Raw genomic sequence first — 71014 nt, 5'->3', positions numbered from 1 at the left:
CTTAGTTGCATGTCCTTCTAGTTGTGGGATGTGGGACACTGTCTCAACATGGCCTGATGAGCGGTGCCATGTCCACGCCCAGGATCCGAACCCTGGGCCGCCGCATCGGAGTGCAAGAACTTAACCACTCGGCCACGGAGCCGGCCCCGCTATATTGTGTTTTATACAAGACCCTCCCTCCACCAGCAAAAAGATCATGACTCACTGATGGCTCAGATGAAGGCTAGCATTTTTTAGTAATACGGGATTTTTAAATTACAGTATACACATTATTTTGTTAGACGTAATGCTATCGCACACTTAAAAGACTATAGTATAGTGTAAACGTAACTTTCACATGCACTGGGAAACCAAAAATTTGTGTGACTTGCTTTATTGTGATATTTGTTATATTGCGGTGGTCTGTAATCAAACCCACAATATCCCCGAGTTATGCCTGTATAGACGACAATATTGTACTATAATTATCAAACTTGCTAAGAGACTAGAAACTATTTACTCCAATCACTAAAAAGAAGGATAATTATGTAACATGATAGAGGTGCTAATTATCACTACAATGGAAACCATATTATGATATACAGTCATGCGTCGCTTAACGACGGGGATACGTTCTGAAAAATGTGTCCTTAGGCAATTCTGTCATTGTGCAAACATCATAGAGTGTACTGAAGGGGAACAAAATTTTCCGCCTCAAAATGTCTCTCTTCAACATGAGGATTAGGCTGATTGTTTTTAAGAAACAAAAGACTTAGAAAGTTTTTCTCCTTACCTTCCCCTTAACTGCCTAAAAGAATTCAGATTTAAAAAACTTGTCTCAGGAAGCAGCTATCACCTTAGCTTCACATGAACTAGGTGGTAGACGGGGAGGAGCCTAGAAAAGCCTGTTTGTTGGCCTCCCTTCTGCGTTCTTCTGTTTCTGTGTGGCCAAACACTTGTTTTCCAAACATTTGCTCCTTTTCCCCTACCTAGGAATTGCCTTCCTTCCCTTTGAAGTCCCTGACACTCCCCACCCCCAACAGCTTCTTTTCTCTTTAGCTGAGGATGGTATTTAGCGTGAGGGCTTTGGCCGCTTAGGTGAGTTACTCAGTTTTCCTGGGTTTCTCCCATGTATACATGTTATTAAGGTTTTGTTTGTTTTTCTCCTGTTAATCTGTCTCATGTCAATTTAATGCTTAGACCAGCCAGGAGAACCTAGGAGTGTGGAGGAAAATTTCTTCCTTCCTATGGTACTTACACAGACCAAGATCGAATAGCCTACTACACACCTAGGCTATATGGTACTAATCTTACGGGACCACCATCGCATATGCTGTCTGTCATTGACTGAAACATCATGATGCGGCACATGACTATATAAATGTATCAAATTAACATGTTGTACACCTAAATTTACACAATGATATGTGTCAAATATATTTCAATAAAAAGAGAAAATGCATCATACTAATTGATAGTGACAGAAAGCAGAGACGTGGTTGCTCAGGATGAGAAGGGGGGGATCGCAAAAATGCACAAGGCAATTTTCAGGGGTGATGGTTTCACTTATATATACATATGTCAAATATTATCAAATTGTACACTTTAAATATGTGCAGTCTATTGTATGTCAATATTACGTCAATAAAGCTGTTAAGTGAAGAGAAAGAAAAAGGTCCCCAGATTGGATAAAGTAACAACAGCAGCAAACACTTAGTATGTAATTTTACTAAGTGATAATATTACTATGCAACAGCAGTAAAGATAAAAGAAGCAAGAGCACCCATGCTCTCTCCTAGAAAACCCATTACTTGGTGCCACCAGTTGAGACAATTCTGAACCTTGGGACTTATGGAGTATGCCGATTCTAATGGGTTTGTGTTGTTTATCTTTTGCTCACTCTTTGCCAATGTTACTGTCCCACCTAGCCTGGAATGCCCCTACAGCATAGCCAATGCGCTCTCTTTCCTCTTTTGAAAGGCCATCTACCCTCTCACCTCCAGGAAGCCTTCCCCAATTAAGCTGAGGCCGGAGAAGAATGAGCTTCCTCTAGATAAGCATCACCTGATCTACAAACCTTACGTGCCATAGGCTGGTTAGCACTTCAGCTCCTGCCCACTGCGGGGCTAAGGGAATGTGTATTACTACAGTTCTAGAATTGGGTTTAGATCCTTCAGAGCAGGGGGCTGGGCCTGTTGTGTTTATTTTTTTAGGATCAGCATGGCGCCAAGAAAGTGGTCACCTAATGACACAGGTGTTTTCTGTGTGTGGATTCTTACAGAATCAGAATAACCGAACTAGTCTCTCTTATCCTCTGGGGGCATTATGGGAAAAAGACAGATTATCTCCTAAATCTATGTCTAAGTACCTCCTTATTATCAGGTCATCAGGAATTAGGGGAGGTTAAGACTAATTGCCCAGTCTCCCATCCCCCAAGGCCTAGCAGTTCGAACCTGAGGGGTGGAGACCAAGGGGCTGAGTGAACTGGCTCAGGGGTGGTCCAAGGGTGGTCCAGTTTATCCTGGGCCTCCTGCCCCTGCGGGTGGCCACAGGCTCCTCTAGCAAACACAATCCATTTGATAGCAGATGGAACCTCCAACTTGCTTTCTGGGGGGGCCTTTGAAGTGGGAATGGCCCCCAGGCCCCTGGGAACTCTTCGGGGCAAAGGCTGTGCCCCAGTCCCAACCCAAAGACTCTGGGCATTGGTCCAGAATAGACCCATCATCTGTTCTAGCAAAAGGAGGGAGAAAGTGAGCAGTGCTTGGCCAGTCGGCTCCCAGAACTCTACACTCAGTAGAGTAATAACAACAAACTGATGACTGCTAGGGGTAGAACATGAAGCCTTCTCTCACTGGGACTAACGTATTCCTGCGGCGAATGATACTCAAGATGAAAGTGGTGAAGAGAGAAAGATGGCAATGTTAATAAAAATATTAAAGATGAGTTTCGCTCTTAACTACTGCACTGCTGGCCACTTAGAAGGACTTTATACATTACACACACACACACACACACGCACACACGTCTTCTTCCACATCCCCTCCTTATCCTGTGTGATGGCAGAGTTGACAAGAAGTTAGCAGAAAGATCTGGAAAATCTCCCTCTTGGTTTTAGGAATGAGTATGGTGTGCCCTGCCAACACTGCCAGAGAAGCAGTTGATCCCTGGAGCCTGGCAAAGTCAAGAGTGTGCGAGGGGGAAATGATAACAACAACAATAATAATAGCCACAGGAAAAATAACAGCTAACAGTTACCATAGTCACACAGCCAGCAAGCATTAGGTCTGGGATATGAATGCAGAGAGCCTGTGCTGTTCCCCACCTCCCCCCAGACAATATGCTTTTCGGGAAGGACATTGGGTTATATGGGAAGAAAGGAAGCTTCAGGAAGGGCAGGTGGACTGAGAAGCAGAAGTGCCAGCACTGGGACAAGAAAATGGTCCATCGAGAAGGTGGGAACCTAAGGCAAAGCTTGTACAACCTGGGTAAGCTGCTTAACCTCTTGATTCTTCTTGGTATGTCTAAGAAATGTTCCAGCACTTTCCCTTGCAGACCCTCAGGCATAAAACACCCTTCCACGTTGCCTGACCCTCCTCCTCACCCTGGGAGTAGGCTGGGGTCTCTTTGCCAAGAAACTCACCTTAAGACACAATTTCCCAGCCCAGAAGTCAGGGTACTCTGGTGTGTCCCTGTGGTTTTGCAATATGCTAGGGAGGGGGCAGGGCAAGAGTGCCGTGAGAGGAAAATGATGTATGGGGGGGAGGGGGTCTGGGTGTTTTTGTCCAATTAAGTCCAAAAAGGGCCAAGTCCCTCTCTACACCCAGCCATGGTGTAGCAGCATAACAAATACATGGCTAGTCCTTGCCCTGGCCTGGGTGGTCTGGGCAGAAACACAGAGGACTATCTAGATATTTAAGTTCCCAGCTGGCTGAGAAAATAAAAATCTCTGTCCTCTACCTGAACCTCTGAGCTTCCAGAGAAATCCCAGAACCCAAGGGAAAGGTGGGACCCAACCAGCCGGTGCCTGCTGTGAACACCCATGGCATGTCAGTTTTCCTGTCCTTTTGGTGCCCCCTACCTCTCTTTTCCCCTCTCCCCCGTGCAGGGCCTGTGTGTGTGTGTGTGTGTGTGTGTGTGTGTAGAGGGGGGAGATCAAAATGAAATCCCCTCAGCCTGGGTGGCAGGGAAGCCTGGCCACCCTTTGTATCTTCTCAATACACGCTGGGCTCCCGGTCTAGGCCAGCCACTTTGTGTCTCCTGGAGTGGAGATCGGGGTTTTCACCGAGCCACCCACAATCTCTGACCTGGTCTTTTATGTGACATGCATTTGCCAAACAATTATCCAGGCTTCGAAGGTCAGTCTGTGGCCAGGGAAGAGAGAGAAAGGCGTCTTTTCTCCCTTTTCTGCCTAGCCAAATCTCCCCCGCGCCGCCCCACCCCCTTCAAGGTCTAGCTCAGCTGCGCGTCCCTCACAAAGCCTCCCCCCCTCCTCCAGCTGCTGCTGACCTCAGAGCCCGGCCGCCTCTGGCCCCTGCTCCAAGGAGCACAATTAGCACCTGACCAGCCACTGGCCTGCCTGCTTGTCCTCGCCTCTGATTGTTTCAGTGTCTTAGTCATCTCTCCCCTACCACCTCCTTTGCTTGTCTACCCGACAGCGCCTAGCATAGGTTGGGCACACAGTAGGTGTTAATAAATGTCTGTTGAATTGAAACTCAGCAGCTCCTATGAGGTCAGAACCCTCATAAGCCCCCGAACCAGCAGTTCCTTGGCAACCAGCGCTGGGGCCCCAGCTACAGGGCATTAGCGGCACAGCTGCTATTAGAGTCCACACGAGGCTCAGCGGCCAGAGATCTGCAGGCAGGTTGGTGTTGATGAGAAAAGCCCCTGACCCCCAGGAAAGCACCCATGGGATTCCGGGTACCTCGGATGAGTTTCCTTCCTCTCCTGCAGAACTAGTTTTCAGTCTGAGAGCCGCAAAGGGAATAAATTGGCAGCGAAGCCAGAAACCTCTTTGCAGGTTAGAAATCCCGGAGACATAACCAAGCCCAGGTTGGGGCCAGGCCCAGCCTGAGGAGAGAAGGCTGCCCAAGGCCCTTCCCAGCTCAGCAGAGGACCTCTGGGAGGTGCAGAGGGCACAGTGGGCATGGGCCCCCCACCCCAGGGGGCTATAGGGGTGTTTGTGGGTGGCCCTAAGTAATGCCATCCTGCCCTGGAACCCAACAAATCACGCCACTGAATGCTTGCCACCCTCAGCCCACACAGGAACCAGGTCTCCCTTTCCCTCTCAATCACCCAAATCCCAGGGCAGGCCTCTGTCCTGGGCGGGCATCCAGACCAGAACCCAGCCAGGGTCCCCAGGCAAGGAGAAGCCTCCAAGCCCGGGGTTCCTGGCTCCTCACACTGGCTCTAGGATTTGAGCCTGGCTTTGAATGATGGTTATTTATATAGATGACCTAGCCACTCTCCCTGGCCCCCTCCCACATTCCCCACCCCGACCGCAGCCCGCACCAGAAGGTGTACACAATTCTGGAAGGTAAGTGGTGTCTTCTTCACCTCCATATTTTCCTTACTGCCACTTCGCTGATGCCTGGTCCTGGGACTGACTCTCAGCAAATGTTTGCCGACTTGAATCTGAGTTTTAGGCACTGCGTTAGACAAAATCATAATGCTAGTTCACGCCTACTATGTGTCACGCACTGTTCTAATAAGCAGCTTACGTGTATTGATATATTTGATCCTCAGGGCAACATTATAAGGTAACTCTCATTTGACAGACGAGGAAACTGAGGCATAGAATTGACTGGAATCATACAGCTAGTAAATAACAAAGCTGGGGTTTAGACCCAGACAATCTGGCTCGAGCGACTGGAGGTAAAATGAGAACGTTGGGTGTCGGGGGTGAGGGCAGGGTGGCGAGGGCCAAGGCCAAGCTTAGGAGCAGGGATTTCCCTGGAAAAGCAATCCCCTCAGCCTGCGTCTGGCTGTGCCTCTCGGGGACAAAAGCCCTAATTTTGCAGGCTGGGGCATTTTGGACATCCTATCAAACAGGCCCATGAATGACAGAGCACAGCACCCTCATTTTTAGATCCCAATGTAGGACAGAGGAGACAGAAGCCACTGTGCCACCACTTAGCACTAGGCAGGGGCAGGGTGGATGTCAGGCCTCCAGCTTGTCCAGGGGTGGGCGCCAGTTCCTGAGCAACCACGGAGCAAACAGCGCAGCAGTGGGAGGAATGCCAGACATAGTTGCAAACAAGCCACTCCTTCGGCTCACAGCTAGAGGCTGGGTGAGGGTGGCAACGTGGAGCCTGCTCAACGGTCCCCCCTCAAGACATCTCAGGCTTTGAACCCAGTCCCAGAGACAACCACATGCAAGGCAGCCTTTTCCCTACACCCTCCAGGATAGGAGGTCCACCAGGATAGCTGTCTTTCTCTTAACTCTAGACAGCTCCCCACTAGGCTGTTTCTGCTCTGGGGCCACTGAATTAATGGTTGAGAAAGTGCCTTATAACCGGTAAAACCCTGTGTAACTGACTTCCAGGAGGGACTTGCATTCTTGCCAGGCATACGTGTTCCCTGGGCATTTTCAGTGCCAAAGTGTCCTGTCTCCCCAAAAGGGAGAGCTAGATCTGTTCCCTTCACCCCCTTCCAACCTGGGCATTCAGGCCAGGGGTCAGCTCACAAGGGGTGAGTCCCCAATGGGCGTGCCCACCAGCTGTTTGAGGCCAGCAGTGGTGGCTCAGGCCCTGGGGTGGTGACCTCACTTCCGCTCCTACCTCCCCACCTCCCCAGCACTCCTCCCACTTGAGGCCCCACCAGGCCAAAATCGAGAAGTCCAAGGTTAACTGTTCCTCCCCACTTTAAGAGCTAATTAAAATGATTAGCCACAATGAACTGTAAAACATTAACCAGAAGAAGCTGCAGGACCAGACAGGCCTCTATCTCGGGCAGAGGGATGAGGGGCAGGAATCAAACGGCCATCAAATCCCATGACTGGGGTGTGGTGGTGGCGGGGGCAGCCAGGGAGAACTTGGCTGAGCCGAGGTGCCAAGGGGTCAGGAGGTGACTCTGGTCAGGAAGGCCATGTCCTGGCATACAGTTGTGAGGAAAGGGCGGCAGAGCTAGGGTGCGGTGGAGCGACCAGGAATTCACAAAGCCGCTACCGCCTCAGCAGTCTCCAAAAGCAAGGCGCTGTCGGCAAAGGACCTCGCGCTGGGCGGCTGCTGAATCTCCTTGCCGGCAGCAGAGGAGGGAACAGAGAGGCGGGAGAAATGGGGAGAGCGGGAACGCGGGAGCGGGAAGGCTGGCGGCTGGCTCACACGGAAACACCGGCCCCTGCCAAGAGGTCTCTATTTTGGCGATCCATTTATTCAAGTCATAAGTGTGTGTGTGTGTGTGTGTGTGTGTGTGAGAGAGAGAGAGAGAGAGTGTGTGTGTGTGTGTGTGTGTGCGTGCGTGCGTGTTACCCTAAGGCGCCTGGCCATAGAAGCAAGCCCTAGGGGTCGCCCGATCAATCTAGCAGCCCCACCACAGTTCCCGCCCGACCTCTTGCCCTCGGGCACCGAGCTTTTGGGGGCCTGCTGTCACGACTGGCCTTGTCACAGTTGTCCCGGGTCGCGGGAAGACTGGCCCCCGCCCCAACTCGGGAAATCGATTCCGCTTCTACCCCGGGATCAGGAGCTCGGGTGCCCCAACACACACGCGGTGGGGCGAGGCAAGGGCGGGACTCGACACGCAGCGGCTCTCCCATCCTTCCCTGGGCCCCCAACCCCTACACGCTGGAGCCCCGGCGCCCCCGAGCCCGCCCTCAGGCAAACTTTTCGAGGTCTCCGAAGGCTCGAAGAACCGGCGCCATCGACGTACCTGAGGCTGAGTGGGCTCGGTCGCCGGGCCGGGGTCGGTCGCCGTGGTCCCCTCCCCGCTCCGGGGGCCGAGACGCGGGTCCCCAGCCTGGCCAGCCCACCTTCTCCCCTCGGAAGCCGGGCCGGTTAAGTGGCGCCGGGACCTCGGCGCCGGCGAAAGGAGAAGTGGAAGTTGAGCGCGGCGCCCGGTCGGTCCCCGCGGCCGCCGGGGCCACCGTCCCCCTCCCTGTTTCCCTCCCTCCTTTCCTCCCTGTCCGCCTGCCCCCGCGGCCCCGCGCCCGTGACTCACCTCGGCGCCGGGGCAGGCTGGTCCGGGCGGGCGAGGCGCAGGGCTCTCCCACACGTCGCGCCGCCAATGGCAAGTTGGAGGGCGAGATGCAAATACCAGGTGAGACGGCGGCGGCGCCCCTGATAAAACGACTCCGGGGGGCGGGGTGGAGCGCGGGGGAGCTGGGTGGGAGCCCAGGAGGGCCAGGCCGAGGGAGGGGGCGGCGGGGGCGCCAGGGGAGGGGGCGGGAGCCAGCGGAGACCTGCACTGAGACAACCGAGCGAAAGGGGAAATTGCACTAGAGACACACACGTCCCCGCAGGCGGCGGCTGGGGCGGGCGCGAAGGAGGCAGGGCGGGAGGGAGGGAAGAGCCGGAGGGAGGGACCGACGGGAGGGACCGCAGGCGGGCGGGGTGGGGGAGGGAGCGAGGGAGGGACGCGGCGTCTTGGTGGAAACAGCGCCCCTCCACCCCCGGCCCGCCGCGGTCGCCAGCACGGCAGGGGGAGCCGTGCCAGGGGCCCGGGCGGCCTCTCCTTCCCCTCCCGGCTCACTCGCCCCGGGGGGACGGCGAGAGCAGGGCCCCCGCAGAGCCCATGTCTCGAGACCCTGCCGTGGCCAGCGCGCCCCACTCTGCTCACACGCGGCGGGTCCTGGGGCTCTCAGCTCCCTGTCGGGGCCCTTCCCGGCGAAGCCCCCGCACAATGCCTCAGAGAGAAATCCTTTCCCGGGGGACTCTGGAGGGTGATGTCCAGCCCCCTCGGCCTGTGCAGTCCACTCGCATGACGCCTTTGGCCCCAGCCCTGCACTCCAGATTATTGAGCGCCTGCTGTGCGCAGACCTGGCAGGAGGGCGGGCTGAGCGAGTGGGTGAGGCCAGGAGATGCCCAGAGGATACAATTTGGGAACTACATGCCAAACACTGAGGAATCCTGGGCCAAATGCGTCGTGCGCTTGGGGTGACTGGAGAGTTTGGGGGACTTCTTAAGGAAGTACAGCCTAAGGCTCCTGGTGGGGGAGGCCAGGAGCATGTGGATCAGGGGAAGTCTTGGGGGGAGAGGGGCTGGTGCAGCAGGTGCAAAGGCGGCCAGAGTTGTGGTGCTGGGAGAAAGCTATGCCCCTCTTCTGTCCAAAGCCAGGCTGCTCTGCTTGAGGCACCCACTTGAACCCAAGTCTCCCATTCTATCTCCCCCTTACCCTCTCCTCTGGCCTGCCTCAGCATCCATACCAGCCCTCCCCCCCCCACCCCCAGCTAGGAGGCTCTAGGAGGAGTTGGCTAGGAATTGTCACTCCTTATAGCTCCAGCACGGTCAGGAGATGGGGCCCAGCCAGGCCTCGGGCCTCAGGCCTTGCATCTCCTTGGCAGAAAGCAGTAAAGCTGATGGGGCCCCAGGGGAGGAGGGCCCTATGAGAGGCAAGGTTGGCCAAAGGGCCTGCGGTTCAGGGACCTGCTCCGCCAGCAGCATCTGCCTGCTTCCTCAGCCTTGAGAAAGGATCATCCTTGGCACAGAACTGGAGGACAGGAGTGATGGTGGATGATGCTGGTGAAGGCAGCTGCAGATTACAGATTTCCAGGAGAAGACGTAGGGGCTAGACAGGGGCACTGGTCCTTGAGACCGCTTGGCTACCTATAGCCAAGTCACTGAAATAAGCACCAAGAAGAAATTTCCCACTTTTTCTTTTATAAGTGGGCACGCTTTCCCCAGGGGATTCTGGATTCTGGAGACACACAGTTCTCTGCTGGTCTCTTGCCCGTAAGACTTTCCTCTCAAAATTGTGGTAGGTCCCAGCCATCCCTAAGCCCCCTTTACCTTTACCTTGAAACTCCTAATGGACACACACACACATGCACACGCACTTTCCCATTTTGCTAAGAGTTCAGTGGTCTCTAACATCAGACAGACCTGGGTTCCTATTCCAGCTGCACCATTTACCAGTTGTGTCTTTGGGCATGTCACTCAAGCTCTCTGAGCCTCACTTTCCTTGTGTTTTACCTTGGGGATAATAAGAACCTACCTCACAAGGCTGTGCTGAGGACTGAATGAAATAACCTATGTCTATGGCAGTGCCTGGTGCTTAGTAAGCCCTCAATAAATGTTAGCTACCCTCAGCATCATCTTCGTCCTCATTTCACTTTTCTCAACCCAGCTCTCGGGACAGAGTCTGATAGGCCAGGCCAGATGCTGCTCAGGACTAATGGTGGATCCCTCTTAGGAGTGTTTGTGGTTTAAACCAGGGTTGAACCCTCAAGGCAGGGAAGAGCCAGAGGAGAGGTCTTCCTCTTGGGAAGGACAGGGAGAGAGGTCAGCGCTATGCTGACCAGCTCACAGTGACTGACCCTAATGCCTGCCAGTGACCTGGAGCCCATGGCTTGTGGGAATCCCATAAGTTCCCACCTTCCCCAGCCACTGGGAACCGACCACAGCCCCATGATCTGGGAGTTGCAGCCAAAGCAAACCGCCCCCCCCCCCTTGGTGAAAATCTTGTGCCGACCTTACCTTGGGGAGCCATGGGCCACCTGAATGACCTTCCTGACTCTGTGGCTCCAGGTCAGCCTGGCTGCCTTTCCTGATGACCTTGCTGCTCCCCAGCCTGCCGGCCCTTCCCTACCTGGCTCCCTGCTCTTCTACCTACCCACTGGGTGAGCCTCAGCCAGGTGGGGCTGGCCGCCTGAGATCACCAGTCCTGACGACAGCCACGCTGTCTCTGCCAATGGCTCATTCCCTGACTTGGCAGGAATTCCCCTTCTCGAGTTGCCTGTGGATGCTAGGGCTGCACCATCCAGTGTGCACTCTCAGCCTCTCTCCTTCCGGCCCTGTTTGTCCCCCACTCTCCAACCCCAACTCGGTCCTCTCAGGCCTCAGAGCCTGGGTCCTTCCAGGAGCAAAGGGGCCTCCTGGCTGCCCACAGTCAGTGTAGGGCCACCTCCCCACTTCTGCCCTCAACTTATCTTTCCACCTTGGCAAGCTTCTCAGCCCCTCTTTGCCCCCTCTTTCAAGCAGGGCCTGATAGCCTGCATTCTTCTGCACATCACCCCAGGTTCTGCGGAGACAAGGTGGCTGGTTGCTTCTCCCCTCCCTTAACCCCTTGGCCTCAACAAATTCTATTCAAGCCTGTGGCCAGAACAAAATACCACGGTGCCACAGTTTCTGTGGCCATGGCCCCTACTTCCCAGGAGACATATGCTAGAAAAGTCACCTATCAATCAGACTCTTGGAATGAGAAGCATATTCAAAAGCCAGGAGAGAAGTTATAGTTTAAAAGGGATCCTGCCACCTGTAAAGCTGAGAAGCCCCCCGTAATCCTTTCTACACAGCCAGCAATCATTCCTCTGTTGATATGTTCAATAACTCCAGGTTTGCCTCTATTGGGTTTCCATGACAAGATAGATCCAAATGACAGACAGAAATCTCTAAGTCCCAGGTTGCAAGGAGTGTTTGTTCTAAAAAGATTGTTGAGGAGCTGCAAAACGGAAGAATTCTTTGGGATAGGTTATGCCCAAATGCTCCTTCCCGGGATGACGGTCTGTTGCCCTGGCCCGTTTTGGGGGGTAGTGGGGGTGGGGTTGTGCCCAGGCCAAAGCACAGGCAGGCAGTTGGGAGGATGCAGTTGGGAGCAACTTCCCAGATCATGACTTTCATCAGGCCAGCCACCTTCCTCGACTGGGCTCTTGGAAAGCCACTTGGTCCCCCCACCTGACCCTGCTCTCTTTAAAATGGAGAGTTATACATTTCCCCTCCAGGCCTCTGCTGCCACAGGCCCCAGCATCGCGAGAGCCCTTACAAAACTTCGGAGGACCGCTAGGTTTCACTTCTTGGAGGGCCAGACAGCAGCTCAGGGGCCTGCCTGGAGAGAGACAACAGCCTGACATAGGAGGTGCTGCAGGCCTTGAGGGAACACTTGCCGCGTCCGCCCTGGGTGCGGCAGCTGCTAGGAGGCCCTGTCCCCATTGCGCGCACAGCCGGGGCAGCGGGCCCAGTGTTGAGGAAACAGATCCAGTGCCCTTCAGGCCGGCCTTCTGGGTTGGTGGGAGATTTGAGGGGTGGAGGGAGGCGGGGAGGCCGAGTCCTGTGGTTCATTTGCAAAAAATAAGGAAGAAGTGGCTTCAGGCAGAGTATAGCAAATGAGGGCAAGCCCCCTGGAGTCTCTAATCCCACTTGTCCCTATCCTTATCTTGGAGCCAGGGCTCAGCCTGGAAAAGTCCCCGGGCCCAGGGCCCAGGGCCGAGGGCAGACGCCTGCTCTGGGGCGCCGATCAGAGGCAGCACAGCATCCAGAGTTTTCAAGCGATTATCCAGTGGAACCTGCGTTAACCCCTCAACCCCCAACATCTGCGGGCAACACCCATCTCGTGTGGCGGGCAGCCTCACTGTGCCCCACAGCCCCTCAGAGACTCGAAATGATGCTCCAAAGATGCCTCCCCTCATGGCCTGCAGGAAATAAGAGTGGGCCTAAGGAGGCCTTGGCCCAAGGGGCTGCTGCTAGCAGGTGGGGATTGGGATGGTGGGGCAGAGGAACACCAACACATGGAGGCCTTGTGGGAGGAAATTGCCGAGCAATTTCTGTGAGCCCTTGAGTATGCTGGAGGACAAGGACACAGCAGCTGTTAAGCTGGACATTCCTTCCTGAGATGGAGAGGAGGCTCAGGGAAGTGGAGGGGGCTCCAGTCACATTGCATGGGGTGCTGCATATTATATACGACGAATGGCGCCCCTTGGAGTTGTGCAGGGAGGTGGCGGTAAGGACAGACCCAGGAGAGTTGGGGAGGAACACTTGAATGGAAGCAAAGATCAGGAAGGGCTCAGACTGGGACACCACAGTGGGGACACTGGGCGTCACTCCAGATCCTTGAGACGGGATGAGGTGGGGTAGTGGAGAGAAGCTGTGAGGGGGACTCGTCAGCCCCCAATTTCACCCGCTTCACATCCTGCCAAGGGGCGGTTCCGGGCTGAGGTTTGTACCAGGAGGTAGATGATTCTGCTCTTTCATGGTTGCCCCATCCCACAGAGGGGAGAGGACAAGCTTGAGACAGGCGCTGGACAGAGGCCCAATAAGAAGGCAGCCACTCCTCAGTTTCCCCACCCTGCCCCCATGACAGGGGTCGAGGGTTGTTGTTGTTGTTTAATCCAGAAAAACACAACATTTAATGTCTATAAAGGTGCAGTATGAGTCATTTCACGGAATGTCTAGGCCCCTTCGCTGGCAGCAAACAAACTTTCCAGCGCTCTTTTGAGGAAGCTATCCAACTCGGCTCTGCTGCTGGTTTGTGTGTGAGTATGGGAGTGATTGTGTGGGTCTGTGTGTGGGATGGGTCTCTGTAGGGCCTTGCCTGCCTCTGTGTGTCGATGTGGGTCTCAGATGTGAGTGAGGCCGGAGCCTGTGTGTGTGCGCGCGCGTGAGCATGCGTGTGGGCTCAACTCTGGATGTGTCGAGTCCCCTCGTGCGTGCATCTGTGTTTGTGGAGGGCGTATGCATGTGTGTGTCTGCAAGGCAGTATGGTATGTGAGCCTGTGCGTCTGAGGGTGTCTACGTGTACATTTTTTCCTCATCACTGCCAAAATTATCTTCCCATCTCTCCGCTCATGAAGTGAAGGGCTGGCTGAGGGAAGCTAGCAGTCCAAAAGGGGGGCAGCTGGGGAGGGGAGAGTGGCTGGAGGGAAACCAAAGCAATTCCACTCATCGGAGGAAAGTGTCAGCCAAGGATGAAACTGAAACCGAGGCAGCAGCTCGAAGGCACCAGCACCCTGGGATCGTCCCTGGGCTTCGGTTCCTCCCACTCCCCCGCCCCCTCCAGCCGGCTGTGGAGATTAGTCAGCCTGAAATTCCCATCCCTGCAGCCTCCACTCCACTCCGGGTTGAGGCAGTGAGGCTGGGCTAGAAATTGGCCCGTGATTAGCACCTGACCCCATTAGCACCTATTATCACATTAACACAAATTAGTATATCAGATCCTCTCCCAGTCACCTGGTGGGGCACAGCGCCAGGCTGGAGGGAGAGGCCACAGCTTAGGCCCTGCTCCGGGAGGAGAAGCCAGCGGGAGGGCATCAAGGCAAGGGGCAGGCTGAGGACTCTGGCAGGTCAGGTTGGGCTCAAGAAAGAGAGGACAGGGGAGATCAAGCTTTCACAATATGATCCTTTTCCTAGGTCATGCTCTGGGAGGAGACACCTTGAGGAAGGGGTTAGTAAAAAGGAGGGGGTTTCCAGGAATAGCTGGGCACCGCCCTGTAGGAAGGAGGCCCGGGCTCTGAGGTCTGGGCGGGAGACAGACGGTATTTCTCCTGGCACACAGTGAAACCTGGGAACGTTTAGGATCCTTTGGGGTTTTTTTTCCCCTTTCCTCTTCTTTATGGAAAATCCTTAGATAACTTTCTCAGATGGCTTTGGACATTCTGAAAGCAGGGGAGCTGGACTGACTGACAGGGGAGAAGAGGCACCCAGAACATTAGTACAGGGCATTACTTTTATATCTTGGCACAGAAAAGGGAGACACACTCTACCCATCTATTTATATGTAAAGTTGTATCATGGGAATAGCCACTGGAGCCTCTGGAAAGGGTGAGGCTGGAGCCCCCAACAACTTTTTTTTTCAGCTTAAAGGTGTCTGGCCACAGGTTATTTTTGTGCCCTGATACTCTCAATATGTTAACCAAACAGCCACCACATAACCATGAACCAACACGGGGAAGGTCAGCAGCATCATGGCTTCTATAGCTCAGGGCCTGCACGAAGGTAGGACACAAAGCTCTATCTACCAAGGCCAAGGTTGCAAGTTTGAGCCCCAGATGGGCCTCTTGGCTTTTTTTCTTACACAGCTGCTGAAGACTGGATGGACAAGCAAGAATCCCTAAGCATCGCTCGTCATCCAGCCCAAGGCTGAGCTGACCCCTTATCCCTCATCTAGGCCGAGCCTTGATCCCAGACTGCGCCCCAGCCTTGGCCAGTCTATCCCTATGCAAGAGATGCATTCTTCGTCTTAAGGGAGCCTGGCTAGAGAGTGGCCTTTCAGGGAAACCCACCCCCAATGCCCCAGACGTGACTCAAAGTTTCCATTCTACTGCCCGCGGGTCAAGAGCGCCACCCCCGGAGAGGAGACGAAAGATGGCCCCTAAACCGCAATCCCTTTGCTGAAAGTGAGCCGCCCCGAGCCCTGCGGGGCCCAGGAGGTGGCCCGAGGGACTGTGAAGAAGCGCGCCCGAGCCAGCCCTACGCCCGGGCACTAGCACAGCAGGCCGGCTCTCTGGATCTCCCGCCGCTCGGGTGCGAGCGCTGGCCCGAGGGGTAGGGGGGTTCCGGCGGCCCCTCCAACCTGTCCCTCGCCACCCCCGTTCCCGGCTTGCGCGCCTTCCCAACCCGGGCTCCCCGCTGCTGCCGAGCTCCACCCCGGCCGCGGGCGTGCGCCCAGGGCGCCTCCGCAGCGCCACCTGCAGGCGGAGGGCGCTGCACGGCCACTCGCGCTGAGGCGGGAACTGGCAGCTGGCAGGGGCGTGGGGATGGGGGGAGGAGGCGCGGGCGGAGGCGGAGGCGAGGTCGCCTCCTGTGGCCCGAGTTGCGTCGCGGGCGCGCGGCCTCCTCTCGCCACCGCAGTCCCGAGCGGCCTGGGCAGCCCCGAGCCCTGCCCCGCACCCGGCCCGGCGGAGGCGGCGGCGCTCCGACCTTCCACTCCTGCTGCTGCGCTCCGAGCGGCCTCTTGCCCCGGGCGCCTCTTCTCGGGAAGCAGTGAAGTCACAAGGAGCCCGATCCGCTGACTCATGAGAATCCTCCCCCCACCCCGCCCCGGCACACCCCTTGAAACTTCCCCTCAATCCCTTCTTTCCTGCTCCCGCCCCCCCTTCCTCCTGTCCCGTCAGGAGAGCGAGGGCGCCTCTGGACTCGCCAGGACGGACTCAGCGGGCCAGCTGCGAGGGAGGTGGCAGGCGAGAGTCCCCACGGAGACCTCCGCGCCTGTCCCAGCCCGGGCACTCTGCGCTGTCGTGGGGCGCACAGGGAATTCCCGGGATGGAACTGCGTCTTTGCAACTTTGGGCAAAACTCCCACCGAGGCATCCTGTCCCAAGTATCCACCTCACACAGGGAGCGCCTGCTGAGGGGAGGGCATTTGGGGACCTCCTTCTCTCCTCAGGGCTTCTGGACTGGCTGGGGAGGTCACTTGGAAGCTGAGGTCCCTTTGGAACCTACTGTTGCAATGAACAGGCCAGCACGAGGACAAATGTGGGGTGCTCCGAGCCATGACCTGCCCTGACCCCTGCATTTAGTCAAGCTGATCACCTGAGAGGGGGCCCTTCCTCCTAGAACGTGGTCCTGGCCTAGGCCAGGTTGAAGAAGAGGTGACTTTAAGGCCAAGGATTCTAACTGTTTTCACCACCACCCCTACCTCCCCCCACAACACACTGTGCCCCTAGTTTGAGGACTGCCACTGGAGCAGGAGACCAGAATCCCACACTGGTTGCTTGGGATATTAGTCTCTACAAGGTGGCTGAGGGAAGGCTTCAAGCTAGAGGGCCCCTGCTGGCCTCCAAAATGCCTAAAACTCCTCTTCCCCTCTGGAGGGGCAGCGGTCCTTAACCATCTTTTTCTGCCCAGCAAATCGTGACACTGGACTTTCTTTCTTTCCCTGTACTCAGTTTCCTTTTGTCACTACTGTAGGAGCCGCGTGGTGAAGCTTGCAAGCTTCCTGGCTCACTTGCCAATGTACTTTGGGCCAGGGCTCTGCCAAGGCCATGGCCAATGTGGAAATGGCCATGGACCAAGAGCAAGCGGGGTGTACAGGTTGGTCTCAGGGCTTGGGGCTTACATGGCATATGTGGGGGGGCGGTTTCTGAGCTCTTATCTTGCCATCAAGTTGAGAGCTGCCCTGGGTTATGTTGGCTATCCACCCACCAGCTCTGCAGGGCATGTTTGTTGGGGATTGGGAGCCATTAAATGGTTATGTAGGAATGTATGTCCTAGGATCATGACTGAGATTAGTCCCAACAGAAAGCCTTCCTGGGGAAATTCTGAGCTTGAAGCCAAGCTTTTTTTAGGGCCTGAAGGATGCCACCTTTCATGGAACCCAGTTCTGCGGCTATCAAACTCTCCATGGAGAGCAGTTAAGGCAAGGAGCAATTTCTAGGGGTCCTAGGCCCAGATATATCTTGCTAGGTCAAAGAATCATAAACCACAAACTAAACAAAAACAAATAAAAAAACAAAACCTGTACATCTAGTTGAGCCAAAAGGACAGCAGGACAATGTGGGAAGATGTTTGCCAAGGGCTTTGGGTCCCATTGGCATCTGCTCTGGACCTTAGAGATGAAAAGCAACTGAGTCCATGGACAGATGAAGAAAGTCCTGTGCAAGCACTGGCAGACTTCTCCATACACAGGAGGTTAGAGGTGAGGGGAGGGATAATCTAGTCTGTTCCCCTCACTTTACAGATGAGGCTGCTGAGACTAGGAAAGTAGCGGTCCTGGGTCATCCAGGAGTGAATGGCAGAGCCGAGACTCAAATCCAGAAGAGTGCTCTTTCCACGGAGCTCCACTGCTTCGAGAGAAAAAAACACGGGCAGGGAGCACTTATTGGAACCTGAGGAAGAAACACAGGGAGAAGGGAAGCAAGGAGGGGAGACCACAGAGATTCCGAGAGGAAGGAGGGAAAATGAAGGGGGTGAAGAAAAGAGAAGAGAAAGAGGTGTAATCTCTTTGGGCAAGAAGAATGTCAGCTCCATCCTCTGTGTTAAGCATGGTAAACATATCCATGTTCTGTTCCTAGAGATGATAGAGAACATAAAACCATAGAATAGAGGAAGAGCCATGATCAAAGGATCAGTGAAAGGAAAGTCTAGACTAGATAGAAACAGAATAATAAAGCAATCTGAGGAGTAATGAAGTTCCAATCTGAACTCACACATCATACTCTCAGCATTTATGTTGCACTGCTAGTTCCTGGTGACCTGTCTGTGTCTGCCACTAGGTTATAAAGCCATTGAAGGCAGGGACTATGTATTACTCATCTTCTTATCTCCAGGGCCTATCTACCATGGCATGCAGTAGTTGCGAAGTAAATGTTTGCTAGCTGACCAATAAATGCATTTGTGAATGTATGTATGTATTCATAAATTCAACACCCATGTTAGGGGCTCCTCCAGAAGCATCTCTGTGTTGCGCTGCAAATGCCAAGATATCATAGGCATTTCCTTGGAAGCCAGGCACCTCTGTCTGCAGACAGCAGACACGAGTCCTGGGCTTTCCCCAACTGAGACACAGACCCTGGAGGCTCCACTGGGACTAGGTAAGGTCTTCAGGAAGGTACAAGACTAGCAAAATTCACGGGGTCTCTCTCTGGTAGTGGGCCTCCAGAAGATATTTTGGCTCTGTCTCCAAATTGTCAATGCCCCCACCAGCCAAAGACCATCAGGACACTCTTGTGGTTGAATGGGCTGGGTTTATTTATTTATTTTTAAAGATTTCATTTTTCCTTTTTCTCCCCAAAGCCCCCCGGTACATAGTTGTGTACTTTTAGTTGGGGATCCTTCTAGTTGTGGCGTGTGGGATGCCCCCTCAACATGGCCTAATGAGCGGTGTCATGTCCGCACCCATGATCCGAACCGGCGAAACCCTGGGCCTCCGAAGCAGAGCGAGTGAACCTAACCACTAGGCCAAGGGGCCGGACCCCCAAGCTGGGTTTATTGCTCACTGCAGTGAGGGGGAATGCACTCCATGGGGAACCACGGGATGTCTCAGGAAGAGGGTGCTAGAAAGGACTTCTCATAGCCTTTGAGCTGGGCTGGGTGGTTTAGGGGAGGGTTTAAGGAAGCGGGGCTGGCTCTGGATTGGATGCTGTCAGGAAGCAGGGATAATTCGATGACTGAGTGTCTTATTAAATAAATCTTATCCAATAAGAGGGCAGACTAGGGTGAGGTTAAAACTGCAATTTGTAAGGAAGCAGCAGTCACTCAGATTAGCCAGGAGAGAGCGGGTGTAGGGTCATTTCTATGGTTTGGGGAACGTTCATGTTTTTGTCTGTGCTCACACATGATTATGGAGTAAGTCTTGTTTTTTTGTCTAGATCCTCCCTGGTCAGAGTGGCCTTGTACGATGTTAATGTCTTGTGAATCTGTTTACATTCAACAGAACACCCAGGCCTAGCAGTGAGCGCCAGGCCAGTTTGTAGCAACACCAAGGCCTAGCCGACAGTTTCTGGCCAGCTTCTGAAGGATACCAGGGACTGTGTTTCTCTTTCTCAAAATGTCCATTTTGAGATGATCCCTGTTTTCCAACCAGGGCTTGGCAGTCCAGTATCTAAATATTTAGACCCTCCCTGTACTCTGACCCAGTCACACCCATCTGTGGAACCAGCCAGGCAGGGGAACGTCATCACTGGCTTGGGCCGTGCGTCTCTGTGTGGTTTTGCGTACATGTGTCTGTGCCCACCAGAAATTCCCTGATAAGATGGGAAAGAGGCTAGAGGCAGTCCTACTCACCTCTGGGCCCAGCAGGGCTTCCCCTCTGCCCTGAGAGCAAGGCACTGGGATTGAGTCCCAACCATCTCTAGGTCAGCAAGGGTGCCCCGCTTTAGGTGGAGTCAGAGAAGGACAGAGGGGATATTGCAGCAGCCAAACTTGGAGAGGAGCGGGAAAGGGAAGGGGTAGTGGTGGAAGGGAGGGGAGAGTTCCTTTGTATAAATGGGTCTCTAGAGAAGCTGATTTTCCTTCAAGGAAACAGGCTGCAGTAGGTCACTGTGGATTCCCCACCCCCATCCCTTTCTGCTTTAAGCCTCTTGTCTCCAAAACAGGCCCTGTTGATTAGAACAACAACAAAAAAGTCACATATGTTGACCTCATTCTCCACCAAGAGGCTTACTCTGACCCCTTTCCAATCAAACACACTTCCTTCCCTCGGGTCCATCCCTCCAGCTAAAGTACGAGGACATTGCCTGCTGTGCCTTACAGGTGGCCAGGCAAAGGCTAGTACCATCACGAAGTGGTGACGGGATGCCATTGGATGTCATTTGTAAAATGGCAAAGAAGAGTGAGGCTGAAGTCAAGTGGGTGGGCTCCAAATGCTTGATATTTTGGCAGAGCCCCAACTCTTCTTTGCAGGGTGTGACTAGCCTGGTACCGCCCCGTGCTGTGGCCCAGCTAATCACAGGCCTGCTATTGAGGGCCAAACCTCAACTGGCAGTGTTTGGCTGTACAGTCAGAAATTGGTCGCTGTGATCCTTGGGGGCCTGGACAGATCAAACACATCCTGGATTAAGTGGCGAGTCGCAGCAGTGGGTGAAGTGAAGGGGGTTTGAACGTCCTCCCATAACCTGAATTGCAGAGAACAGAGGCCACAAGGCAGGGGCTCATTTTTGCAGCAAGCCCTGTTATCTAGCATCATCCAACCAAGCAACCAAGGACTTGTTCAGCACTTTGCCAGGGCTTTGGTGGGTGGAGCACGTGGTCCCCATCTTGAGAACAAGTGTCTGCTCTGGGATAGTTTACAATCCATTTAGGGAGTGAACACTAATAATGCAGAGAATGACCTACAGAACAATGAAGTTCAAAGGCAGTAAGTGCAACTGCAGTTCAGAGATGAGAGAAATATGTATGGGCACTTGTCCAACTGGTCCCACATCATCAAGATAGGACTTGATTTGGGCCTTGAAAGATGCAGAAGATTTGGATAGGTAAAAAGGAATTCCAGGTAAAATGGCATTCCAGACATGAAGGGCATGAACAGAAGTTTAAAGGTGGCGATAGACCAGATGTGTATGCGTGCATGTGCACGTGGGTGTGAGGTCATGGGAAAGGTCAGACAGGCAGAGTGGGCTGAGAGCAGGAGTTCCCAGGAAGATTTGACTTTGATGTGGTTGGTGACAGGGAGTCACTGTACATTGTTCAGCAGGGGCGGAGGGTGGACATGGTCCGAGTGATGCTTTAGGAAGTGATCCAGCAGCAGTGGCTGACTGAGGGTGGATGCTCTGGTGGATCTCTCCCTTCTTGGTGTGTCCACAGTACTTTGCGTTACCTTTCTATGGACATACCTCGCTGTATTGTATGTCCACGTTCACAAGTCTGCCTTCCTCACTGACACCAGAGTTCGTTAAGACAAGTGGCCATGTTTTCCCCATGTTCCTATTCTGGCATCTCACTGGCTTATAGTAGGCACAAAATGAACACTGATTATATGAATAGATCATTTCATTTTAATTAAGTGAATTACAACGACATACCATGCAAGGATGACAACTGTCAGAGAATTAGACTAAATTTCACATAACACTAAAACAAATCACAAGTTGGTCTTTTTAAAAATGATTTGTGAACCACTTCAGGATCTTAGCGTGTCTTACCGCCACCTGTGGAAGCAGCAGTTCTTAATGTATAATAAATCCTCTCACAGGCCACGGGATGAGCTTCCTGCGTATGGATTTGGATGTGTCCTGCATCAGATCATGTTTCACTAAACCTGTACACACATAGTAAGAACCTGTTCTAGGGCAGCTAACTCTTAAAGTGGACATGTGTCTTGCTCTAGTGTTTAGAAGGGATTTCGTCGTAGCTGCAACTCCCTTTAAACAAACCCAATATTGAAAAAATCTAGACTGGTGATAATTTTCTCTTTACAAAAAGATCCATGATAGGAATCCTGAAAGCAGTAAAACTTTCCTCTTAATTGAAATAAGATTTGATTTTGAAAAGTTAAGTAATCTGAAATGCAAAGCAGGAGTTGATTTCTGAAATGTTGACTCTTGTTCGCAGGAAATCCTGTGTCAAATGAGGTGTGCCTACAAGCCTAGTTAGATAAGAGGAGCTGGCAGAGGGCAGGCTTCTAGTTTGGGGGACCGTGGGCGGAGGAGTTGAGATCATGATCCCTCAAGGAGTCAGTCTCCAGGTTTAGCCATGAAGCACCAGGTCTCTGCACCCCGGTTCCTGTTCCCAGTAAATGTCCTTTATGACCCCCCCACAGGACCAATTCAGCTGTGACAGTGGGTACACACAGGAGCTATTCCAGGTAAAGCAGAGGCTATTCCGTATGTTTATGTGTTCACTCATTCAACAGTGATTTACTAAGCACCTACTGTGAGCCAGACCCTGTGCTAAGCTCTGGAGATATAACCATGAGCAAGACATTAAAGCCATGGCTCTGGCTTCCAGGAAGCCGCAGAGCAGCAGGGAGCTATATAAACAGGGAACAGGCCTGGAAGGGCCAGGAAAGTCTTCACAGAGAGCAGGAGCTTCCCCAGAGGAGCGGAGAAGGGTCGAGTGCTATGGGCAGAGGCCACTGCTGGTGCGTACAGAGAGGGCTGGAGGGGCGAGAGAGTTCAGGGAACGGAAGGCAGTGCAGAGTGTGGAGCAGGGAATGTAAGGCCGACAAAAATCACACCCTCGGTAGGAGTTCCACTCTGCTTGCTCTCTAATATGTGCAGCTTTCCTCCCTTTACCCACCCACTCCCCCTCAAAGAGAAGAGAATTTAGTTTAGAAGAATCAGGTTTTATTTAGTGATGTGAACATTAAGAATTTGCCTGCATGGTTGAAATATTCACAAAGGACTTGATCATTCACACTCGTACACACAGAGGAAGTCTGCTGAATACAAAATGCTCCTTTACCCATCCGAGCTGCTGTCAGGGACGGTGAAGTGCTTGCTTCCGCTACTGAGGGGCTTCAGTCTTCATGAATGTTGAATAGTTTGGCTACTTCATTGAGATCTTCATGTTGCTCACCGTCCTTAATGATCTGAGGGAGAGAATAACAGGGGTCACCAACTCACTCCGTGTGCACTCGGGCTGGGCCACACAGTGTCAGCCTGGGCCAGGCCCCACATCACACTGAGAGGGAGTTGTGGGAGCAGTCTTCTACTGACCCCAAATGAGTGTTGGCCAACTCCCAGGCCACCCAGCCAAGTCCTGAGTGAAAAAGACACATTCCTGAGCCAAAGCCATACCTTTCTTCTGCTCAGGCACCATTTGACCTGGGTGGACAATGCACAGCAGGGCACCTGAGGAAGTCACGGGAGCATTTTCTGGTTCACACTTCCCATGTTCCCCTAAGAGCTCTGACAGGCACTTACCTTCCTTGCTATCGGCATTCGGTTGAAGATGTTCCACAGCACAATCCCCACCACCACCTTGTCCCTGAGGTAGAAGATGACACCTTTGCCATAGTCCTCTCCTTGGGTGGGGGCTTGGGGGACTGCAGGGTTGCCGGGAGGAATAGCGATTTCTGAGGCCTCAGACTCTGTCTCACTCTCTGATCGGATACCAGTACCTGTGGCCAACCCCCCAAACAAACAAAGTCAAAACAAAACACAGTCAGATGTTATGAGCTTGGGAAATTCTAGAAGGCAAGTGTCCTTCAACACCTGCTTCAATCTGCTTCTAGATGATTGTTTTTCTACACCCCCTCAATAAACATTGGCCTTCTCCAGCCCCTCTCCATTGACAAAGCCAACAAAAGCTCTTCCCTGCCAGCTACGGGCACTCGGTCAGTCTGACCCAAAACTTCCTTCCCTTACTATCTCATTTTATTTATTTATTCATTTACTTGTTTTCTTTCTTTTTTTTTTTTTTTAGGAAGATTAGCCCTGAGCTAAGATCTGCTGCCAATCCTCCTCTTTTTGCTGAGGAAGACTGGCCCTGAGCTAACATCTGTGCCCATCTTCCTCTACTTTATATGTGGGACGCCTGCCACAGCATGGCTTGCCAAGCAGTGCCATGTCTGCACCTGGGATCCGAACCGGCGAACCCCGGGCCACTGAAAGGGCACGTGCGAACTTAACCGCTGCGCCACCAGGCAGGCCCTTACTATCTCATTTTAAATTTATGCTGTGGATATTTCCTGGTGTCTGGATTTCTTCAAACTGCAGAAGACTTGCTCTTGTCCTCTGAGAAACATTCTAGAGCTGTAGGGTCCAGTACAGCAGCCACTAGCCACATATAGTTATTCTAATTAAAATTAATTCAAATTTAATTTATTGTAATTAAAATTAAATAAAATGTAAAATTCAGTTCCTCATTTGCACTAGCCACATTTCAAGTGCTAAATAGCCACATGCGGCTAGTGGCTGATGTGTTGGACAGAGCAGAGATAGAACATTGCCATCATAGCAGAAAGCTGCATTGGACAGCGCTGCTAGAGAGACACTGGCCAAAGCAAGAGAAGGCATTTCCATATGGAAAAAGCATAGTGGAGGTGTTTCCTCTTGGGGAGGGGGTAGTATGGGGAGGAGGTACCTTGTCTTCTGAGAACAATCAGGCTCCAAGTAATACTGCCCAGTGGACAGAGTGGTGACCTGGAGTTTATAAGCCCCTGGGTCCCCCTCCTGGATACACTTCCCAGGAGAGGTCAGAATTAAGGAGTCAGTATATATAATTCATTTGGATTACACAGGAAAAAGACCTACATTTCCATATGTCTTGCTTTCTCCTTAAAAAACAATCTGTTCTTGAAACGTCTCTGACAAGAGGACACTGAGGTTAAATGACTTCAGCCAAGGTCATGGAAGGGAGAGAGAATAGGCCTAGGAGTTAATGAAAAAGATGTGTGTGGGAGAGAAGTTCATTCCGAGAGAGATGCCTCCCATCCAAAGAAAACCTGGCTTTACGATCTGACAAATGGAATCCGAGGCAGCTGAGGAACTGCTCAGCCCAGCTCTTCACTGTCCAGGGCCCATGGAGGACAGCAGGTCCTAAACTGAGTCTCGCTCAGGCCTAGTTTTTAGGATTAGCAGGAAGCCAAAAAAAACAAAAAACAAAAAACCTCTAAAAATGTTCAGGTTTTCTTCATCATGCAGGTCTTCCTATTCCCTAGAGATAAACTAAACAACAGAGTCGTTGAGCCAGTCACTGTCCAGAGTCTAGGATGGACACCCACAATATCTGAGTCTACGCTTTGACAAGGATACCTGATTTTGCCAGTTCTCAGACCACTAAAGAGTGAGGGCTTCGGCTTTGGTTTATTTTAAAGCACAAGATGAAGAGAGGCTTTCACTGACAGTTCTCTCTGGCCAATACAGAAACCCCTTGTGCAGGAGAAGCTGGACCACTGCTTCTCAATGCTCTCCCAAGAGGAGTGATTGGGCTTCCTTACCTGACTGCTCCGTGGCAGATTTTGGGTTGTCTTGTGCTGTTGCTTTTGCAAAAACACCAACTGTGGGCAAACTACTGTCCACAAGACCAATAGCTTCATAGCCAACATCGGGGCCCAAATCACTCCTAAGGAAGGAGAGAGAAGAGGCTGTTCTGTCAAGGAACTGTAAAGAATGACAGGGTAGAACACTTTCTCTAAGACACCACACTTTCATGCCAACCAAAGAATCTGGTATGTGAAACAAGAAAAACGCCAAACTGATCTGTTGCCTGCTAGGGCATCTGGGGACAATTGTGAGAAAGCATGATTACCCCAAGCAGCTTTTCTTTTCCTTAAGAAGCCATTATACAAATCACATATCTATAAAATGATCTACACTTTCTTAAATGTATTCATGCTTTTATTTGGGGTGTGATAGGTTCCCCACATTTACTGTTCACTACCCTCCTTTAACTTCCTTTAAGTCCTAAAACTGCCTTTTTGAAGCTTTAAAGAGTGCTCCATATTTATGGAATTCAGAATCTGAGATATTTTATGGTTTCATTAACTGATACTACTTCCTCTTAACCCTCTTTTTTCAAGGCTGGAATGCTTTCTATGAAGAGGCACCTTCATCCACTTGGCCATTTGATTTTAACTGTTCTTCTTGGAAACCTTTGCTCTCATCATCACGCTGTTCTAAATATGCTAGGAACTTCACAGAATATTTGCAGCACAGACACACCATCGTTTTGGAATCATCTAGGCTACTCGAGCTGTTCTGTTTCTGGTACTCTACATTTTGTTGTCTTCTTGGTCACAGAAGCTCATTGTGCTGATGTCTTCAGGGAACAGTCTGCCATGACTTCTTGGATTCTGTTCCTGGAACCTGACTGATAATTGTATAGTGCTGGACTATTTCTTTCCTAACTGCGTTATCTTACATGGGTTGACCCTGCAATCCATCTGGTATGTTTTTGCTGCCCACTCATAAAACTGTGTGATTGTCCTAAAATGTACTCCCCACTAGTTGAGAATTTCCCCAATAGAAACTGCTTAGAGGCTTCTGAAACCTTGAAGTTTTTGACGTACCCCGTCTTTCAAGTCAACAAGATGAAAGTGTGCCGAGTAGCAGCAGTCCCAGGACTCAGGAATGTCCACTGCTAACTTTTCTCTCTCCAGAAAACTGCCCATATATGCCTGACCTTGAATCACTGATTTTAAGGGCTACAAATGAGTGGGCTGCCTTTTTTGTCAGTATGTTGGGCTTATTAGGGGTAGCAGGAAAGAGCGAATTAACATATACTGTTGCCTATACCTAAGAGTACACTTTTGTACCATTGACTGTAGGTCAAACTCTGTGCTATTTTACCAGAAGGGCTGATGCCATCTCCATTCAGTCACCTAGTCTAACTTAGGCCAAATGGGATCCTTTTTCAAAAAGGCTGCTCAGGGGTAGAATGCGTGGACATGAGACGGATTTTTTTCTCCTCTGTATGAAGCTAACTGGCCCACAACGAAACCAAACCATAACTCTGATTCCATTACTTCTGTGTTCTAACCAGTTGAGTCCTCAAGGTACAAAACTATTACCAGAACATTGACTGATGCCAGTATGGCTTAGCAGCTCCAGTCATATTTTCTCCAGCCAATCTTCCGCTCACAACAGCGTGATCATGGTGCTCTACCCGCCTCCTACCCAACTTTATATCGTAGAAGCATGCGGCATCTCCTGCCTTTGGAGACAAATACATTACATGAGCACACGATTAAACAGCAAATTAAAGACAGAACATAAACTTTTTGGGCTCAAAAAATCTTGCGATGCTAACTAATTAATGTTTTTCATCTACAGGCCAGAATCATACCTACAGTATCAAAAACAGTTGAGATTCTCTTTTTTAAAACCTACTCTATGTTTCCAGAAAGCTAACCTAAATCTTCTATGCTCCAGCTTACCTCTATTTCTTCTCATTCTGCCCTTAGCAGAGATAGGATATTTAATAACCATGATCTGTAGAACATTCTTTTCTATGGGTGGAAACCAGTTTTCAGATATGACTGCCTCTTACCTAGAAATCTTTTCCAAGATAAGATTTTTTTTTGTCCTTCAGTATTCATTCATTCATTCAACAAATATTTTCAGAGAACTTATTCAGTACAAAGTATTATACTGACTGAGTTGCTGAGACGAACCTGACATGGACCTTGCCCATAAGGAGCGTATAACCCAGCTGAGGAAGGTGCAGCATTGTTCCTCACTTCAGTGCAAGGCAAACAAGCCGTGTGCCATGTGAGAGACACAGATTAAGGGAGCTCAGTGTTTCAAGCAGACAGACAGAACCCCTGGCTGGAGGTGAACAAGGCCAGCTCCACGAAGGATGTGGGATGTGTGCTCTCTGACCCTTTGTTCATCTTTGTGCCTACTCAGACTCCCCGAAAGCAACCTAAAAATCCAATACATGAGCAATGGCAAAATAAACTATGAAATCCACTTAATGGAATATTATACAGTCATTAAACTGTTGACAGAATCTGAAGCAACATGAAAAATGCTTATGTTATAATATTAAGTGAAAAAGAGAAGAAGACAAATGTTTATACCTAGTATATTCACCATGACCATCTACAGCAAAGAAAAAAATTCTATGCACAAGAAAATAAAGGGAAAAAATACACCAGACCATCAGTGGTTGCTGCAGGTGATTTTCCCCTTTCTTGTTGGTGTCTTCCATATTATGCATATTGCTTTCATAACAAGTTAAAAAATCCAGTACACTTTATCTTTAAAAAAAAAACTTAAGGAAAAACACCCTTCAAAGTTCCTATGTCCTTAGTTGCAGAGTCACAATCAAACACAATACACTAGCAATGATCTAACAATGGGGAAATTACCTCATGGTTCCTACATACTATAGTCTTATTTGTGTCATAATAGATTTTTAAAAACAGCCAAAAATAGTAGTCAAGGAAAATGAAAACAGAGTAATTTTCCTTTCTAGAGAATGTTATAAAACTGCCTCATCCTCCATTCCCTGCACTCACGCTGGGGCAAAGGGAACAGCAGATCAGTCTGAAAGCTGTAAACACACCCGCCAGGATGATGCTGATGGCGGCCGTCAACAGTAGAACCGGAAGAGCTCTACTTCTGTAGGCACACGCACGTTCATTTCCTTTTCCACTAGCTTGCAGCATGAGGCCATACCTGGTTTTGTAAATCAAGCAGTTCACAAGTTTCTGTTCTCCACGCTCGGCCTCCAAACACTCTGACCCTATTTGGGTAAGCTGCTGATGTGCTTTAGCATATCACCGGGCAGACCTGCTCAGAGGATAGGGACAAGGAAGCACGCCTGGTCTTGCTGTAGCACACTTACCACCCAGATGTTAGAGCGTGCTTGGAGCTCTGCATTCACCCGGAAGCCTCCAAAATCTGAGTCTATCTCTAGTCCGCCAGTCTTGGCCAACTCAACATTGGGCTCCAGGCCCACAGCTGCCACTATGTGGTCAGTTTCTACCTGAGGAAAAAAAGAAATAATTCAGTCAATTACCACAATTTCTAGATATGCCTATGGACATAGCAACTGCACATGATGTCATTAAGAAATGGGGCTCAACTCAATAACAAAAAAAAACCCAGTTAAAAAATAGGTAGAGGATTTGAACAGACATTTTTCCACAGAAGATGTACAGATCATCAACAGGCACATGAAAAGATTCAATATGACTAATTATTAAGGAAATGCAGATCAAAACAATAATGAGATATCACCTCAAGCCCAACAGAATGGCTATTATTAGAAAGACAAGAAATAACAAGTGTTGGAGAGGATGTGGAGAAAAGGGAACCCTCATACACTGCTACTAGGAATATAAATTGGTGCAGCCACAATGGAAAACAGTATGGAGATTTCTCAAAACATTAAAAATAGAACTACCATGTGATCCAGCTATTCCACTTCTGGGTATTTATCTGAAGAAAATGAGAACACTAATTTGAAAAGATACATGCACCCCTATGTTCATTGCAGCATTATTCACAATAGCCAAGACTTGGAAACAACCTAAGTGCCCATCAATGGATGAATGGATAAAGAAGATGCAGTATATATGTATAATGGAATATTATTCAGCCATCAAAAATGAAATCTTGTCATTTGTGATAACATGGATGGACCTTGAGGGTATTCTGCTAAGCGAAATAAATCAGATGGAGAAAGACAAATACCACATGATTCCACTCATATGTGGAAGATGAACAAACACACACAGATGCAGAGAACAGATGGGTGGTTATGAGAGGGGAAGGGGGTTGGGGGAGGGTGAGGGGGTAAAAGAGCACATGTGTACGGTGATGGATGGAAACTAGACTTTTGGTGGTGAACATGATGTAGTCTATGCAGAAGTCAAAATATAATGATGTACACCTAATATTTATATAACGTTATAAACCAATAAAAAAAAGAATTGGGGCTTTACAAAAAAATCATTGGTTAACTCACCTCTGGTAAACAGATTTTAAGTTCTATTTCATAAAGTCTCCTCCTCCACACACACATAGCCCATATCACCTGAACAGAAATCTGCCACTCTAGTAAGGTCTCAAAACCCTGTGACACAGACAGGAAGGGGCTACCGGAAGGTGGTTCACAGGTATCTACTCTGGCTCTCATTCTTATTTTAATGGAGGGATAGTTCATTCAGAAAATTATGACAGGTTAATGGTGGTTGCCAAGAAAACTAATCTACTAGTATCAAATGAAGGAGTAAGAATGAGGCAAGGGGAGGGCTGGAAGGTCTTCCGGCAGCCTGTCTTCCCCTCCTTACCTTCCGGCCATCTTTCAGCTTGATGAGTAACTTGCCACCGCTGACTCCAACTGATTGCACAATGGCATCGGGCAGCACCTTAACCCCCTCTGTGAAGGCAAACAAGACCAGAGGCTGAGCCTGGGAGCCTACCATGAAAAGTAGGAAGCTGACCAGAGGCATCACCATCATAAAACCAGTAATCATCAGCATGCAGGCAGCCTTGGAGCCCCAACAACCTACACCCACAGCTCATTTTCAGCACTTCCGGGAACCTGGCACATCAGATTCAGAACACCTACATGGACTTGGCTGACTAGAGAAGGGTGGAAACATTTCACCTGCTGGGTGATATGGCTTATGTCAGGGGGGTTCCCAAAGAAGCAGATTTTGCCTTAGGCCTAAGTCAAAGGGAAGAAGAATGGCAGCATATGGAAGATCTCGCTACCTCGTCTGACTTTTTCCATGGTCCAGTTGCTGAGGTATTCAGGGAGGATCTTTCCCATATTTCCTTTCTCAGGAAAGAGTTGAATCACTTCTGTGCCCAAGGCTCGAGCTGGGAAGAAGGAAGAGAGTAGGTATAGCAGGAGGCAAAAGCCATTTATTGCACAGAGGGCAATGCTGCAACCCAGGCCAGACTTCCCATTTGTGGGGCACTGGGGCACGAGGGCACTCACAAGGCAAATACAACAGGTGCCAGGACTGTTGTCCCCGGATTCAACTACATACTGTGAACTCAGTGCACTCATGCCCAGGTGTCACTGCAGGCTTACACAAGTGCCCTGTGACCTCTCAATAGTAAGCACTTCCCTGAGAAGATGCCTTGATTTCACACAGCTGAAAAATCATATTAAGAACAATGGTTGCCATGAAACAGTCAAGCTGGAACTCAGATCTCTTTCAAGCTGGGAACCATCATGTGTCTGAAGGAATTCTTTCACTTTTACAGGGAGCAGCAGTTCACATACATACAGTTCTGTGATTTACATTGCCCTTACCATCTTAGTAACATTTTTCTTTCTTTTTCCTTTTTTTTTAAGATTGGCACCTGAGCTAACATCTGTTGCCAATCTTCTTTTTTCCTTCTTCTCCCCAAAGCCCCCCTGTTACACAGTTGTATATTCTAGTTGTAGGTCCTTCTGGTCGTGCTGTGTGGGATGCCGCCTCAGCATGGCCTGATGAGCAGTGCCATGCGTGCGCCCAGGATCCGAACTGGCGAAAATCTGGGCCGCGGAAGCAGAGCATGTGAAATTAACCACTCGGCCATAGGGCCAGCCCCCTCACTTTCCTTAATATTTTATTTCTAATGAGTCCTGGCCTAGAGGCTGGAGGAAAGAAAAGAAAGCATTGCTGCTCAGTTGTTCAGATGACAGTCTTTTGGTCACTAAGGGATCCCTTACCAGAACTAAGCTCAGGGCTTAGCTTTTTGCCATATAAACCTCAATCAAACTCCTTCTACTGAACCTGGCAAATACATCTCAGGAATTTCTGAGAGCCCCAAAAAGCATGTGAGATAAGCCCAGAGAAAGAAAATTGAGGTCATTCTCCAATACTCACCCTTTCTGCCAAGAGCACAGGCCAGTTCGCTACCAAGGAAGCCCCCACCAATAATCGTAATCGACTTGACTTCCCGGGAAATCTTCTCCAAGGTTCTAAAGTCTCCAATCTGCAGGATCACACCAGTTTAGTCCATTGATTTCCCAAAGGGGCAGAGGATGATAATACCAGGAAATATTTTCCGCTAAATCTCTGACAACAGTAATTTGCACATAAAATCTGCTCCTTGTATAAAGTGGCTCAATTATAGCCTCTATGTTATTGATGTAAAATTCTTTCTCCGTTCTAACGCTCCTTCCAGCAACAATGGTTCTCAACTGGGGGACGTTTTGCCCCCTCCCCCCCGGGGACACTTGGCAATATCTGGAGATATTTTTGACTGTCACAACTGGGGATGGGGAGGTGCTACTTGCAGCTAGTGGGTAGAGTCCAGGGACGCTGCTAAATATTCCACAATGCACAGGACAGCTCCACAACATACAATTATACAGCCCAAAATGTCACTAGTGCTGAAGTTAAACCTTGTTCTATCAAAAAGTTAAAGGATAGTACAAATCCTTTTCTTTTTCCTTTTTTTTTCTTTTTGCTGAGGAAGATTAGCCCTAAGCTAACATCTGTGCCAATCTTCCTCTACTTTATATGTGGGTTGCCACCTCAGCATGGCTGACTAGTGGCATAGGTCTGCAACCAGGATCTGAACCTGCAAACCTGGGCTGCCGAAGTTGAGTGTGCCAAACTTAACCACTACACCATGGGGCCAGGCCCACAAATCTTTTCAAATACACATAAGAATGGCTGGAAAATCTCAGCAGTTTTCATAGGCAAAGCATGGTATTAAGAAGCAAACATCCCTTCCTTTTTCACTTAGGTACTCTTAACTTTTCTCCCCCAAGTCTCCATAATAGTGCTTGCAAGGAAGAATGCCAAGAGGCTATAAGGAGTTCCAATGACTCAAATATGTCAGGAGAAAACAACTATGGAAGGGCAATAGGAAGGCACTATAGCAAGCAATAAAAAACACTAAAAGTATTTTTCTCCTAGGAGCTTAAAACCCTTGAGTGAGATATTTGAGGTGCAGAGAGGGAGAAACTTGCTCAAGGCCAGATAATAAGTCTGTAGAAGAGCCATAAACAGAACTCAGGATCTCCCAATTCCCCGGGGGGTACTTGGGGACCACGAGATTATGCTACCTCTTCAAAACCGACACAAGGAAAGCACTAAAGCAGACAATTACCTTTCTGAAAAGTGTTGTTCTACTCTTCACCTCTGCTCCAGCCCTATCAATGGCAGACAGACTTCTTGGAGTGCCTCCTGGAAATAAGAGGAGGAAAACCCTTTAGCCCAACAAGCAGGAGCTAGCGCAAACAATCTCCCCTACAAAGGTGGCGCTGTGGTGTGTGCTCCTGCTGGTGCCAAAGCAGCATCAACAGGATACAAGGCTTTGTTTTCCTTCAACCCGCCTCCCAGCAGGCTTTTATCAATTTCCTTTGAGACGCAGATTTGAGAGTCTCTCTTCAAAGGGCCCGCCCTCCCCATAGATGGCCACAAGGCCCTATTTTTTTGCTTTCCTGTTCTCTTCTAGTTCTCACGTGGACTCAGCAGATAGCATAGCTACGTTTGTGTAAGCAACTGCCTCAGTCTCCTCTCTTGATTTCTGATTGGAACTGGCAGTGAAGCCATGAGGCTGTATCGGTTTCAGGTTTCAGGGCGGAGGGCCGAGGGCAAGGGCTAAGCAGGGAGAGAAAAAAAAAAAAAGGCGACGCTCTTCAATTCCCATGTGTGCCTTTACTGGGAGGAACAGCAGGGACAATCCAGAAGGGCTGTTGATCAGAGGCCTGTAGTTAGCCGGGCTTTGCACCAAGAGGACACTCACTTCGGAGAGTCTGGGTTTCAGTTTTCTTACGATTAGGTAATGCCTTCTATACTAAAACTTGAATGAGTTGTATCAGGGAGGAAAGCCAGCTCCAGAAATACTCACCTGTTGCAATCAAGCACTTTTCATAGGTGATTTGTGAGCCGTCATTAAGTTTCACCATGTTGCCTCTCACATCCAGCTGGATTACCTAGTACCGTCACACACACAGAAAGATGTAGAGAGGAATTAGCTTAAAACCTTTTATTGAGATATAATTCACATAACACAAAATTCACCATTTTAAAGCGTGCAATTCAGTGGTTTTTAGTATATTCCAAGGTTGTGCAACCAGCACCACTCTATAATTCCAGAACAATTCCATCACCCCAAAAAGGAACTATGTACCCATTAGCCATCAGCCCAATGAGAATTAGTTCTTGACCTAAGGTGGTCTTCAAGAAACCATTTTGAAGTAATCACTGACACCAGTTTCTGGTACCCACAGTTTCCAGGACCCGGTTTCCTCACGTGGTCATAACTTCCTGAGCAGCCAACTTTAGAGCAAGTCTCTACGGTCGCAAGGTCCCTGCTCAATTTGTGGACATGGAGAACAGGGCCAGACTTTTCTGCTCGGCTCTCTGGAACCCTTCCTTCTTTGTCAACAACTCTCCTACGTCCTCAACCGTTTTACAGGATGCTTTCTCCAACTTCTAGCCTTCACTAAAACTCAGCTCCCCGCCAAGGAGGGCTCACATGTAGAGACTGCTTATTCACCCACACTCCTCCTGGCCCTGGTGCTCTGAGGGGCACCAACCTATATCCTTACAAATCACTGTTATCCGGCCACCTCCTGGTCACTCCTTCTCATTCACTGAAGACCTCAGAACCTGGCTCGTACCTTTCCTTTGAGTCACATCCAGAATCTTCTCTTGAATCTCTACTTCTACCTCAAATACCCCACTCTTTGGTCACAATTTTCCATCCTTTCAGCTTTCTCTCAGTCCCGCTGTCACCTATACTTGCTTTTGATTTTCTCTGTTTACCCAGCAGGCTGTTCCATTCCAACTAATCTGGACCAATGGTAGACCATCCAAACTGTTCTCTTGCCAGCACTCCTAATTCCCTTGTGCCCTACTCCTTCTTACGGTGAAGAGTTTGAACTTTGGAGTCAGAGGGACTGGGGTTCCAGTCTCTGTTCCACTCCTTACTAGCTGTGAGACGATTCATTCAAGACATATTTATTAAGCATCTACTATGTGTCAGGCACCATGCTAAGTGCTGGGGCAGAAGGGTGAGAAAAAGATACCTCCCCTGCCTTCAGAGTCTAGTAGCCAAGACAGACAACTTAACAAGCACTACAATCAAGAGCGAGGAATGTTCTGATAAGGGCAGTACAGGTAACTATAGGAACGTATGACATGTGCACTAAATCGAGCTTTCCAGAAGCAATGACATAAACTGAGATCAGATGGATGAGTAGCTTCTGTAGCTGCCTTTGATTTGTCCCCAGTAAGCTCCTTCTTCAATCCAACCCCACTACTCAACCCCCATGCTGCTCACTCTCAGATAACCACTTGGTATCCTAGTTGATTGCAAAAACAAGTGCAGCCATTAGATATGATCTTCTTCAGCTTCCCATAAGGGTTCCCATCTCCCAATCCCCGAATAAAAACTTTATTTCCTTTCTTCCAGCTTCTGGGATGAGGTGTCCTTTCTGTTCTATTTCTGTGCCTGACTCCTATCCCTTCCTTTCTCTGCCAGAACCATCCCCTGTTAGTCACCCACACATTCCCCACTCTTTCTCTTGACATCTTACACCTTCAGCCCGTTCACATGCTTCAGTCTGTCCCATCTTAAAAGTCCCACCTTTGATTCTATGTCCTCCTTAAGCTTTTGTCCAATTGTCATCTCTCTCTTCTCATTTAAACTTTTTGAAAAAGTAGTTTGTCCTCTTTTCTAACTTCACAATGATATCTGAACTGCTAAATCAAATGGCTCATTTTACGATTCTTTTCTTACCAGATTCCTCTGTTGCAGTAACTCTATGGATCACATCCTCCTTCTTGAAACTCTCTCCAACCTTGGCCCTGTCCTGGATCTCCTCATACTGCCCTTTAACTTCTTTCCTAGTCTTCTTTGTGGACTCTTCTTCTTAAGCCTGCCTCCTAAAATATGGGTTCCCCAGGGTCCCATCCTCGTCCCACTCCTCTTCTGACTACATTTTTGTCTGTGGGAGGCCTCACCCACCTTCATGGTTTTAACTCCTACACGTACCTGGATGATTCCTGAATCTCTATTTGACTTCAGACCCCTCCTCTGAGCATCACAGTCATATATCCAACTGCCCACAGGACATCTCCAGACAGATATTCCACTTCCTACTTCCTGTTAACGATTCCTTCCTATTAACTTCCTATTAACACTTCCCTAGAGCCTGTGGGATAAAGCTCAAGCTCTGTCCCACGACAGAGCTCTCCACGGTCAGGCCCTGCATAACCTATCGGTTTCCTCTCTTGCCACTCCTTAACCTATACTTTCTGCCCTATAAGAAATAGCTGCTTGTTTCCCTGCACCAAACATGCTTTTTCATACTCTTGTGCCTTTTGCTTATGATGTTCTTTTTAACCTGAATGCTCTTCACTTTTCCCTAATCTCGTGAATGCTTCTTCATTCCATAAGATTTCCCATTCTATAAGACTTCCTCCTCCAGGAAGCCTTGCCTGAAACTATTACTATACTGGGCATGCATCCCAGTAATTTCCACGATACCCTGCGCATATCTTTCTTACTCTACATCTATGTGTTATGATGATCTGTTCATGTTTCTGCCTAATGCTGTTAGCCCCCAGAGGGCAGGGCCTGTGTGCTATTTACACATAGGGAATACTTAATACATAATATCTGTTACCAGCTTATCCACAAACCTACATCCATCTTCTCTGCCTAATGTCCCCTTATAGAAGAAGTGGGCCTGTCCTTATCAAAGGTCAATGCCTCCACTTATGCTCTGGATCTCATCTACTCTGGGCTTTGCTCCTTCTGATAACTCTTCCCTCTCTACTGGAACATTGCCATTAATTTACAAACACACTCTGTTACCTCCCATTAACAAAACCGAGACATAACACAACAAAATAAAACCCTCCCTGGATGCCACAAACAAGCTCCAATAACTGCCCCCATTACTCAGGCACTCACCTTTGTAAAGTCTAACGATATTTTACATTATGCCTGAATTATTTCACTGTCCCGAATAATATACATTTGTCAATCTCTTGTCATCAGTAATCCCAAAGAAATGTTAGTGTGGAAAATAGGAAGAAGGAGGAAGGGCAGAGGAGCAAATCAGGGGAGGGAACGGCTTCAGGGTCATGGTCCCCAATGATTTGACTTCCCTGGGAAATTTTGGTTGGCATGCTACTCTAAGCTTTGAGATTAGTGCTTTCCCAAGGAAGACATACTTAGCAGGGTAGACTGGTAATACTAAACCTAAAATGACTCAGTCCTTCTTTGATGAACTACAATGGCAGGACAGACGTAAATAGTAGTGGGAGTACAAGTCACCATACTCTCTGGCCACGTGGGCACTCATGTGGAACCCGACAAAGGAAGCAGCCCACTAGCTCACCTTCTTCCCAGTGAGGACAGCCACGCCACCATTCTCAATGTGAGGCAGGTCCTCAGCAGAGACATAGAAAGAAGGTGGCTGGAAATATATGCTGGACAGAGAAAGACAGAGAACACGTTATAAGCACCTGGAACGGCTACCAACTTCCCCCATAGCTTTATTCTTTTTTTTTCTCCCTGCTTTTTCCTCCCCAAATCCTTCCAGTACATAGTTGTATATTTTAGTTGTGGGTCCTTCAAGTTGTGGCATGTGGGCCGCTGCCTCAATGTGGCATGATGAGCGCGGTGCCATGTCCATGCCCAGGATCCGAACCAATGAAACCCAGGGCCGCCGAAGTGGAGCTCACGAACTTACCCACTCAGCCATGGGCGGCCCCCCTCCCCCCGATCATAACTTTAGTAAAATTGTTTCCATCATGAAAAACTTTTAGGAACATTTTCCAAAGTCAGTCTCCAAGGCCACTAAATCTTGGTTGCGACTTACTTATACAGAGGTATTTTAGACCAGTGGTTTTCAACTGGGGCGATTTCGCCCCCTGGGGACATTTGGCAGTGTCTGGAGACATTTTTGGCTGTAACAGCTTAGGGGGAGGGATGTGTCTGGTGTGGATAGTGGGTAGGCGCCAGGGATGCTGCTAAACATCCTACAATGAACAAACTCCCGCAACAAAGAATTATCCAGCCCTAAATGTCAATAGTGCCAAAGTTGAGAAACTCTGTTCTGGATTTAGGTTCATTTCAAAGTGAAAACAACAGGAGTGCCCAAGGAGCTGGTATTCACACATCTACCCAAACGAACTGTCCAGAATGGCACTGGTGAATGGACAACTAGGTCTAGCTCCTGAGATGATTTGGCCTCAAACAGTAGACAGTAACTATGAGATATTAATTAAGGGATGGCTAACATAATTGGAAGTACGAATCCTGCAGGAGAAAGGAACATGATAGTGGGGGTGAGGGAGGTGGGTAGGTTTGTAAAATTTAGTCCATTATCAACGGGATCACTAATGAGAAAAAAATCGGAACCTGAAGACCATGGTATTGGAATCAAGAGATCCAAGGAATCTTTTAAAAGGAAAAGGCTTCTGGACCTGCATTTCCAGGTCTCTCATGCAAACATTTTAATAAAGAGGTTCTTCCTTACAGTGTTCCCACTCTGCTCCTACAATTCCAAATGCCTGCTAGGGGGTCAAACAAAGTGCCATAAAAGAGTGTCTTTTGCTTCTACGGGACATGCCTAGGCAAGGATAAAGAAGTGCCAACTCAGGCAGAGCTGATTTTCACTGGAGAAGTCTAACATAAAGGTCCTGAAAACAGGAGCAGTAGTACTTCTGAGGCCGACATTACACCTGCACTTGTTCGTAGATCTGGTAACAGAATCCAGGACTCTTGCTGCTGCGGCCTGTTGCCTCTGAGATCTACCGAGTGTGTACCACAGTGGACTCCAGTGTGCAGCCATGTCACCCATCCTTGCACTGCACACGGTTTGTGCAAAATCCTGACCTGCTCTCCATGCTTAGTTGAAGTGGCTAGTCAGGCCCATTTTACATAAGGGAACACACCTTCTCTCCTTTCCATTCCACTGTCTGAATCGCAGTGTCTTTGTGACATTTGGATCATCTGAAAACCACAGTTCTTTTGAAAGAGGAGGTCGCATGTATGGCAGCTCAGGATCTTCAGATACAATCAATACCTTTAGACACAAAATAACGACACTTATCAGAGCCAAGTCATTCAAGAGGCAGATGTCAAAGTGTTCACACTGGCTAAGTGCTTGCAGACTATACCCTTCATGCCAAGCAAGCCGGTGTGTGCCTTAGACATAGATGGTGTGTCCCTTACCCTGGCCCCAGGATCCCGAGCCCGGATGGATCTGGCTGCAGCAAAAGCAGCAGTGCCTCCACCAATAAGCAGGAATGGAACATGACTTGGTACTCTGATGTGAGGAACTGGCTCTCCTTCTGGAGCTGTAAGCAACAGACCAGACAGGGTGAATTTTCTTAAAGTCTCAGATGACTCCTTGCCACTATTAAAAAAGAAGAAATCACCTTGCACTTGCCTCAATCCTTTACACAAAGCTAACAAAACACTGTACCTACATTAATCTTAACAAACTTCACAGCACCCTGATGGGACAGGAAAAGCATGCATCCCTTCCATTTCATAAATGAAAAATACCCAAAAAAGAGGTGAATGATTGGGCCAACGTCATTCATTCATAAGTCTGTCAGAACTAGAACCTAATGTTTAGCTATTTCTCAAATATATTAGAAAGTATATATTAGAAGGCTTCTGCCCTTCCCATTAATATCCTAATGACCAACAGGAAAATATCAAGTTCAGTTTCACCTTTTGTTAGCAATAAAGGGGAAAATCCCAGCAGGGCAATTAGGGATTACTTTACAGTGCTCAGGAATAAGGAGGTGTTATTGAATAAAGCAATGTAAATTGCCCACTGAGAGTGGTGGGGCTTATTAAAGGATTAAAACATTTCTCTCTGAAAAATCAAGCTGGTCATGTGGGATGGAAGTGATGGCTAGGGCTATATGCTTGAGGAAAACAAATATATCTCTAACAACTCAAAACTCCAAAAACTCAAAAGGGGAACAAAACAGACCAAAGGAATTTCGTCGTTGAAAAAAAAGCCGTCGTCTCTTATCCAATAATTTTCCTTACCAAGCTTACCTTTTTTATTTAAAGCCTGCTATTTATCTAATATAAAGAAAAACAACCAATCATAATCATCACTAATTTTATTCTCAAACCCAAATTCCAGTCAAATCCTTTAACAAATTGCTCCCAGGTCTGGGGTAATACCACAGTTTCTGAGAGCTTACAATCTCGCAGCATCATTGTATTTAGGAGATAGCTGCAAAGCACAGCACCCAAACTGTTTATAACTTTCCGTTCAGATATTGAGCATCAAATCATACTCACCAGATGATGTGGCCCTTTTCTGTTTCTCTTCTGGTGTCAGCCCTAACCCTGAAATTCTTTCATTATATCTTTTTTTGTCATCTTTTATAGTCTTGTAGGCCTGCAGATCCAAACATGGAGAAAATTTATTCCATCACACAGCTAGCTCAAACCATAAGTAGTTTCATTATCTTTCAATTAAATGAGAAGCTTTTGTCTACATGAGGTAAGTTCTTCTATGTTAAAATCACTAAGGCACAATTATTTTCTTAAGAAATAAAAAACACTGAGCATGTGCACACTTGGTGTGGAAAGAATACAGGTAAGCAGATGAAAATGTTCCAGTTTCAGATTTTCTTAGGCTCTATGTAAAGAATTTTCCTCATACTTAATTCTGAAAGTACAGCTAAAGAAAAAAGAAAAACATTTTATACTAGAAGAATAAAGTGCTAGGAATGGCTAAACTTTATAAAAGGGGTTTTGGACTATGCTGGATACTAGCTGTGAAACGAATCTACGTGGTCCTGTATAGGAAGCTGGGACATAAGTTTTCCTGGCAGATGTCCCAAAGTTTTGCTGGGTACTCAGATAATGCCCTGAAACATGGCCGCCTGTCTCCTAGTCTTATAGAGTAACTCATCTTTCCCTCAATGGTCTATCCTTTACGACACTCAAATATTTGTTAAGGGTCAAACATCTTTCTTAAACGTCTGTTGTATTTCAAACACAGTCATGTGCCGCATAATGACATTTTGGATGACAGACTGCATATAGCACGGTGGTCCCACAAGATTAGTACCATACAGCCTAGGGGTGTAGTAGGCTATGCCATCTAGGTTTGTGTAAGTACACTCTAAGATGTTCACATAACCATGAAATCGCCTAACGAGGCATTTCTCAGAACTATCCCCATTGTTAAGTGACACACGACTGTATACTATCTTCTCTTTCCTTTCAAATTGAAGAATGGTACTTAGTATTAGGACCTTTTTTTTAAACATATAGTGACAGAGTTTATTAGAGATTTTTAAAAAAGCAGTAGGCAAGAATGATTTGTTTTAATTACAACACTTTTGCTCTTTTGTACCCCACAGGGTCAATGAGACAGGAATTTAAGTGACTACATGTCAGTTAAAATCCCAGATTATTAATTAATTGGAGGAGAAAGTAAGGACAGAGAAGTATCATAAAGTGTGTTCTAAGAGTATTTCTCTGAGCCCCTTACAGAGCAATCCATTAGGCAATGTGCTGCAATAAGGAGCCTGGGACCTAGACTAAACCTTTCTCAGCCTGGAAACATCTAACCTATGATACCTATAACACGGATGGATTAGAAAACTAAATACTGTATGTTAAAAGACAATGGTTATATAAACTGAATTCAACTAACATTAATTTCGGGAACAAAGTTCTTTATTTTGGTATCAGATACTATACATGAGTCTAGTATTTACCCATACCTAAAAAAAAAATTTAAGAGAGGGACTTTTACTTAAAAAGATGGCTTAAGCTGGTCAATGAGTGAACAGAGAAATAAACTGGGTCATGTTCACATTGAGAGGGATATCCAAAAATAGCTTAAGCCCTCTCACACCCCCTAATGGCTTCACACACGAGGTAAAGAGCAGACCAAGAAATATCTTGAGGTTTAGTGGGAAAAGGACAAAAATGAGGTTTGTCATATATTTATATACATATATATTTATACATTTAGCTTTTAAGTAAATGTTCTGATTTAAAAATAAGTTTGCAGACATACTAAATAAAAATTTACTGGGGCTGGCCCGGTGGCGCAGCAGTTAAATGAGCACGTTCCGCTTCTCAGCGGCCCGGGGTTCATCGGTTCGGATCCCGGGTGCAGACATGGCACCACTTGGCATGCCATGCTGCGGTAGGCGTCCCACATATAGAGGAAGATGGGCATGGATGTTAGCTCATGGCCTGTCTTCCTCAGCAAAAAGAGGAGGATTGGCACCAGATGTTAGCTCAGGGCTAATCTTCCTCAAAAAAAAAAAAAAAAAGAACTAAATAAAAATTTACCTTTTCCCTAAGTGTTTCTGTATTCTCAGTTTGTATAGATATCCAATTAGTGACATGAACACATGTCAGGTTAAGAAAAACTACAAATTTACGAAAAACATTAGTGAAGACAACTTTCCTAACCAGAAGAATATGGTGGCATTTATTCAATTTAAAGGAATTTGAAAGGAAACAGGTGATTTTCTGAGTGAGGCAATGTGATCCTATCAGTTGAACAATGGCAAAGGGCCCAAATATAGGCATACCTTGGAGATACTGCGGGTGTGGTTCCAGACTACTGCAAAATAGTGGATATGGCAATAGAGCGAGTCACGTGAATTTTTTGGTTTCGCAGTGCATACAAAAGTTATGTTTACACTATATTGTAGTCTATTAAGTGTACAATAGCATTGTCTAAAAAACAATGCATATACCTTAATTAAAAAATATTTTAGTGCTAAAAAATTCTAACCATGACCTGAGCCTTCAGCAAGTTGTAATCTTTTTGCTGGTGGGGGGTCTCGTAAAAAACAATATCTGTAATGTGCAATGAAGTAAAGTGCAATAAAGCGAGTATGCCTGTACTATTATCTCATTAAATTAAACATTTTAAAAGCCATTTTGGCTCTGTTCACTGACAAATAACAAGATTGAGATTAGGGGATCTGCCTGTGGTCTTAGAGAACGTCACTAGCAAGAAGAGGAGGAATGCTCACATCCATGCCAATTAGGAGCTTCTATTTGCAATCTAAGCAGAAGAAACACTGTTCAAATCAGTGTTTTTCAACCTGAGGTTGCAGCCCATTAAAGGGCTGCAAAAGCAATTTAGAAGGTTATGACCAGCATTAAAAAAAGAGAAGAGAACAGAAACTATTAGAGTATATCACACGTAGTAGTATTTTGAAATTCTGTTTCAGTTTTATGTATTTGTACAGTCATGCACCGCATACCGATGTTTCAGTCAACAAGGGACCGCATATACAACAGTGGTCCCACAAGATTAGTACCATATCGCCCGGGTGTGTATTAAGCTACATTATCTAAGTTTGTGGAAGTACGCTCTATGATGTTTGCATGACGACAAAATCACCTAACGACATATTTCTCAGAATGTATCCCCGTCGTTAAGTGACGCATGACTGTAGTTATATAACGGGTTGCAAGATAAAATGTATTTATTTCTGTGGATTGTGGTAAAAAATTAAAAAGCCACTGGTTTAAAGCATAGACCTCAAAGCAAACATTTCAGAAAAATCTTCCTTCTTAGTGCTACTCCCTTATTTTTGGAGGGTGGAGTACGGGGAAGGTAAAGAGCTCCCAACTCAGGAATCGCTAAAGTAGTATTTATATTTAAATTAGGAACACCTCCTCATCTGAGAGAGGGGCAAGTTATGAAGGAACACTGTTGTGGACTCAATGTCTGTCCCCTCAAATTCCTATGTTGCAGCCCTAACCCTCAGTATGATGGCATCTGGAGATGGGACTTTGGGGAAGTGATAAACATTAAATGAGATCATAAGGGCATCAGCCCTAAATCCGATAGGGTTGATGCCCTTATAAGAAGACCAAGGGACTCCAGTGCTCTGGCTCTTCTTTTCTCCACGTGAGGACATAGGAGAAGGTGGCCATGCAAGCCAGGAAGAAGGATCTCCCAGAACCTGACCATGCTGGCACCCTGATCTTGAACTTGCGGAATCCAGACTGTGAGAGAATAAATTTCCGTTGCTTAAGCCACCCCGTCTGTGGTGTTTTGTTATGGCAGCCCGAGCAGGCTAACACAGACACTAAGCAACTTATAGTCATATGTCATCCAATCTGAACTCTGATTTTAAGGTAAGGGTTCTTCGGAGACTAATACCAACTTCAGAGAAAAGAAATCTAAGCCACCTCAGATCATGTTTTAAATGATTTAAAACCTAACATAAAACTATACAAATTAGTTCAGCAACAGTTGTACGTAGACAAAAGCTTATCATTTAACCTACAAGCACTACAGTACAGTAGCTTTATTATTACTAGTGTTGGGTAAATACAGAAGGCAGTGAGGCATTTAACTGAATGGCTTGAGAGGAACTTGTGCTTCGTGGATATTTCTAAGGGGAGGAAGCAACAGTGACTGGCCCTGTCTTGTGGCCTGGCATCCAGATTTGCCCGGCCAGCTCCGTGGAGGCCATCTGACTTTGGTACAGAAACATAAACCAGAGGTTTAATAGGTTTAAATTGTTACAAACATATAAGACACAAACACTTTAAATCTATTTTTGAATGAATGGGATGAACTGATGGGAAAAGCTGAGAGAGCTGTGAAATGGAAGTTTAGGCTCAGAAGGTAGTATCTGAATTAAGAATGAGAGGCATTTAAGAAAGCAATCTACAGGAATGTGTCAGCTTGTACCACTTCAGCCACTAGTTTGACCAAATTAGACATTATAAAAGGGACACTGCCAAATGAATTTACTTTGAAATGGAGGCTGGGGGGTGAGTGGGGAGAATATTGCAATTTCTATGGCTTTTTGGACCTCCTCAGAAGCATTCAATAAAATGCCTTTTCACAATAAAAGTAGGGCAATTGATTGTTTCCCACAAAACACAAAAACTGCATTTTACCTAAAATGATTCAAAATAGCTGGTGTTCGAGTTACCCTTACGTGCTTATTCACTGTTTACTCTTTGAGACTGTCTTGTTAGGTATGCAGCACTAAAGCACAATATAATCTAGCATCACAAAAAAAGAACGGCAAAAGTTGCAAAGGAAAGGTCGATGCTGAGGACTTAGAGTAATCATTAAATGTAGAGCTTTAGATACATCTGGTAGGAGAAGAGTAAGATTTGAGGACTCCCCAGTGACTGACAATGTCCCTTTAATAAATACCTAGAAAGCACATGCTGTGAATATTTCATTGTATTCTAATGGACTGTTTTCATTAGTGGCATGGTCTCACCCCCCCCACCCCAAAATATATTTGAGTGTAAGCATCTTACATAATAAACTCCTGCCCCAGTGACTGTTGCTCCTACAATTAAGAAGTATACTAGGCTGCTGCCATCTTTCCCAGAAGCACCTGTAGACGCTAGTGATCTAGAAGGGGATCCTAGGTGATGACACTGCACAACTGTAGGTAAAGATAAGGCCAAGAAAGAAACAAAAGGAAATAGAAAAAGCACTAAGTATTAATGAAGAAACATTCAACACAAAGGCAGGGAAGCATTTTTGGTTACCCTGCGCTAAAAAAGAAAAAAAGTGCTGCTCCAGGAATGGAGAAGAACGTATATTTCCTCAAAGTCTGTTATCAGACAGAGCCCACCTATTTCTTAGCTCTGATTTGACTCATAACTGGCAAGAGCTGTCTACTTTCCTTGTGCATTTGGGAGTCAGGTCAGGGAATGACGATATAGGTAACTTCAAATAATTTTCATGTCCCCTTTTTTAACCTAGTGATCAAGGAACAGAGACAAATTCATTGTCTTCCCAATGGAGAAAGAACTAAAAGTGTAATGGCGTCCTCGGTAAAACAGCCTCCTTCAATCAAGGGTGTTACTAGGTGTTATCTAAGTTGGTTCACTCAACCTTACAGGATCCAACTTTAGACTGATCTGCTTAGTCACAGTAAACCCTGCCTGCCAAGTTAAAAAAAAAAAAAAAAAGCACCCACAGAATAATTCCTCTGTGACCAACTAAGCTGATCCGAGTTCATTTCAGGAGGTGTAATTGTGTCAGTACTCCACAGCAGTTAAAACCATACTTCTCACCTCACACAAACTCCATTCTAAAATTGGAGATACTAGGCCCACTTCTGTAATTTAGTCTTTGGGTGAGATTCAGGGAGAGTTTTTCTTTGAGAAATGCTTAATATTTTGGGCTGAAGGCTTTTTTTAAATGTCTATCCCAAGCTTAGGACAAATAAAATACTTGACAAACGGGTCAAAATCAAATATTGTGCTAAGGAGCTGCAACGAATTTTGACCTTATTCACAGGTTAGTGTGTCACATCCAAGAGAAAAGGTACAATTTTGTGCATTAGTCAAATCTAAGAGAACACAATAGCTTTCAAGTAAAGAGTGAAAAGAGCAAAGATAATTAACATGAGATTAAATTTCAGTCATTCCCAAATTGGCTCTCATATGCACTTTAAAGAAGACTTTTTGGAAATTTTTCCAAAAGGAGAAAGGGGAATTAGTTGCAAAAGTTTCAAAGCAGAGTAGTACTGAGTCTATTAATGGGAGCTGTTTGGCAGCTTCTTTACACAAGCTGCTTTTCTACTTACATATGCACCAGCTCCTATTGTTGATAAGCCCACAAAAAGGACTAACACAGAATTATCGATTTTGCCCCCTGATGCACCAGAGCTAGCCATTTGTCTTGTCATCTGGAGTTCTAGAGGAACATGCCATCGCTGGAACAAGTTGCCTAAGGAACACAATTTATTAAGACACACACACATACAAAAATAAAATAGTTAATACATGTTTATGTATTATGTACATAATGCATTGTACAAGTAAAGACTTACTGCCCACTGAGCTGCGTGATGTTCAGTTAAATGACCAAGAAAAACTCATCAAAGCTGTACATACAAATATGACAGATATCAGAATGCACACTCTTAAGTTGTTGGAGTTTTTAAAAGTACAATTTAATGCTGTCCAGGGAGGAAATTTACAGCTTCCAAAAAAGATAATGAAAACATATGGGCAGTTCAGCAATACGTCTCTCTTCACATCGTCACCATAAACGAAGTAAACAAGGAGAGATGACTGAATAGATAAATATAAAAAGTTAACCACAGGCTACCCGGAACATGGTAACAACCACTTAAGGAGTAATCTAAATGCTGGCTTAAATCTCGCACAAAATAATAAAACCCTGCAACACAATCAAACGAGAACACAGTTCAGCCTTGCATGGAGGGTAATGTGTCCTAGGAGATAGAAACGTTAAAGCGCAGAAGAAAATGAGAAAAAATATTTTTTTAAGTGACTTTATCTCGCCCTAAAAACTGAAGAATTTCGGACTATGAAATACTTTTTTGGAATGGCAAAATTTAAAATATCCACCAACTACTTGGCTCTTAGTGCTCCAGAATAATACAAAGATTTATGGCGATGTAAAACTCTGCGCACCTACGTGATGATCTCATGATCCTAACTCTCACACAAGGAAATGTACGAGATTCACCGATTTCTTTCTCCAGGAGATGCTGGCATTTTCAGAGGAAGGAAGGTCTCAGTACCTTCTCTGCTTGTGCTATTCCTGTGTTGACTACAGAAGACCAGACAGTAAATATTTTCAGCTTTGTGGGCCATACAGTCTCTGCACAACTACTCAATTCTGCTCATGTTGCGCAAAAGCAGCCACAGTCTACATAAATGAAGGAGCATGACTGCGTTTCAATAAGACTTTAGTTATGAACACTTAAATGTAAATTTTAAATAATTTTCATGTGTCACAAAAAAGTCTATTTTTGATATTTTTCAGCCACTTAAAAAATGTAAAAACCAATCTTAGCTTGAGGGGCATACAAAGGCATGTGGGTTTGGCCTGTGGGCTGTGGTTTGCTGATCCTTATCTAGAGCAGTGGTTCTAAAACAAGCATGCATCAGAGTACCCTGGAGGGTTCATTAAAACACAGATGGTCAGCCCCACCCCTAGAGTTTCTGAGCCAGGAGATCTGGGATGGGGCTCAGGAACTTGCATTTCTAACAAGTGCCCAGGTGATGCTGACGTTTCCAGGCTGTACTTTTGAGAAGCATTGGTCTAGAGGCTGGTAGACAGGTTCCTGGTCTGAGTAGGCTTTACAAGGCATACAGAATGGGCACGGTACTAGCATTCCATCTGTACCTGTAGAGATTAGGAATCAGGAGTTTCCCCTTTGCTTTCACAATTTCAGGGCACAGAGGGGTAAAAACATACCCAATATGGGTCTTCAGTCTCTTACCTGAAATCCTTGGGAACATGTGTATTCCAGAACTCAGAACTGTTTGGTCTTAAGTATACAGTGCATATACCATATAGTAACAGCCAGTACAGTAAGGGGCTGCAACCCACAGACACACCCATTAATGTTTCTATGACCACTCACACGGAGTGGGATAAACAACAGATTCCAAGTAGCCTCTCTCCAGCTCAGGTCAGGTTTTACTGGCAAATGAATTACAAAAACTTGACTTTTAGTCCTATTTTGATTTATGAACTATGGTCCTATACTCTTACGATTGGAAACATACTTTTCTTAACTGTTTTTATTTCTTACCTGCTTTAGAATTCTTCATCACATGAAACAAAATGGTTTATATTTGGAAATAACAAATCATGAACATAAAAACATGTGCAAGGGTGGACAAGCTTGTCTCAATCTGGGCAAGCTTTTGATTTTTAGAAATCTATAAAAATGATGAAGCCTCAAAAGTAGAAACTGACAACTCTCAGAGCTTAGAATATGAAACTGGGTAGAAAAAGTTCCATGTGGTTTAGTTCAATGAATTTAGTTTAGTCCCCCACCTCCACCCCAAGTTTGCTTACTGAAAATATATGTTTTTTAAAAACATTCTGCTTATCTATCTAGAAGATCCTAAAGCCAAAATTATAACAACTTTGCTTTAATATAATACTAATTTGTTTATTCTGTGCCTGCTTGCTTTTCACAAACTTATAAAACTAGAAGTGTAGATTTGGGAAAATTCAGCAGTTTTTGTCTCAATTTGCCAAAAAAAGACATTACTTTTGAAGTAAATTGATTTTTTAAAAAGTAAATTGGTTAACATTTAAACTAATGCTTGAAAAGAAATGTAATATAACACAATTATGATTAACAAACCAACTTTTTACATACCTACAGTGACTTTAATTTTGTAAAAGGTGGTAAGTATTATATGGATGTTTGTATTTCCCCCGATTTTCTTTTACCCATTAAATTATTCCCACATCTTTCTCCCCCAAGTAGCTTCAAGATTTTTGGAAATTTTACATCATGACTGAAACATGCCTTTTCACTTGTCTTACCAACGTGGGAAAGCCAACTTACTCCTTGACTTTCATTGTACCAGTCTACTTGTTTTAGATTTTCTGCAGTCAGACCACACATACAGAGGGAGTGCTTTCTTCCTCCCACTTAGTATACTTTTTAAAAAATTTGATACATTTATACACTATAATATGATTGCCATTGTAGTGATAATTAGCACCTCTATCATGTCACATAATTATCATTTCTTTTGAGTGGTTGGCATAATTAAGATCTAGTCTCTTAGCAAGTCTGATGATCATAATATTGTTGTCTATATTCACTATACTGTGCAAAGATTTGACGCTTGAATTGTTGTTACAGAGCAATAGTGCCTAACACATGGTAGGTGTTTGCTCAGTAAATATTTGTTGACTTAATGAATGACGGAAATAGAAATTCTTCCCAATTCTATTGATAAGGACCGAACATTTTAAAGGATTCTTTGCAAAGAAGTTTTAGCCAGATCTCATTTATGTCAGGTTGCTTAATAATAAATTAGTAACCTCAAATAACACAGACTAGCTTAGAATAGTACCTAAATCAGCAGGTTCATTTCTGTAGATTTCATAATCTACTGTTTTTCCATACTCCCAGAAAGCTTTTTCCAGAAATACATTCACACGATTGAGGCACCTAGGAATCTCGAATGATTAAGAGATCTACATGCTCTTGAGTTGTTTTCCAAATGTCAAACTGATTTTTCTGACACAGATAAAACACAGGACAGGACAAGCCTAGATGATCTGTCCATTGTAGCTACGTGACTCTTTATAAGGAATCCAACAACTATTTATCTTTATCAGCCTTTTTTTTTAAGCATCAATCCTCGCTGGAATTTTAGAAGAATTGGAGTAGTAATAACTATAGTACAGTGTGAACCACTCTGAGGAAAGGCAGCAGAGGAAAAATGATTTAGATGACAAAAAAAAAATTTAACTCTGTTCCTCAAAGTTAAGTCCTTCACAGTACTTAGGATTCAGTCCCTGAGAATTTACCACGTGCCAGAGACTGTACAAAACGCTGAGGACACAAAAATAAATCAGACATAATCTCTGTCCTCAGGTAATGTATAGCTTAGGAGGGGAGCAAGGCTGCTACTATTCTGAATATCAGAAAATGGGCTTGATACAAATCACAAGAGACTCCAGGTTGCTCAGTCTGGTTTTTTAATGCTTAGGTCAGTGGAACAGAAGGGAAAGAGTCGTTATTTTTTCAAAACAGTATTTCCCAAACTTGCCCGATCATATGAGTTACATCAAGGGGCTTGTTAAAATATAAATCCTCAGGGATCTCTCCCGGGGATTCTCATTCAGTAGGTTTGGGGACGGCCCTCCACTCGATTTATAAAACTGGACAACTTTTGGAAACATGATCTAGAAGAAAGTTATGATATGCAGTAACTCTCTGAAAAGGTTAGAAAATATAACATATTAACTGGTTGCAGAAAAGGCTGACTTGCCAAAGATTTTCTTCTGGAAAGCTTTGCCTCAGCAGAAAGAGTGGGGAAAGGCTCATTTTCTAGGCTTCAAAAAAAGTCATTTGGCAGTGTCCAGGCAGTCTGGATCCTTGCTGACAAGGAGTCCAGTTTTCTTTTTAAGGAGGTGAGAAGGATTCTGAATAGAGAAAAATGTTCAATCATTTGACTCTCAGGTCAGGGGTCAGTGATCGGTTTGATCACATGGGCAGCACAATGTTTGGTGACCAAATAAAATACTACCGGACAGAAAATATTTCCAAATCTATCTGCTCCTCAGTGCTGAATGCAGACATAAAGTGTTGACTCTTAATTACCTCCAATCATTTCTGGAAAGAGGCAGAGCATCCAAATGAAGTAAATAAACAAATAGTAGCAATTAGGGTTTTAAGGCAAAAGACAACATATAATGGAAATTAACCTGACAATGGTGACAGATGTGGATGAGATCGGTTTCAAGGTAGGTTTAATGTCTGCTAACATCCTGGCAACGAACTGGGGAGGGGAGGGAAAGAGAGTGGGGGAAATGGCACATAAACAAACAGTGCCTCTTCCCTACCTATGCAAAAACCATATGGTAGATGCCACTATGTGAAAAAGAAATCAGATTAAAAGTAATTAGCAATCAAGTCACAAAACAGGATTAATTCCTAAAATGACAGAATCATTTCTTTTTGAAATTGTAACCCCACCCTCACCCATTTCCAAAGGCATCATATGATGTTATACTCTGGTGCTTGGCCAAACGACAAAGAAAAAGTGTACACAATGAGAGGAATAGATATGTAAAGAAGTCAGAATATATTCTACAGCAGACTGCCTTCAAACAAAGTCATGCAACGGGAAAAAAACATTTTGAGTCTGTAATTTTCTGTAGTTTAAATATCACCACCACCTTCACATGTCTAAGAAATCAATTTAACTCTGCAAATCCATATAAAATTGATGAGAACTTTTGCTCAGACTTCAGAATGCTGGTAAAAATTGTGAGTTTTAAGTAAAGTAAGTACACAAAATTTGAAAGGCCAGTGTGGATGAAAATCGTCAGCTTACCTAAGTTTCTGTGTAAATTTCTGTGCAACTTGCACAGAGCACCATCATTTCAATGCACAAAACCCACAGAGGTGACATCATAGACAAGGTATTAGTTTACAAACTAAGGCAAGGGTTTTTAAGTTCCAAGAGCAATAAGTCTTGGGATATACCACAGATACACCCATTAGAAAACACTTTCTTGAGGCATAGCAACTGGAAAACCTGTTCAAATGCACACTTGCAAGGACACTAACAATTTAAGGGAAATATTTTCCACTTTTTAAAGCACTCAGAAGCTGGTTTCACATCGGAAGGCCTCAAGGATAACTTCTGACATTGCAAATGTGAATATTCTCTGGTGGCCAAAGATTATTGATAAAAAAACAAAAATAAAAAAACAGCACCTCCTACAGGTGGATAATTCAATAGCCCCATGAGGTTGTGTAGGTTGATAATGAGCAGGGTCAAGACACGCTCAGATAAATTCATGGATACCTGGTGCACAATGGCTAGAGGGAACCAGATTCATTCTTAACCTTTTGAGGTCAAACTTTAGGAAGCAGTGTCGAGTTGTGGCAAGGGGATTACAGGCCTAGACACAGGCAACCTATCCTTTGCTCTACCCATTAATGAGATATGCAACCTTGGGCAAGTAAATTTCACCTCTCTGTGCCTTGGTTTATTATCTATAAAATGAGTGGGTTGAACTTTACCAGAAAATACCTTCCAGCTCTAAAATCTGGTGAAACAACTTCATGGAGGGCAAATACAATATGCTCTGCAAACTGTCTCTTTGAAGCATTAAAGTCCACCAAGAATTACACTGACATCTGAAATTAATTCTGGGCCAACTCTCCTGGTGTCTGGCGCACAACCGACTGACTCCTTACTTGCACTGCACTGTCTCACAGGGCACTCAAATCTACCGATCACATCTGGGGCTTGGAAGGTAGAGCAAGTAATACCCTCATTTACAGAAGGAACTGAGGCGTAGGGCTGAAATGTCCCGTTTAAAGTCTCAAACGGTAAACGACAGTCTACTTGACCTCACTGCTCTAAAAAGGGGGACTGGGGGTGCCCGGGAGGTGGCATTGGACCATAAGAGACAGCCAGCTGTTCAGTTATCCCTGAACAGCAAACCCTCCCAGGAAAAGGCCTCAAGCCGACTACTGGGTCCAATTCCCTTGAAGGTCAGGTCAGCATGGCTTGCGAAACTCGTGGTTTGGATCCCGCCAAGTCGGAATTCACGCGACTGTGAGTATGTTAAGTTTTCCCCAGGGGTGGGGGGAGGTCTGTGAGGCACAGGGAGCCTATGGAGCCCAGGCCCTTGGTCTTCGAGGTGGGGGTGGCCCGGGATGGGTCAGTCAGTCACCTGGGAGCCGGTTCCTCTGCCTCGGGCCTCGGACGCACACTGTCCGCACCAAGGGCGCCAGCTTCTGCTTCAAAGCACCCGCCGCCAGGCCTCCACACCGGAACATTTCGGGGACCGCTACTCTGGACCTCCTCCTTTCCTTTCTTCTCACGCACCCACCAACGGGTCACACACCGTGGACCCCGACCCGCTGCCCCCTCAGCGCTCCCTTCACACGCACTCTGCGCAGGCTCCGCCTCCCAGCTCCGGGTGGGCATTGGACAGTTAAGCCGGCCTGCTAGAGCAGGGGAAGGGGAAGCGCGACTGGAGGCCTACTGCGCAGGCGTAGTACTCAGCGCCGCATTGCGATTGGCCTGCACGGTGAGAAGATTGCGCATGCGCCTAGCTGCCGGCGCACTTGCAGAGCCAGCAGCCGGAATTGCTTGCAAGTTTCCGCGGGTCGGTGGCAACGCGTTTCGCTGAGCGAGTTCAGAACGCTGTCCAGGGAGCGACCCGTGGGCCCGCTTTAGCTGGCGGTTGTGGCCGGCGCTGCCGCTATGTCGGTGGCGAGAACTGATAACAGCACCTCACAAAGTGTGGCCCCAGCACTGCATTTTCTTCTTCTATTTTAGGCCACTAGCTACTAGGTACTGAGCCTTCCGGATTCTCTGCCTTTAATCCACTTCCAGTCTTTCCGGAGGTCTGAGCCGGGGCACCTGGCTTCCCAGATTCGGAATGGACTTTTGTCTTTTACAAATTGCTGACGGTTTCCCACCCAATCTCTGTTTGCTGCACAAGTAATCATTCCGCGCTCTCTTTCCGCATATCGTTTTTATATTGTGCAGTTCTGTGTCCTGGATGCTGTACCAGGTGCTGCGGATAGTCTGCTGTTATTATGGCTTCCGTACTTGAGAGCAGGATACTGGCAAAAAGAGTTCGAGCTTCACAGGCTTTCTGTGAGAGAAATCCTAAGCAGGACTTTCAGAGTTGGAGTAGGGTTAGGGGCTGACTGTAAACAGGTGTTTTGACTCTACCGAATGTAAGCTAAATTGGAAAGAAATTTTTGTCTGTATGCAAAATATAACGCCTTTTTCAAGGTTTTGGGTACATATTCATTTAACAAGTATTTATTGAGCGCTTGCCACTTTAAGCATACCTTGAAAGGGGCTCTGGGGCATATGAAAATCATAGGAAGTGGTCATTGTCTAGTTGGGGATATGACGTATACTGGTCATTTAAATAATAAATAATACCTGATGTAGTGCCAGAGCAGGAGAACGGAGTATGGGGTGGAATAGCTAAGGAAGGACTTCATGCAAGAAGTGTTGCTTGAGCAGTGTCTTGAAGGATGAGTAGCAAAATTCAAGTAGACAGTGGAGGAGGAGGAATATTTCAGGTGATGAATACATTGAGACCAAAGATAATATTTTTAGTGGTTGGGTACCGTTGACTTTGGGTCCAGTCTGCCTCAGGTTGAATCCTGGCTCTGCTGCTTGGGCAAGTGGCGTAGCTGTGCCTCACCTTCCTCATCTACCAATCTTACAGAGTTGTGATGAAGATTAAAGGAGCTAATATGTATAAAGTAGAGGAAGCACCATGCTGTTTAAATTAAAAGGCTTGGAGGTGTAAAACAAACAAAACCCAGCACATTTTCAGGGGACAATGGCAAAGAATACATAGTAAGAAGTAAATAAAGGCGGGTTGATATGGTGGGGCCAGATTTGAAGTGGCGAAAGAGTTTGGCCTGAATCTTGTAGATGATAAAGTTATTTTTTTTAGTGGACTAGGGATAGAAAATGAAATTACAAAAGCGTTGTTTAGGAAGTTTAACCCAGGAAGCAGTCTTTATTGGGTGAAAATGACCCAGGGTTCCCCTACTCATTACGAATAGATTCATGTTCAGAAGTGCAGGTGATAGGTGACTTTTTACCCGGGGCTGCTTTGGGTGATAAATATTGAAAATAACAATTCCACAATAAGGTAAAAACTATACTTATTTAACATTTTAAAGGCCTTACAGACATGGATATCTATTGCTATTTCTAAAAGCCAATAGTAAGCATGGATTGATTAAATACAAAGTTAATCATATCTGTTGGTGAAAGAGGCTTTGGAACATGCTGTGGAAATCATGATGATCGGGTACCTATGAAAACAACTGGGTATATATATATCATTTATTTATTTGTATTTATTTTTTGAGGAAGATTAGCCCTGAGCTAACATCTGCTGCCAATCCTCCTTTTTTTTGCTGAGGAAGGCTGGCCCTGAGCTAACATCCGTGCCCATCTTCCTCTACTTTATATGTGGGACGCCTACCACAGCATGGCTTGCCAAGCAGTGCCATGCCCGCACCCGGGATCCAAACCGGCGAACCACTGGCCACTGAAGTAGAATGTGTGCGCTTAACCGCTGAACAACCAGGCCAGCCCCACAACTGGGTATATTTGAAAGACAACCATTTAATGATTGACAGTTAACACAAAGAAAAGGCATTGTACAGCACATTTATTTTTGCAATAGGTACAATGAGGTAGTTTTCTTGTCCCTTTAATTAAAAGTTGTAATTTATCACCTTCTTTTTGCAAAAGCAATGTACACACATTGAACTGACTCCAAAAATATAAGTGGAAATTCCCCCAAATCTCGCCCCACAGAGGTAGCAAACAATTTTTATTAGAGCATGGAGCCCATTCTGAGATACCACATTTCCAGAAATCAGTGTTTCTACCTTAAAAATATAATGTGAACTCTGAGACTCAGTGACAAGTTTTTGGTGGAAGCATACATCTAAATACTCTTACTATGTAGATGTAATTTTTTTTTATATCTCTCAAGAAAGTTAGCATTAATTCTGGCTATGAGTTGGCAAAGCTTCTTTCCACTCTACCTACTGGATGTGCCTGATTAATAGTTACCCCCCCCCCCCTTTTTATAGCTACCCTTCTGTACCTAATGATCACCAGGAGCATTAGCTTCAAATACAGAGGAGAATGATGCAGCAAACTATTATCTAGACATCAGCCAATCAAAAAACCAAAATACTGTACAATGATTAATGCTATTCACACTGTACGATGATAATTGGTATTCATAATGATGACTTTGGATTAGCCAACTAAGGTTAAATCCTTCTCAAAATGGTTTTAATATTGAATAGTATAATCTAGGGTTTTACAAATGGGTGACCCACGTATATGCTAAAACAGTTTGCTGTAAACATGTCTGCTAACTTAGCTAAAAAGCTTATTAACTAGAAGACCCTATTTTTCCAGCCATTTTGAGTAACTCGGACTTGGCTGAGCGGTCGCATTCCAATTTGCTTACAGAACTCTCACTGATGCACTGATTTGTTTTTCTCATAATAGGAATGGATTTAGTCACATTTGTCTCTTCTGAGCTCAGCCTCACACACAAATAAGATAGCAGCTCACGTGTTGCTGGAATCCCCGACCCTGATGGCATTAGCACATAACTCAAATGTCGGTGTTGGCATATGTCAATATTACCTTAGCCTATGAAATATGTGGGAGGACGATAACGTCTTAAAAGTAAACATAAAATGGGTGCATTTTATTGTATGTAAATTGTACCTCAGTAAAGTTGATTTCAAACAAACAATTCTGAACCTGCAAATCACTTTCGGTAGGACTACTGATCTTGACCAAGATGTGTGATGCTCAGTAAGCTTTGGGAAGCTGCCCCCTAATACCGTAAGAAAGTTCTGTTCATTTATCATCTTCCAAGCATAATCTAGGCTTCTGGCAAATTAGACCCAACCACTTCGTTCTACATTCAATTGCAGAGGGGTGAACCCTATAAGGGGTTTCCAATTCCTTTTGAAAGTATACCATTCTGGAAGGTCTTACGATTATAGGGAGGACTCGAGAATGCAAGACACTGTGAGGTTTATGCCATATTCTAAGATCCCTCCACCTGGGCCTGTAATGGTTAGCTCCGGAAACAAGGTCCCCTTTTGCTGGAGCTGCCACCACTAACTTCCCCCCTTCTCCTATGCCCTGTATGGCCCTCTCCCGTGGCGGGCCTTCCCCATTGGCCAGACAAACACAACCGACTCCGGCAGCCAATGGGAGCTACTCTCCTGAACATGCAGAGGATGGGTGCTCGTGGTGTGATGAGAGGAGGTTGGCGCCTGGCACGCGCCCCTCTACATCTGGCAAGTCTGTGACAGAAACAGTAACACCCCTCCACACGCACACCCTTTCCCCTCGGCTCCCTCTTCTCAGCTGCGCGGGCCCCCGCAACCGGCGGCCGGCAGCGCCCTCCCTGGCTCCTTGGGGCGCGCGAGTGCACCTGCTTACTCTAAGACAGAGCATCCCTTTATCCCAAGGCTTGGGAGGGGGCTGCGGAGGCGCGGCTCAGCTGCCCGCCTCTAAGGAGGTGAAAGAGGTATCTCCGCTCCGCACCCCACCCTCGCCGAGTTGCGTTGTTCCGAGGCTGACGAGCTCCAGAGATGCCTTAGGGTGCAGCTCTCTTTGTCCTTCACAGCTGTGCTCCCTGCCCACTGACCCCGTGCACTCCAAGAAAGTGGGGGTGGGGAGCCCGAGACCTATAGCATAAATGGGGACAAGGAGAAAGGAAGACCATCCCGGGGTGGTGTGTGCCGCTGTCCCCACCCCCTCCCTTTCCTCCTTAGGCTTCCTCCCTCCTGTGTGCCTCTGGGGTCAGGCAGGGGAGGGTCTAGGCAAAGGCGAGGCGGCGGCGGCGGCGGCGGCGGCTTCGGGAGCATCATAGGATCGAGCGCCTGAGCGTCCCGTCGGAGGATACAGGCAGAGGAGAAGGCTCGCGGCTTGCCACGCTCCTCCATCTCTCCTCTCCTCTCTGGCTTTTGTGTTAGTGCCTTGGAGCTGCAAGGAGGGTGCGCTGGAGGAGAAGGAGGGGGGCCCGGGGTGAGAGGCACCCCCTTCACGCGCGCGCGCGCACACGTTGCCGGCGCACGCACACACGCGCGGACACACTCACCGACACGCACACACACACGCACAAAGCTCGCTCGCCTCGAGCGCACTAACGTGGCCGTTTTCTTTGTGTGGAGCCCTCAAGGGGGGTTGGGGCCCAGGTTCGGTCCCGGGGAGATGGCGCAGCCCATCCTGGGCCATGGGAGCCTGCAGCCCGCCTCATCCGCTGGCCTGGCGTCCCTGGAGCTCGACTCGTCGCTGGACCAGTACGTGCAGATTCGCATCTTCAAAATCATCGTGATTGGGGACTCCAACGTGGGCAAGACCTGCCTGACCTTTCGCTTCTGCGGGGGGACCTTCCCAGACAAGACTGAGGCCACTATCGGCGTGGACTTCAGGGAGAAGACCGTGGAAATCGAGGGCGAGAAGATCAAGGTGATCCAGATGGTCAGGTCCGGGAAGGGAGGGATCTGGGAGGGGGCCTCGCCTGAGGCATTGCTCTAGAGATTGTAAACGTCCAGCGCGTGGCTGTGTCACCGCTTGCTGAGCCCAAGACCCTCGGCACCCCCTCATTCCCTTTGCCTCTCTCAGTGGCCTGGTTCCCACCTCACCCGGTTTTTTAGGGCAGGCGGGAGTGGTTGCATTCATGCCCTTTGCCCCTGCTTGACAGCTGTCACCAGGAAAGGCATGTCTGATCCCATCCTTGACCCTGAACTGAGCGCAGCGGCACCTGTGGGCAGAGGGAGGCGTGAGGCATCTCTTGGTCCTGGTCTGTGGGATGGATCCCAAAGCACTTTATACATCTTGAGGCCTCTTCTACCTCTTGGGTGCCAATAGAGTGCAAAAACCCACTTTGGCTGAGCCCCGAGGCATTAGAGGGGAGGAAAGGATGGCAATCCATAGAGAATGAAAGCCACTTTATTTTAAGTTAGAGTTTATGGTTAAGATTAGGGCTGAGTTGGAATAGGGGTGGAGTGGGGTGGTTCTGGCACAAAGCCATGAGCCCTTTTAAACAAATTGAGACAGAGTCACCTGCCAGCCCTTCATAACAGACAAAACTTGTTCTTTTGGAACAGTCCCCCCAAATGATATCTTCTTTATTTGTCTGGGGTACCTAACGAATAAACTGCCCATTACTCATTCTATTGGTATTATCTGCAGCAGGCCTTTGTCGAAATGCAGAGCAACTTATCTGAGGGCCAAGGGAAGTGTCTGGGTCCTTCCCCCTCATTAGTTTCTCAGATAGGCTAAGTACAGATATTCTTGTCTGACCATTTGTGCTCACTTTTGGTTCAGAAAAGGTAGAAACTGAATAGGGCAGGAGTATTTCAATGTGCAGAGGATGGTGGGAGGGAGGACATGGCAAGGGTGGCTTCATGTGTCAGGGGAGCGGCCGGGGGGTAGGGTTATAGGCAGGAAAGGCACCTCAAAAGGCGCTGGGCGCTAAAGATCAACTCCGCTAGCCCCCACCGCCTGCCTCTTCTTGAGCCAGTGGTCGGCCCCTGTTGGATGAACCTCCCTGCTGGTCAAACAGCCTGAATGACCACAAGGCCCCTCTTCTGAGTGATGTAGAGAGAAGGGCTGAGTAACTGGGGAGAATGACGAAACACTCTAAACTGTGCAAGACTCCTGACTGCTTTGATTATTAAAATGAACGGGTTTTAAAATGGCTCCAGAAACCAGGCCAAGGCACTTGATGTCAGGAAGATGGGCAGCTCGGTACTGGTGAGGGAGGGCTCTTGAGAACATTTGAGCCTCAGGGTCGGGAAGATATGGCACCGTTTTGAAATAGTGATCTTTTTCACCGCTTGCATTTTGGGGGGAGTTGCTTCGCTTCCTTTTTAAAGTCAAAGCAGGTATCTGTCTCTATCTTGTCCTGGGGCCCTTATGTTTACATTTGCTTGTTTAAGACTTTCTCTAGTGTGTCTAATTTCTTTAATGTAAGGTTTTAAGATTCTGGAAATTCTAAAACATGCCTTTTAAAATGCCTTTTAAAAGTAGAAATATACTTGTGGATGTGCTCTTAAACCCTCAAAACCCTTAACGTTTAATGCTATCACTTGTTTCAAATCAAGTGTCACATTGAACCAAAGAGTTCTCAGGATTTAGGAGAGGGGCCATAAATCCACTGAAAATTCAGAAGGAGGAAAAAGGAAGTGTTTGGGTGTCTGGGGAGGAGGGAGAAGAGGGGGAGAGGAGAGGAGGAAGCTAGAAAGTAGGAAATGGGAGGTGAAAATGAGGGGAATCGGGTCAGCACCCAATAGACTCGGGGAACTTGTTAAAAGGTTCCTTCCCTTCTGACACCCCTGTACTTCGCCAAACTGGATTTTACAGTCTGCCAAAGATTCCAGATTCCCAGGGGGCAGAGCCTGTGACAGTGTGATTCACTAGAAACAGAGCTCGGCACAACACCACGTGCTGATAAGTGCTTAATACAGGCTTTTTTTGGGAAGATGATATTTTCAAGAGGGCAAAGCCTTGTGACACTGCTCACGGCGGAGCCCTCTGAGTGCAGATGCTGAAGGAGCTCAGGGTGGGGTGTGGGAGTGGGGAGATGGTGACCTTGCCTCTTGTAAAGCTGCTGCAACCTCAGGGCCAAAGCCGCCAGGCAAGACCAGCATGTCTGTGGGAAGACGGCAGAGCGTGGCAGCTAGCACAGGATCTAGACAGGAGAAGATTTTGCCCCACACGCCGGCTGGCCTGGAGTTTCTCAAGGAACAAGTGCCAAAACCATGCCATGACGTGACTGCCAAAGGTTTCTTCCTTTGGGGGAGGGCAAAAAGTCCAGGGTGACAGGCTGAGGTGGCCCTAGACCACAGCCAGCAATAGAAGGCTGTCGGGCTATAAAATGCCAGGTCTCACAGGAGAGTGGTCGAGAGGTCTCAGCGAGCTCTTCTCGCAGTCCAAGAGCAGGGTGTGGCCTCTCCTGGGCTGTTCTCTGCCTCCCAGGGTAGCACATGTGTCAACTCCTGCAGGGGGATGACTGACTTAGCGTATCTGGGGCTACTCTCTTAATTACCAGGGCCATCCCTAGGGCTTTGAAGCCCCATTTGGTGTCTCCAATCAATGTGTCCCCATCACCTCCCCATCACAACATGTACAATACAGTGTTTCCTGGTTAATGTGAACATCAAGAAAAGCCTCCAGTGAGTAGGCAATAATAATAACAACAATTTCTATTTAGTGAATAAACAAAGACCCCAGGCTAGGCACTTTACACGTGCTATCTATTTCATCTTCACAGCAGCCCTATGAAATTAAGACTATTATCATTATTCCCAGTTTATAGCTAAGGAGACCAACATTAGAGAGATTAAATAACTTGCCCAAAGGCACATGGATCTGAGCTTCAGTCTTTGACCCTTGACCCCAAGCACTTCACCATCTCACTATCCTGCCTTCCCTGGGACGGGATCAGGAGTGCTCACGGGGGAAGGGTGGCATGCCAGGCGGCCAGCCTTATGGTCTCTTTTAGGCCAGGGGCCCAGGGTTATAGCCCCAAGACCCAGGAGCCTTCAAGCTGTCTCCTTCAGCTGCACTCCAGACATTGAACTGAGTACCTGAGTCTTATGTTTTGCACCCTGACTGTCTCACCTTGGGCGTGAGAATGAGAGAATGTTCAGAGATGGAAGGGACCTTAGAGAATCTCTAATCCAACGTCCTCATTTTACAGATAGGAAACTGAAGCTCAGAGAGGGAAAGTGACTTGCCCAAGATCACACAGGGCCCGGCCTACAACTCAGGTCTCCTAATCCCCTTCCTGGTGCTCTTTCCATATAAATCTCCACTCTAGGTGACTCCCATGGTCCATCCAACCCATGCAGTTACCTGTGACAGGGACAGGGAGGGACAGCATATGGGCAAGCTGACACTCCTTCCTGAGATCAGCCTAGGAAGGGTGGAGGCATCCCCCAACCCCCAAAGGAAAGGTGGAGCTTCCCTTAATGACCATTGTGTGTCTGTCTCCTAGGGGTTTAGCTAACTCATATTGAACCTGTCTCCGTCTAAAAGCACTGGAAAATGCCAAGTAGCTGTATGTGGGGGATGGGATGGGGGAAGTAGTAGAGGGGAGGCTCAGAATTAATTTTTGAACCGTTCTTCGTAAATTCTCATGGAACCCCTCCCCCCGCCTCTAGTTTGGTTTCTCCCACAGGCTGGGTACCCCCTCCGGTCCAGCCCTCTGGACCAGGAAACTGCAGGTCAGCCATGGCTGTGGGCAGGTGCTGCCCAGGACTATGGATTTCTCGTCGTCTGCTGATCACTTGGAAAAACTCCTACCTGTGTTGTATTATCGAGTGGACAGGGGCTGAGCTGTGTGTTCCCTCAGAAGCTGCCTGCAGTCAGGATGCCATCATGTCTTCTTTAGGGCTTCTGAGCTTCCCTCTTCTGCCAGTTAGCTTAATGGTTAATTATCTATCAGTGTGTGTTTCTCTGTCTGCCTTGCTGCCTCTCTTTCTGTGCATGAGTTTCTCTTTGTCTCTGTCCTCCTTTGCCATTCTCTGTGTCAGCCTTATGTGTGTGTATCTTAGATGAAGATGGGACAGTCCAGCTAGTTGAAGAAAAGATTTGTTTTAAACTTTTCCCATCATCCACTTGGGCACCCTCCAAAGGTTACAGATGTATTTGTCTCCCTTTCTCCTCTTCTACCCTCCCCCGCCAGCTTCCAACAAAAGGACATTCATGTCTCATCTATAGAAAGATGCCAGATATATTCCCCAGGGAAAAGAAATACTCATGTAAGTGAAGAGCACGTGCAGGGGGTGGGGGATCTGCTGAAGCTTGCTCAGGCAGTGGGAGCCCCAGGAAAATAGTTCAAAAGACTAGATTTATCTTTGGCAGCTCCCCACACTGTGCCCCTCGACCCTCCTCCAGCATCCCCGTCACTTTGGCCTACCCCCAGCCACCCATGGCATGTTGCTGGCATTCTTCTCTCCTCCCCCTCCCCACTGACTGCCTTTGCCTTGGCTCTAACTCATCATCAACAAGCCAAGCTTTCTGTGCTTTCCAGGATGAGAACCAACAGATCCAAGGAGCAGTGCTACCAGGACAGGGCTGATGGGCTTTCTGAGACAATGGCAACAACTAACATTTGCAGAGCACTTTATATTCTGCCAAAGCTCTTTCTCACGTGTTATTTCATTTGCCTAGTCATTTACTCAGCTACTAAGCGGGGGAGCTGGAACCCAGGGCTCCCAATTCCAAAGCTACTGCTGCGTTTCCAACAGCACCTCCTGCTCAATGAGTTGTCAGGCCAGACTTGATGGTGGAGGTTTCAGGCCAGGAGGGAGAGTGTGTATCAGGCACCGTGTCAGGTACTTACAAGGAATGCTAATCCTCACAGCATCCCTACAAGACTGCTGTGGTTGTCCTCGGTTTCCAGAGAAGGGAGGACACTGAAGATAGAGTAAGCAACTTGCCTAAGGACACCTAACTAGTACTACATGTACTAAACACCTAACGTGTACTAGTAGTACATGATTGGGCCGAGACTTGCACCTGAGTTGGTTTGATTCCATTACACGCCACTGGCCCTTGGAGAGAAAAGAGAATCTGAGGAGCACGTATGTGGCTAAGGGGTAGTCAGCCCTGGCCACCACGTAGATGCAGTGCCCACAGGAAGGGAAGAATGGATGAGAGGAGAGCCAGCTGCAAAGGGGGAAGGAGATGCTTTCACTGTCTGGCAGGGGCCGGGGGTTTATGAGGATACTAAGGAGAACATGCACACCAAACCCCCAAACAAAATGAGGTCGCTTGTCTGTCTAGTGAGCCTGACAGTTGTGCTCTCCCTTTGTGATGGCTCCGAGGCCATGCCATCGGTCCTTCTGATTTTCTGCTGTGAGCAGCCTGCTTCCTGGCTCCCGTCTCACCACAGACAGGAGTGCAAAGGCCTTGGATTGGCGTTTATAAAGAGCTGGAATGGGAGCAGTGCCTACAGTTTCAATTCTGAGCCTCCAAATGAAAGCTTCAAGGCTCCCCGCAGCATTGGAAAGGCAAAGGTCGCCGGCAGAAAGGGCCCTCCCTGCAGTTCCGGCAGCTTGGGCGGTGTATACAATTCTGAAGCCAAAAAAAAGCCAAACAGCCAACCTACTCAGCCCCAAACACCTCACACACTCCCACCCGTGTTCCTGCTAGTGGCAGGTATTTTTAGAGTCCTGAGCTCATGGTGTTAAAGCATCTGCCACATGCCTGAGGGCTGGTGGGGATTCAGCCTTACTCAGAGGCAAGAGTTAGGACTACTGGGGGGCGGGGGTGGGGATCAGGAACCGAGTGGTAATGATATTCTTGTGCTCTATCTGCTCTCTTCCCACCGACCTCCATTTCTTTCCTGGCCTGTTCTCCTTTTCTTCCTGCTCAGAGCACTAGAGAGGTGGAAGAAATGAAAATCTTTTTTGTCTTTGCTTGCCAAAGCAAATCAGTGTTCAAGGACTTATGTTTTTCTGTGTGACCAAAGTCGAACGTTTTCTCTGAAATCACCTTGGCAGACACTTAGAATGCTGGACTGTTTGTAGTGTTGGTGGCTCAGGCCAATAGTGCTTTTTGGTGTTGAGGATGAGGAGGGTGACAGCCATGATGACGAGTGATCTGATGCAGAAAAAAGTCCGCTTACAGTTTAACTGGAGAGATGCCAAGAGCACTGACGAAACAATTAGAGAACAAATAAATATAATCTAAATGGTGAGGCACAGACTCAAAGTGCAGTAGAAATTCCTAAGAAAAGAGAATTGAAGAGAAGTTGGGGGAGGTGTTAGGAAGAAGGTAGAGGCATGAACTGAGCCTTGAAGAATGGGTGAAATTTGGATAGGGCAATGGGGGGCAACCAATTCTGTAGGGGAAGGGGGGACTAGCAGGACCAAAGGGACAGTACAGGGAATGAACCAGGCGTAGATGAGTAGTTCAAAACCAGGTTGGTGGGGTCAAATTATGGCAGACAGAAATCTTTTCATTTGATGCTACGTGCAGTGGAGGGCTACCATAATTTCCTGAAGCAGGGATTTAGGAAGGCTAGTTTGAAAGCAGTATGCAGGCAGCATTGGAATGAAGACATCTAGAATCCCAAACACTCTGCTGTAGTCTAGGAGTGAGAAGAGGAGGGTCTGACCCAGGGACATGAAAATCGAAATAGAAGAAGGGGTGAATTTGAGGGTCGTGCTAAAGGAACGTGGTAGCCGCGTCCATAGAGGAGATGACGGGGAGCCTGGACAATGATAATTGATGTTCAGCATGATGACTCTGGGGCCGTGTAAGATCTTTACTCAGCAAAGAGATTCAATTATATTTACTAGATTATACTTACTGACTGCTAACTCCAAATAAAGGCGATACTTCGTTTTAAGAGCCATAGTAGTCAATTAGTGGCCATAATCAAATTTGCTTTGATAACTGAGAATTGTATAGGGCCTTGGGACCATCATTCTGAGTATGAATTTCTCTTGTCCAAGACTTTGGATATATAAAGGGAAATAGATTGGGCTGAACGTGTGTGGACTCCAGAGTCTCCTTTTGGAATTTTGTCTCTGTATATGTTACTGATATCAGCGTTTTTCCTTCATAATTTGGCCTTTATCCCAAAAGCTGAGATGCAGAAGAAAAATCCAGCGAGCTAAATTACCTTTTACATAACAAAGAAGGGAACTTTGTTTAAGCTTTTCTAGAAGTGAACTTATGAGAAGTGAACTTTTGTAAATTGAGCTAAAAGATGAGATTTGACCTATTTTCTTTAAAAAGTCATGCAAAACCCCCCAAAGCAAAGTGATGTTTATTACAGTAGAAAATTTAGAAAATATGAAAAAAATAGAAGAAAATAAATATCACCTGTAGTCCCACTGCCCATAAATAACCATTAATGTTTAGTGTGTACACGTCCAGTCTTTCTCATGCATATGTCTGTTGAATATTTTTTAAAAATTGGGACCATAGCATATGAAAAATTTTATACCCTACTTTTTCACTTAGTTATATTTTGTGAGCATTTCCTCCACCATTTGTTGTTTGAAAACATTATTATTATTTTTCGTGAGGAAGATTGGTCCTGAGCTAACATCTGTTGCCAATGTTCCTCTTTTTGCTTGGGGAAGATTGTCCCTGAGCTAACATCTGTGCCAATCTTCATCTATTTTGTATGTGGGATGCTGCTACAGCATGGCTTGATGAGCGGTGTGTAGATCCGTGCCTGGATCCGAACCAGTGAACCCCGGGCTGCTGAAGCCGAGCATGCAAACTTAACCACTACGCCACGGGGCCAGCCCCTAAAAACACTTTTAATGGCTGCATAATAGCCCATCGTATAGATATCTACATGTACTTAGCTATTCCTCTCCTAGGGAGCATTTAGGTTGTTTCCTGATTTTTAAAAAGTATAAATAACCCTGCAATTAAGATTTTTGTACAGAATTTTGACAACATCTCTGCTATTTCTTGTGTATAGATTTCTGGAAGTGAGATTATAGGCTCAAAGAGTTTTGAACATTTTTCACCTTCTTGGTAATATTACCAAATTTCCCTCCAGAAAAGTTGACCAATTTTCATCCCAGTTTTTCAACTAAAAACCTTAAGATTTTTCAAGTCAAGATTTTCAGCTAAAAATCTTAAGAAAAACTTTATAAATTCTGAAAGAACCTTCTCTCTATACTTTGAGAAGTCCATTCTGCCAGTCTGTCAAAGAACCACTTCCTGTGTCAGGACTTGTCACCTCATTTTTATAATGCCGCAGAACCATGTTTTCTCCCACTCATTCATATTTCCTTTGCTGACCCCAAATATGGGTTTTTGTATCTTCCAGGTTCAGGTGTGGGACACAGCAGGTCAGGAACGCTTCCGCAAAAGCATGGTCGAGCACTACTACCGCAATGTGCACGCAGTGGTCTTCGTCTATGACGTCACCAAGATGACATCCTTCACCAACCTCAAAATGTGGATCCAAGAATGCAATGGGCATGCTGTGCCCCCGTTAGTCCCGAAAGTGCTTGTGGGCAACAAGTGTGACTTGAGGGAACAGATCCAGGTGCCCTCCAACCTAGCCCTGAAATTTGCCGACGCCCACAACATGCTCTTGTTTGAGACGTCGGCCAAGGACCCCAAAGAGAGCCAGAACGTGGAGTCAATTTTCATGTGCCTGGCTTGCCGACTGAAGGCTCAGAAATCCCTGCTCTATCGTGATGCTGAAAGGCAGCAGGGGAAGGTGCAGAAACTGGAGTTCCCACAGGAAGCTAACAGTAAAACTTCCTGTCCCTGTTGAAACCAAACGGTGTAAATACAAGATCAATTATCACTGGAATTTTTTCTTTCCCTTTTTTCCGTGCCTGCATAATGCTGACACCTGCTTGTTTCCATACAAATTGATATTAAAATAAAATTTGTATAGATTATCATGTGCCTTCAAGTCTTGCTTTCCTCCAAGAAGACGTTTCTGATTGTGATGAGTAGAAGAGGCAGCTTGCCCTACTATAGAATGATATGCCCGTGCCCAGGCACACTCCCTACCAGCTGTCTATGCCACCTGGAATTCTCATCATTTGAGGCACTTCTTCAGACCTAATTCATTCTCTTATTAGGTGTGTCATCAGTGGGCAGAAACACCCAGAAGGTGGGGGAGGTATAGGCCAGATATGTCTTTCTAGAGCACCAATGCAGGCAGCAGAATAGAGAAGTCTCGAAAGAAGACGTTGACTCACCAATATTTCCTAGGTTCCCTGGATGTCGAGAGTAGGCTGCTCTCTCCTTATTTCCCCAAATTTAAAAATAGAAAGTATAGGTTGCCCCATGAGCCCAGTTGCCTCAAAGTAGTTAGAACCGGATTCCCATTTTTCACCAAGCAGTCTCTGACACCAAAGGTGGAATTTTTTCCCTTGCCCTTTCTTGGAGAGGGCAGAGCTCAAGCTAACAAATATCTATTATGCCCCCAGATCTTTGCTGGGTGCTATGGAGAAAACATAACAATAGGAGGATTGGTCCCCTACATTCAAAGACCCTCTGATCCAGGTGTGGGAATAATGTAACCACTAAACTACTGGAGAACAAAAATTAAACAAGCTTACCAAGTGTAAGGCTGTGCTATGGGGATGGAGAGCATTATGGACTCAACATCAGGGAGGGGTCACTGAAGAATAATTAGACTTACTTTGTATGTTGAATGAAGTGTAACATTTGGATTGGTAAAGAGGAGGGGAGGGTACAAAAGTAGGGAGGCAGGAATGACCTTGGGGTTGAGCAGGAGGACAACTGGGAGTCTGGCCCACTGACAGCTGTGCAGCCCTAGTGGGGAGCCAAGGTTGGGGAGACCCGTGCATCAGGCAGGACAGTTGGTTGCTTTTTGAGCCAATGGGAGCTTTTGGTGGTTCTCCAGAAGGAGTCCTGTAAGTATTTCTTATGTTTCTGGTCCTAGGATGTGAAAGCCCCTTGTCCAATTGTTAAAGTAACTAAAAGTGGCTATCAAGGCCTGTCTACAACAGCCGCGGGTAGATTTCTTTGCTTGGGAGGTGCTCCTTAAGGCGGCTCTCTTGTTGGAAGCCGGTGGGGAGAGGGACCCAGGCAGACAGCCCCCGAGCACTCTCCTCTAGTCTGCCCCTGTCCCCCACAGCAAAGGGTAATATATGCCAGATGCGCTTCTCACCCAAACAAATAGCCTGTCTGAGCCTGCCTGGTTGGCTCTGCAGCCCTCTTCTTCCAGCACCGGCTAATCCCCCACCCTACCCTAACCTGGCCTTGGGCTCAGCCCAGCCCCCCTGGTTCTCAGCACTTGGCTTCTGTCTGGATCCCAGTCTTTGGAGCCTGCCTAGGACCCTAGTTAGGGCTGTGTTTTCTCACTAGTTGTCTTCACCCAATGCCCTGACCCTGAATCTCACCCAAGGGGCTGAGAGCCTGTTGTCTGTTGGTGAACTGCCTGCTGACCCCCCTGTCGCTATGCTTCCCCTGATGGAATACCCCAGGGCCTTGTCTCAGACTTCAGATGCTGACTCCTTGCCCTGGACATGACCAGCTGTTGTAGTGTCTTTTGGCTCTTGTGACCTGGCTGCATGGCTGGGCCACCTCTCAGTGGCTGTAGGTACACTTGTCTATCCTAATGGGTGCATATCAGTCTGAGTCTTGACTCTTCTTGGTCAGGACCCCTTTCTGCTGTGACAGGGTCAAGATGACAACATTCCAAGTCCTCTGACCAGGATTGCCTCTGACCTCTTTTAGGCTTTCAACAAACATTTACTGAGCACCTACTATGTGCCACTGTTCTAAGCCTTGGGGATACATAGGTGAACAGAGTAAAATCCTGCTCTCGTAAAGGAGACAGACACAAAATAAGAAATGAGATACACAAATTAGATAACTTGAGAGAGTAATAAGGACTCTAAGGGCCATAAAACAAGATAAGTAGATAGAAAGTGAGGGAGGCAGGAGAAGGGCACCATACTAGATAAGAGTTGGCACAAAAGGCATCTTCAAAGAGAGAACATTTGAGTCGAGACCTGAATGAAGAAAAGCAACCAGCTGTGAGGACAGGAAGAAGAGAACCCTGAGCAGAGGAAACAGCGAATACCAAGGCCCTGAGGCAGGAGTGAGGTTGGTGCCGTTGAGGAACAGAATGGAGGCTAGTGTGGCTGAGTAAGCAAGGGGGAGAAGGTGGACGAGGTAGAGAAGTAGGTAAGGCCAGGTCTATCGGGTTGGGGTTTTATTTAAGTGCAGTGGGAAGCCAGCAGAAGGTCTTAGCATCATCTAGACTCAGTAACCTTTGGAAAGATTCAACAGGCTTGCTGACCTACAAGAGGGAAAAGCTTCTACTTTCCTTAGCTCCTCTGAGAGGAACTGACACCCCTTCCTGGGAGGTTTCTGAGTGTGGGCCTCAGGGTTGCCACCTCCATGCTGGCTGGCCTCCACCTTAAAAACCAGACTCTGAAAATTTCCCCCAGACTATCACCTTTTGGTACTGTTATGTCCCTGGTAGTTTTGCTGCAAATAGCAGGAACTCACCAATCCTACCTGCCTCTGTCTTCTGTGCCTCACCTGCCTGATTCTGTCCCTTCCTGTAGTATGACATTGCTCTCCCTCAGGCGCCTAGGGACAACCAAGAAGTGCTGGGGCTCCCCACTGTGGCCCCAGGAATCCTGAGAATCTCTGGGCTCCATCCAGTCTCTCAGCCCCAGAACTTCCTTCTGGCATCAGCAGGGTGGCTCAACAGTGCTCGGGCCTCTCAGATTGAGCAAGAGGACTTGGGAATGGGCTGTTCCCAGAGCACAGCCAAAGAAGGGGAGTCACGAGGCCAGAGAACCATGACACCCTTGTTGCCGAGAGGGTGGTGAGGAGCTGAGGGAGTCAAAGGAAGCAGGGTGCTTTCAGGCTCCTCGTTCATCCTCATTATGTCTCTGGAACAATCCATCATGGCCAGTCTCTCTCCCCTACAGCTCCTCTTCACTTTACAGACCTGTACTCTTGAGTCTTCAACTGTGCTACAGACACAGGACCTGGAGAAATAACTACCGACATTTGAACACCTATTGTGTTCCAGGCCCTGTGCAAAAACACTTTATATTCTTTTACTAGCTCATTTACTGTTCCTCCAGCCCTATGAGGTAGGGATAAGGATCTCCATTTTACAGATAAGACTATGGATGCACCGAGAGATTTAGTGATTTGTCTAAGATAGTAAGTGCTGAAGCGAGATCTGACTTATTTCAAGTCTAGGCTCTCTCTATGATATTATACTGTCTTTCCAGCTCATTCCAAGCTCCAGGGATTGCAGGTTTACTCCAGCCAGTCCTCTGACCCATGGGGGTTTGGCAAGCAGGCCACTCAATATCCAGGAGGCCAGACTAGGACATTCCTCCTTGAATGGGATGGCGCTGCCCGGATCCCTGCAAGAAGCCCAAATGGCAACAGAAGTGTCAAAAGGGCCAAAGGAGTCTCTAAGATGTCCATGCCTTGGACGATAGCTGGGACCACACAGCCAGCTGGGCTCTACTGCTCAGCCTTTGGAGCCGTAGGATCTTGTCACTGGGCCCCTTAGAACTACTCCTCTTCCAATATCTGCGCATTTGCTCACGTCCCCCAGTTCACCTGAGGCCTTGCTCTGGCCGAGCTCAGTGCGGCTGAAGACTCTCTCAGCAGGATCCTTCAGGCAGAGAGCTCAAGACCAGATGCTGCTCTGAGCACAACCACCTAGAACAGCACCGGGGAGGGATATCCAGCCCAGAATAGCTGGAGAAGCCCACTCCCCAAGTGAAGCTGACTGCAGCCCACCCTGAGTGTGTGAGGGATGGGGATGGAGGGTGTGGAGATGTGCTGAGTTCCCTGGAAAGCAAGGCTCAGCTTCTCCTGCAACTTTGAGCGGCAC

The 71014-nt window shown here is 47.3% G+C and overlaps 3 protein-coding genes across 5 annotated transcripts in view; 1 reads left to right on the top strand and 2 right to left on the bottom strand.

The window, feature by feature from the left end:
• The window catches only part of ELF4 (E74 like ETS transcription factor 4), a 42003-nt gene extending 33692 nt beyond the window's left edge, over nt 1-8311 (bottom strand). For 2 of the 3 annotated variants that reach the window (XM_046673950.1, XM_046673952.1), the window contains exon 1: nt 7843-8043. The gene's annotated coding sequence lies outside the window, so the exon portion shown is untranslated. Of the gene's footprint in view, nt 1-7842; nt 8044-8130 lie in introns of those variants that run through there. The other variant, XM_046673951.1, reaches the window with a different exon arrangement.
• Nucleotides 8312-22538: 14227 nt separating this feature from the next.
• Nucleotides 22539-53070, bottom strand: AIFM1 (apoptosis inducing factor mitochondria associated 1). Its single transcript, XM_046673589.1, has 16 exons — nt 52799-53070; nt 46179-46321; nt 39916-40015; nt 38821-38945; nt 38541-38671; nt 36980-37070; nt 33475-33559; nt 32731-32807; nt 31497-31605; nt 30388-30495; nt 29961-30049; nt 28511-28651; nt 26730-26872; nt 25158-25282; nt 23140-23336; nt 22539-22805 (listed from the first exon to the last, which is right to left on the bottom strand). Exons 1-16 carry the CDS (start codon nt 52902-52904, stop codon nt 22734-22736), a joined length of 1842 nt encoding a protein of 613 aa, XP_046529545.1. The 5' UTR covers nt 52905-53070; the 3' UTR covers nt 22539-22733.
• A 4803-nt stretch (nt 53071-57873) lies between these two features.
• Nucleotides 57874-66959, top strand: RAB33A (RAB33A, member RAS oncogene family). The gene is made up of 2 exons (XM_046674144.1): nt 57874-58131; nt 66476-66959. Exons 1-2 carry the CDS (start codon nt 57874-57876, stop codon nt 66929-66931), a joined length of 714 nt encoding a protein of 237 aa, XP_046530100.1. The 3' UTR covers nt 66932-66959.
• The last annotated feature ends 4055 nt before the right edge of the window (nt 66960-71014 follow it).

This window comes from Equus quagga, chromosome 10, assembly GCF_021613505.1.
Source record: "Equus quagga isolate Etosha38 chromosome 10, UCLA_HA_Equagga_1.0, whole genome shotgun sequence".
In the NCBI taxonomy this organism is placed as follows: Eukaryota; Metazoa; Chordata; class Mammalia; order Perissodactyla; family Equidae; genus Equus; species Equus quagga.
Note: the sequence above shows the minus strand (reverse complement) of the source record. Positions and strands in the feature narration are given on the sequence as shown.

Bases quoted from the DNA above. Each gene is read 5' to 3' on its own strand.
- AIFM1 (XM_046673589.1), bottom strand. From the start codon at position 52,904: ATGTTCCGGTGTGGAGGCCTGGCGGCGGGTGCTTTGAAGCAGAAGCTG. The intron at 32,808-33,474 runs GTGAGTATTTCT...TCTTATTTCCAG, and splicing joins AAAGTGCTTGATTGCAACAG to GAGGCACTCCAAGAAGTCTG. The intron at 28,652-29,960 runs GTAAGGAGGGGA...TTTTTTCCTCAG, and splicing joins AGCTGAAAGATGGCCGGAAG to GTAGAAACTGACCACATAGT.
- RAB33A (XM_046674144.1), top strand. From the start codon at position 57,874: ATGGCGCAGCCCATCCTGGGCCATGGGAGCCTGCAGCCCGCCTCATCC. The intron at 58,132-66,475 runs GTGATCCAGATG...TGTATCTTCCAG, and splicing joins TCGAGGGCGAGAAGATCAAG to GTTCAGGTGTGGGACACAGC.